The sequence below is a fragment of the Neoarius graeffei genome, chromosome 9 (assembly GCF_027579695.1).
Source record: "Neoarius graeffei isolate fNeoGra1 chromosome 9, fNeoGra1.pri, whole genome shotgun sequence".
Lineage (NCBI taxonomy): Eukaryota > Metazoa > Chordata > Actinopteri > Siluriformes > Ariidae > Neoarius > Neoarius graeffei.
The window spans coordinates 26,142,789-26,214,877 of record NC_083577.1 but is presented as its reverse complement, the minus strand read 5'-3'; positions in this window follow the sequence as shown (position 1 = coordinate 26,214,877).

Below are 72,089 nucleotides of genomic sequence, written 5' to 3'. Positions count from 1 at the left end.
AGCATGACTAATGATGCTGGCGCTTGAATGTGCTGTGTATAAGAGGATCAAACTTTTGTTAATTAATTCTCTTCAAAACAGTATTACTGATATTTATAAACCTTATTTTTTTCTCTATGAAAAAAATATATTTGGAAAGTCATTGATTTTTAGGAAGAATACAAAATTTCTCAATGAACCGATCTTTTGTGGGTGCTAGACAGCAAAGCATTCAACTGATTTTATTGGAAAATCAAGTCAACATGAGAGATTTGACTGCTAGGTGGGAATCATGAGTTTCAAGCTGATTGAACCAACAGTGAGCAAGCTGGAAGCAAAACAACAACAACAACAACAACACACGGACCGGTGATGCATATCACTAAAAAACCCAAGATGGTGGCGCTTGTGAATTTGATGTATTGAATCACACAACGTTAAAAAACGCTTAAAGTGAAAATTCATCACAACACCGCACAAAATTAACAATATATTCCATAAATGTTATTTATTCTTGAATAGACACTAGTTTTATGTACCGTATTTTCTGGACTATAAGCCGCTACTTTTTTCCTAGGTTTTGAACCATGTGGCTTATACAAAGGTGCGGCTATTCTGTGGATTTTTCTTCCACCGCTAGGGGCGCTCTTCTTCTTGGATTTTTATGGCGGTTGGCAACTTAACGTATGAGGTACATTACCGCCACCTGCTGGACTGGGGTATGGTTCAAGAGCCTATTCTACAACTAAACTGGGTGACTAAAAAAAAAAAAAGAGAGAGCGAGCTAGGGGCGCTCTAACCGGAAGTAGAATCAAAAATAAGATAGACGAAAAATCAATGCAAAGAAGAATTAGCAGATCTTTAGCAGATAGAACACGCATGACAAATTACTAACTGGTAATTATTTTCAAATCCAGCGAAGATGATTAAAGTGACTTGTGGTTTCAAACACAGGAGAAATGAAGGTAAATAAATACCGGTTATTTTCTCTTGGTTCTGTTCCGTTTTAATCAGCAAAGTTGCTGCCGTGTTAAAAGGCACTGTTCGGAAAGAATCTGTTCAGGTACATACATGTACATCTCATCTCATTATCTCTAGCCGCTTTATCCTTCTACAGGGTCACAGGCAAGCTGGAGCCTATCCCAGCTGATTACGGGCGAAAGGCGGGGTACACCCTGGACAAGTCGCCAGGTCATCACAGGGCTGACACATAGACACAGACAACCATTCACACTCACATTCACACCTACGGTCAATTTAGAGTCACCAGTTAACCTAACCTGCATGTCTTTGGACTGTGGGGGAAACTGGAGCACCCGGAGGAAACCCACGCGGACACGGGGAGAACATGCAAACTCCACACAGAAAGGCCCTCGCCAGCCCCGGGGCTCGAACCCAGGACCTTCTTGCTGTGAGGCGACAGCGCTAACCACTACACCACCGTGCCGCCCATACATGTACATTTACAGTACAAAATCGTTCTGTACATGCAGTAAATATCTAATTTTTCAACATAGATATCTGCGGCTTATAGCCCGGTGCGGCTTGTATATCTTTTTTTTTAATTTTTTTTTTAAAATAGAGCGGATGCGGCTTATATACAGGTGCGCTCTATAGTCCAGAAAAATTAAACACTTTTAAATGTCTTTAAAGGCTAAATGAAAACATCCTGTTCTCCCATACAAACAGCGCGCTATCAAGCTTATGAGAAGGTCCTCGTGTCTCCTCTGCTTCCAAGAGAAAAACGTACCAACAGACACTGAAAAAAGAGTGTATTATTAATAATAGGCTTTTTTCATGGTCTATCAAATTCGTTCAGCTACTCATCTTTGACTCGTTCAATATCATGCTAGCTGCGAGGGCGCAGGCACTTACGGATATATGTGTGGCGGAAGACAACTTTAGAAGAGCAAACCAAGCCAAATCGAGAGACAGGAAATGTAGTCAGAAGCTAGCGAGGGTTAGGCGATTGGCAAACAGAGTTATGAGGGCAAGACAGAGAGCAAGAAACTGCAGAAGTACTGGCAAGGGTCAAAAAGGCAGCCAGGAAGAACCAAGGCCTGCTATGAACTTGTGAATCAGGACAATACTTCACAGTGGGTGAGAGTGTGACTGGGGTTTATATAGGGAGACAGGTGATTGTGGAAATGTGAGTCAGCTGTGACTCAGAAGGCAGGAGATAGAGGGCGCTGTGCATGCTGGGAGTTGTAGTCCCAGCTGTCTATGTTTGTAGTTTGCTCGTTTCCAGTGGGTTTACTGACACTAGCTGAATGGAATATATCTGATATGCCACTTAACGCCAGCCAATATTATTTAAATATGTCACTCAGATCCGTGATGTATTTCGCATGAGAAATGCGAGTTTTTCGCATGAGAAGATAAACTTCATATCTTCAAGCCAAAGTGTGATTTTCTTTTTATTATATCAACACATTCAGAAACAAAAAGTACCCAAATTTATCACAATAATTCATCAATTTCCTCATGAGTGACATATTGAGATTTATGTCACTGTTTTGGTTCTCCATGTCCCGGATGGAGCTCGTATGGAAAATACGATTGGTGTATTTCCCAGTAAAACACTCATGTCCATATAATATAATGATATTGTATTACACATAGACATTATTCAAATAGAAACTGCATGTAAACATTGGTTTGGACATTTCTGTGCTGCACAAACTGAATGCATGAGTTTGTTAAAATGCACATTTTTTTAAATAAAAAGATTAAATGTGAATGTGAATTTGAGGTGTGAATGTGAGTGTGAATGGTTGTCTGTGTCTACAGTATGTGTCGGCCCTGTGATGACCTGGCGACTTGTCCAGGGTGTACCCCACCTTTCGCCCGTAGTCAGCTGGGATAGGCTCCAGCTTGCCTGCGACCCTGTAGAACAGGATAAAGCGGCTAGAGATAATGAGATGAGAATGAGATAAAAAGATTAACAAAATCTGGGTTCTGATAATCTAGAACAGTGGTTCTCAAACTGAGGGGCGCGCCCCCCCAGGGGGGTGTAGACACTCGGTGAGTGGGGCATGTGGTCACAGACCGCTCAGTGGCAAATGCAAGGGTCTGGTTTACAGTTGCACCAAAAAATAACGAACGTCTTTGTCTTCAGTCCAGGCAATGAAAATGGAGAGTTAGTATTTCAAATCTCAGCAAGGAACTTTTATAGAAACACCTCAAGTACACAAGAGATCACAGACATCGGAAACACACCACTGTGCAATCGAGTCGAGCTCATACCATTGCAGTTTTCATATCCATCGCGAGGCACTTGCAGCTAAAAAAATGCCGACACTCTTCCAGTTTGTGCTTCAACAGGCAGTTCAGATGATAAATTACATTAAGTCACATCCATTGAACTCATGGTTATTCGGGGTCCTCTGTCAGGAAATGGGGTCTGGGCATGAACAGCTGCTCTTGCACACAGACGTTTGCTGGCTTTCCAGAGAGAGAGTGCTACAGCACTTGTATGAGCTGCGAGAAGAGGTGAAGTTGTTTTTGACCGAAAGCAATTCAGAACTGGCCAAGCACCTCCATGATTCCCTGTGGCTAGCTTCCTTGTCATATTTGACAGACTGAATAGTTTGAATCTGTCTTTGCAAGGCCGAGATTCCAATGTGTTGGTCCTTGCTGACAGAGTGGATGCTTTCATCCAAAAACTTGTCCTCTGGCATGACCACATAATTGTCGGAAATTGTGACATGTTACCCAGCCTCGCAGACTTCATCCCTGAGGCACGTGGCAGTGATTTCTCCTCTATTTTTCAATCAGCTGCAGATCACCTGTCTGGGCTTAAGCAGCAGTTAGTTTCTTATTTTGAGGAGGACTACCAGTTAGTTTCATGGGTTCGGGACCCATTTGTTTGCACCGCAAACAATTTGTCACTGCAAATGCAAGAGTAGCTTATTGAGCTGAAGAGTGACAGCAGGCTGAAGCACCTTTTTAGCACCTGTTCCCTTGCATCCTTCTGGGTAACACGGATGCAGGAGGACCCCCAGCTCTGTGACGTTATCTTAAAAATTCTCCTACCTTTCACGTCAACATACTTGTGTGAGCCAAGCTTTTCAAAACTGACCATGCTCAAAACTAAGTACCGTAATCGGACACAGATTGAGGATGACCTGAGGCTGTGTTTAAAGGATATGCACAGAACCTTTATTTTTAAATAAATTTCTGAGTGGAGAGTATTGCCATCCTTGACTCTTGTATGCTGCATAAATGGGAATTAACCACAAAGTTGGCATTCGAGCTGCCCCGCTGAGCCAGCCAGCCCTGAGTGTATGATGTCACAGCGGTAATCGGTTTTAAGGCTGAGGCCTTTGACAGCTATAGACCAAAGTCATATTAATAAAAATTTATGGTGAAAGTAAGAAATACCGTTACCAACTTGCTCAACTAAGACTGATTTGACTTCATTGATTGTGGGTTGACTCTCATTAAAACAGGATAGATGTTATAACTTATGCAACATACATGTACATGCATGCATTTTCACTGATAAAACGTTAAAGGCTAATTAAATAATCAGATGAACTGAGACAATCACATTCTGAAGCAAATTAAATATTATACCGGTAACTTAAACACACAATACAAGTCGCATGTATTAATCTAAATGCAGGTAAACAACGTGTTTTTTTTTTTTTTATCCAAATGAGAGTCGGAGCTTATCCATCTGCATTCTCGCTTGAAGGCCGACCTTGTGGCTGATTGTTTTGAAACAATATGACTTTCAGTTGTTCTTTCAGTTCTCCGTTCATTCGCTTCTTCCACCTAAGGGCGAGATGGCAGCGATATCCAGTGGAGAAAATCAGACGGCTGGTCCATTCATTCTCCATACTGACTACTCCGCCGTTACTGCTCGGCCCGGGCAATTACTAAAACCCAACACAGAACGGGATGTCACCAGTTTTAGCAACAACCACGGGAAGCTCACTGCCTGAGCAATATGTCCCGTCCTGTTCCGTCCCGGGTTTTACCAACAACCCTTGGCTCACTCTGGGAGGACTGGTGCAACTGAACTCACTTTACTTTAAAAAAAAATTAAATAAATGAATTAAATACTTTCCTTTTCTTGTAGTTTTCTTTAATTGTTGGTACTGCACCCTCTTTCAATATGGGCTTATAGCCAATGCTCCTCAACAGATCAGAGGTCTCATACGAGTCTTCAGTAAAATGTGCAGAGCAGAGGAGAGACCACTTCGTAGGCGCCCAACGTGCCCATGAACTTCTCGCAAAATGCATCCAAATCTTTGCAGTTTGAACATTCTTGGGACATAAATGCAATGTAAATCCACCTTCTGTCATATTGCTGTACCATCCAGCAACACATCTATCTGGCATGACAATAAATTAGCTCAAAATGGAGGATTGGAGTTGCAGTCAGCTCTGTGTTTTAGTATAGCGGAAATGGTGATGAGACCGATAGACTTCCTGCTGTGACGTTACGGACGTCAAGGTCATTCACTCAGACCGCTACCTACATGAATCACTTTAATTGTAAAAATTACTATATTAGATTTATTGTTAATGCTTAAAAGTATTCCTGTGCCATTCTTGAGGTCTCAAGGCATTTATAAACAAAAGTGAGGCCATGGCTCTGCATATATGCTTTAACTAAAATTGAGCCGAGAATTCGAGAACTCTGCCAAACAAAGCAGGCTCATGTGTCCCACTGAGACATTCATTAACACTACCTCCAGTATGCTGGTAGAGTTTGTTTGTTCGTTCATGTGCTTGTTTGTTAGCAACTTTGCAGAAAAAAAACGTACAGACGGATTTTCATGAAAATTTTACGAGAATGCTTTAGTTCTGTCTAAGATCAAAGCTCAAAATCTTCTCCAGCACAGTGCACTGCCTGTGACCAGATCTGACCCAAAGGGGTGGGACTATAGATCGGAGCATCTTGAGATGCGGGAACAGATAGGCTCTCGTGACTGAAATGTAACAATATTGACACCTTGTCCGTATGTGTGCAATTTCAAACCCTACACAGGGTAAAAAGTATAGGAAAGCAGGTGCGGGAACAGACAGGCTCTCATGATCAAAAGGTAACAATATTGCCACCTTGTCTGTGTGGCCTCTCAGAGGCTATAAAGGTGCTGCAGATGACAGCACCCCAAATTCTGTCTGTGCTGAAGCCATGAGTGCGCGTTACACTGCTGAACAGGCTCAAGAACTGATTTTTTCAGATGTCCAGCAAGACAACTCTGATTCAGAAAAGGAAGTGGAGGTGGTATCAGAAGAAGAAGATGTGGAAGAATACAACCCAGAGCACGAGTCATCATCATCTTCAGAAGAAGAAGAAGAAGAAATCCCTCAAGCTGAAAAAGAGACTTTCCTGTCAAAAAAACAGCAAAATAGCATGGTCCTCAGCAGCATATGACAAACAGGGCAGGATGGCAGCACATAATGTCTTGTAGATGACCCCAGGACCCACAAGACATGCCGTTTCCCATGCCTATGACATTACCTCAACATTTTTCCTGTTCATAACACCAGCAATGGAAAAAAAAAATTATCCTGGAGATGACAAATCTGGAGGGTTTTCAAAAATATGCAGAAGACTGGAAAAGGATGGATGAGACTGACCTGTATGCCTACATAGGGCTGCTAATCTTAGCAAGTGTTTACAGGTCCTGAGGTGAGGCTGCAGCTAGTCTATGGGATGCTGGCTCCTGGTCATCTTCCACAACATCATTGATGTTTCCTCTTACAATGCCTTTGTGATATGGAGAGAGATCAACCCTACTTGGATGCCTCGTAAGCACAACAAGAGGAGGGTGTTCCTTGAGCAGCTGGGAAAGGCGCTTATAACTCCATTCATTGAAAGAAGGGAGCATCTTCCCCGCACTGAAGCCTCTGCAGCAGTTGTGAAAGCAGTTCAGATGACTGGATCTTGTGATCAACAGGAGGATCCAGCTGCCCCAGCCACTGCCCCAGCTGGGGCAAGTAAGAGGAAGAGGTGTCCGTTCTGCCCGCCAAAGAAGGACTATAAAACACATACTGTGTGCTGCAGGTGTAAGAAATATATCTGCAAAGGCTGTGCACTTGCATGCGGCCCTACATGTGCGACTGTAATTGACTGAGTTATGTTGTTTGGTTCACATGTTCACATTTTTGTTTTGTATATTTCATTACACTATTCACTGGCAAAAAAACAAACAAAAAAAACTGACTTATTGGGATGAATATAATGCATTCAAAACAACATTTTGCACATTTCTGCTACTTTCTTAGGCTATAGAAATACTATACAAATATTGCTTGCCACCTATACAGTAAAAAAAAAATAATTTGACAGTGTCACGAGTGGTGTCTCCTGAAGAAGTGCAATCTTTCTGCCATGTGAAAAGGGAAAACTCAGGTATTCACACCATTTGTGATGAATGACATGTTTCTTCAGGCAAAAATAGATTTGATGTTTAAAATTCAATTAAGCTGCTTTATTTTGGGAGTTTAGTGAAGGAGGGTCATTTTTGACCCAGAGGACAAGGAGTGTATACAGAATATGAGAATATGAGGACAACACAAGGGCTAGATACATGTCTTGGCCCAATGAAGAACTTAAATTTTGGAGGTTATCCGGAACCAGGTCTGGATCCAGAAATTTTTAAAAGGATATAAGGCAAAATTGAACATTTTCAGTCTCGGACTGTGTCGTCTAACATTGTAATAATACAATAATACACAACAATAAAATACAGTCGAATATATGGCGGCATGGTGGTGTAGTGGTTAGCGCTGTCACCTCACAGCAAGAAGGTCCGGGTTCGAGCCCCATGGCCGGCGAGGGCCTTTCTGTGTGGAGTTTGCATGTTCTCCCCGTGTCTGCGTGGGTTTCCTCCGGGTGCTCCGGTTTCCCCCACAGTCCAAAGACATGCAGGTTAGGTTAACTGGTGACTCTAAATTGACCGTAGGTGTGAATGTGAGTGTGAATGGTTGTCTGTGTCTATGTGTCAGCCTTGTGATGACCTGGCGACTTGTCCAGGGTGTACCCCGCCTTTCGCCCATAGTCAGCTGGGATAGGCTCCAGCTTGCCTGCGACCCTGTAGAACAGGATAAAGCGGCTACAGATAATGAGATAATGAGATGATATATATTTACTGGGGGCGGGTGGGTGTCAAAATACACTTGCTACAGTTGGGGGGGGGCAGATCGCAAATGTTTGAGAGCCCCTGATATAGAATAATTATTGCATAAGTATTCACCGCCTTGAACTTTTCTGCACTTCCCTTGACCTCTTTGTTTCTTCCCTTCTTGTTATTACTCTTTCCTTATTTATTGACATTTGGTCAAGAGTCTCCTCTAGGCTGAGTTATGATTGTGATATCTTCTTGTCCTGTTTTAATCATGGATTTAATAGTGCTGTTCATAGTTTGGGTTTTCTGCTTTATCTTTACAGTGTAGATTGTTTTGATATGCTTTCTAACGGGGCGGCACGGTGGTGTAGTGGTTAGCGCTGTCACCTCACAGCAAGAAGGTCCTGGGTTCGAGCCCCGTGGGCGGCGAGGGCCTTTCTGTGCGGAGTTTGCATGTTCTCCCCGTGTCCGCGTGGGTTTCCTCCGGGTGCTCCGGTTTCCCCCACAGTCCAAAGACATGCAGGTTAGGTTAACTGGTGACTCTAAATTGACCGTAGGTGTGAATGTGAGTGTGAATGGTTGTCTGTGTCTATGTGTCAGCCCTGTGATGACCTGGCGACTTGTCCAGGGTGTACCCCGCCTTTCGCCCGTAGTCAGCTGGGATAGGCTCCAGCTTGCCTGCAACCCTGTAGAAGGATAAAGCGGCTAGAGATAATGAGATGAGATGCTTTCTAACAAACTCTAGGACCTTCCAGGAACATAAGTCCAGCCCATGCTATCACTTTAATTGCACACAGAAAACTCCATTCAACTAATCATGTGAATTCTGGTGGTAAAAAAGCTTACATCAGAACTAATTTAGGGGTTTCACAGCAACAGGGGTGAACGCTTCTGTAGTCACAAATTTAATGTTTTTTATTTGGAAATAATTTTGCACACTTTCCTGCCCCCCTCCCATGTCAGCATTATATACTTTTTTTTGTAGATTTCTGAAATATAATTCCAATTAAGTCCATTTAAGTTCAAAGTAGATGAATACTTATCCAAGCCCCTGTAAACAACACTCATTAATTCTCCAATTTGATTGTTCAGAGGTGTTTAATTTGCTGCACAACAGCCTGGCTCTGGCAAGTAGTGCCAGCTGCAGACAAATTATGGGTATATAATATATTCAAGGCATCACAGTGGTGCAGTTGTTAGCACTATCACCTCACAGCAAGAAGGCTGTGGGCTAGAACCTCACAGCCCAGTTGGCCCTTTATGTGCCATTTGCATGTTCTCCTTGTGCCTGTTTGGGTTTCCTCCCATAATCCAAAGACTTGTGGATGAGGTCAACTGGCTACTCTAGATTGTCCATCGGTGTGAATGTGAGAGTGAATCGTTGTTCATCTCTGTGTTGAACCTGTGATAGATTGGTGACCTGCCCAAGATGAACCCCACCTCTCACCCCAATTCAGCTTGGTTTGGCTCCAGCTTCCCCCATGGCCTTGACAGATAAGCAGTATGGATGGATGGATGGATGGATGGATGGATGGATGGATAATATATTCATGCATTCATTATTACCTCGACCAACTTTGTTGGAGGAGGTTATGTTTTCACCTCTGTTTGTTTGTTTGTTGATTTTGTCTGTCTGTTCCCAATGTAACTGGATTTTGATGAAATTGTGAGCAAAGGTGAGCCATGGACCAAGGAACAATTGTTTAGATTTTGATGCAAATCTGGATATGTATGTGGATCCAGGATTTCTTTATCTTTTCCCAACATAACTCAAAAAGTCATGACTGGATTCTGATATAATTTTGAAGAAATGTGAGCCATGGGCCAAGAAATCATTGATTAAATTTTGATGCAAATCCAGATATGTATGTGGATCCAGGATCCATAGTTTGAAACAGGATCCACAATCAATTGTTCCTTGGTCCATGGCTCACCTTTCCACAAAATTTCATCAAAATCTATTCACGACTTTTGGAGTTACATTGGGAACAGCCGAAATAAATCCTGGGTACAGGTATTTATGCAGATCCCTTTTTTTTTGTGGATATTCTAATACAGTGTCTTGCAAAAGTATTCATCCCCCTTGGTGTTTGCCCTGTTTTGTCACATTACAAGCTGGAATTGAAACTGATTTTTGGGGGGATGAGCATTATTTGATTTAGACAACATACCTATCACTTTAAAGGTGCATTTTTTTTTTTTTTACTGTGACATAAACAATAAGATGAAAAAACAGAAATCTGGAGTGTGCATAGGTATTCACCCCCTTTCATATGAAACACCTAAACACGAGCAGGTCCAACCAATTCACTTCATAAGTCACATAATTAGTTGATTAAGATCCACCTGTGTGCAATCAAAGTGTCACATGATCTGTCCCATGATGTCTGTATAAATCAACCTGTTCTGGAAGGACCCTGACTCTGCTACACTACTGAAGCAACACAAGCAACATGAAAACCAAGGAGCCTCCAAACAGGTCAGAGACAAAGTTGTGGAGAAGTATAGATCAGGGTTGAGTTATAAAAAATATCCCAAACTTTGAATATCCCATGGAGTACCATTAAATCTATTATAGCAAAATGGAAATAATATGGCACCACTACAAACCTGACAAGAGAAGGCCACCCACCAAAACTCACAGACCGGGCAAGAAGGGCATTAATCAGAGATGCAACAAAGACACCAAAGATAACACTGAAGGAGCTGCAAAGATCCACAGTGGAGATGGGAGTATCTGTCCATAGGACAACTTTAAGCTGTACACTCCACAGAGTGGGGCTTTATGGAAGAGTGGCCCGAAAAAAGTAATTGCTTAAAGAAAAAAAAATAAGAAAACATGTTTCGAGTTTGCCCAACAGCATGTAGCAGACTCCCCAAACACATGGAAGAAGATTCTCTGGTCAGATGAGATTAAACTGAACATTTTGGCCATCATGAGAACTGCCTTGTGTGGCGCAAACCCAACACCCTGAGAACACCATTCCTACAGTGAAGTATGGTGGTGGCAGCATCGTGCTGTGGGGATGTTTTTCATCTGCAGGGACAGGAAAGCTGGTCAGTATTGAAGACATATACAGTAGATGGCACTAAATACAGGGCAATTCTGGAGGAAAACCTGTTTAAGTCAGCCAGAGGTTTGAGACTGGGACGAAGGTTCACATTCCAGCAGGATAATGACCCTAAACATACTGCTAAAGTTACACTTGAGTGGTTTAACGGGAAACATTTAAATGCCTTGGAATGGCCTAGCCAAAGCCCAAACCTCAATCCAGTTGAGAATCTGTGGAATAATTTGAACATTGCTGTACACCAACACAACCCATCTAACTTGAAGAAGTTGGAGCAGTTTTGCCTTGAGGAATGGGCAAAAATCCCAGTAGCTAGATGTGCTAAGCTAATAGAGACACACCCCAAGAGACTTGCAGCTGTAATTGCAGGAAAAGTTGGCTCTACAAAGTATTGACTTTGGGGGTTGAAAACAACAGTTGTCACCTTTGCAATGGTAGGCATGTTCTGTAAATCAAATGGTGCTCACCCCCCAAAAATCCATTTTAATTCCAGCTTGTAATACGACAAAACAGGACAAACACCAAGGATGAATACTTTTGCAAGACACTGTATTTGGCTTGGCATAGGTACTTGGCACTGAGTACTCTTCTAGTTTATTTACTTATTGTTTTCATACTATTTTAACAAAGGCTTGTTTGTTGGATATTCTGCATAATTTAATGTATCTGAAATACTGTCTACAATAAGTAAGTAAGAGTTTATCGAGCATGTTTAAAAAACAATTTATATTGACCCAAGTGTTGTATGACAAATTAATAATAATAATAATAATAATAATAATAATAATAATAAATAAGCAGTATGGAATCTAAAATTAGAATAACTACAGATCAGCAAGATGGTAATTATAAAAATGACAGATACAATAATGCTTAGGATGCAAATAGAAACAATGTACAACTCAGCCACAAGGTCATAAAATGGAAACAGATATCATCACCTATCAGCCTGCCTGTGAAGATAAGTTTTGAGACGAGACTTGCAAACAGAAAGGGAGGAAGCTTTTCTAATGGGAGTTGGACGGGTGGTGCCATGGTCTGGGGGAAATCGCACTCATATCCTTGGAACACCCAACAAATTATACCAGGATGAACTTAATGATCCTTCTGAGATGGTGGGTGCAAGTAGTTATCTAATATACTGCAGGTTAGAGCAGATCTATTAAGGGTTTTAAAAATGAATAAATGTACTCTCACAATACCATAACATAAACAGTCATTGATAAGTTATGTTGGTATGTAAAAAGAATATTTATTTAACATTTCCCGACTTCAGGACACCATATCAAATAAGACATTTCATATAACTGCATTCCCTGTTGTGCTTCATTTCCTCAGATATGTATGTCTAAAATAAATGTTTACTGTCCTGATTTCCATCTGTGCTTCACTGCTGTATTATACTTCATAAAAAAATCCCTTGGAAATTACATTCAAATAAATTTGTGCAAACACATAAACCAGTGATGAGTTATCCTTACCATGCCCAGACAGAACATACATCAAGTTGTACATGATTATTGCCTGTGTAGGTGGCACCCTGTAACTAAATTAAATTGAAACTGAGAACATGCTGTGCATGCTTTTCAATGGACTGGTGCCCTATCCCCACCTCGCACCCAGGGTTCCCAGGATACTGGATCCAATGTGACACTAACTAGGATAAAACGATTACTGAAACTGGCACTCATTATTATTTTATTTTATATATGAAGTGATTATTTTATACAGAATTATTACAGGGGCAGAAAAGTGGCGCAGTGGTCAGCCTCAGAGCTCCAGGATTCGCAGATCGATCCTGAGCTTTTGTGTGGCAGGATCATTTCTGAAGGCCATTATTCTGTCCTGTAGAACATCATTATTAATAGCATAGCTGTGGCATCTATTAGACTAGGTGCCGAACATACACTGGGTGTGTTTCTGTATTATTCAAAGGTGAGAATTATTCAAAGGCACACTCTATAAAGGGGCTTCGCATTCAACTATTATGTATCCAGGAGAGCAGTAGAGTGATCTGAGTGTCTGAGTGCCATAATATGACGGAGCCTTTGGGCTTCAAATGATTGCAGAGTTGCAAGGTTTTTCTAAAAGAATCTGAAATCTGCTCCGTGTGTGATGCTTCAGTTTTCTGGTAATGCTTACTGTCACCAACGCACAGCCCGAAATATGATTAGTCCTCAGGGTCGGATGTATTTTCACTTAGTTTTGTTCCCTAAGAAGTCACCAGAAGGAAAATGTAATCACTTTACACAATGATAACAGACATGGGTACACTGCTTTTTTTTTTTTTTTAAACAACTCTTCCTGGTCTCTGTTTGAGTGTTTTCAATGCTGGGAAACACAGACCTTTACCTCATGAAAGTAAGGTGATGGAGCACACCTGCAAGGCCTGGATCAGAAACATTCCTCTCTGATAATAACATGTCCTGAGCACCCTGAGAATCTGTGTGTCAGACAGAACCAATGTCAGAATACATCTGCGGGTTTCCTCATTGTGCTCACAGTGATATAACCGAACACTGGTGAAAATATACACTTTTGATTAAAAAAAATTGCAATAGGAAGTATATTTCTTTATTTATGCATTTAATTTACAGTACCAGTCAAAAGTTTGTACACCTCTACTCTACTCATTCATAGCTTTTTCTGTATTGTGACAATTTTCTACATTGTAGAACAATACTGAAGACATCAAAACTATGGAACATGGATGGAATTACATGGAAAACAAAAAAAGTGTTAAAAATAAATATATTTGATATTTTAGAGTCTTCAAAGTTTCCAGCGTTTACCTTGATGATGCTTTGCACACTACTGGCATTATAACCAGCTTCATGAGGTAGTCACCTGGAATGCTTTTCAATTAACAGGTATGCCTCGTCAAAAATTAATTAGTGGATTAATTTCTTGCCTTGTTAATATGTTTGAGATCAAACAGTAAATAGTAAATAATAATAATACAATAAATAGCCCTCTGTGATGATCTGGTGACTTGTCCAGGGTGTACCCCACCTCTCGCCCATAGTCAGCTGGGATAAGCTCCAGAGCTTGCCCGTGACCCTGCACAGGATAAGCGGCTATGGATAATGGATGCGATGGATGGGTGGATAGATGGATGGATAAATAGCCCGATTCCACAATGGTAGTAAGCTATATTACAGAGCTTATCTGTTTAACATCATTTGTCACTTTGCACCATTAGCGTTTATTTGAGGCAGCACAGTGGTGTAGTGGTTAGCACTGTTGCCTCACAGCAAGAAGGTTCTGGGTTCAAGTTCAGTGGCCTTTCTGTGTGGAGTTTGCATGTTCTCCCAGTGTCTGTGTGGGTTTCCTCCAGGTGCTCCGGTTTCCTCCACAGTCCAAAGACATGCAGGTTAGGCTAATTGGTGGCTCTAAATTGACCGTAGGTGTGAATGTGAGTGTGAATGGTTGTCTGTGTCTATGTGTCAGCCCTGTGATGACCTGGCGACTTGTCCAGGGTGGACCCCGCCTCTCGCCCATAGTCAGCTGGGATAGGCTCCAGCTTGCCTGTGACCCTGTAGAACAGGATAAGCGGCTACAGATCTTTCGTTCAACACTGTCACTTTTGCAGTTTTTTCTTTTATTATTTATTAATGCACATTCACATGTACAAAGCACATTTTTTATAGTTTGTATTGTATTGTGTATTGTATAGTCGGCTTGTTCTTGGGATCTTTTTTTTTCAAAATTCTATTTTATGTTGTACAGTGTGTCTTTTTCTTTTCACTTGTCTGATAATTTGCTGCTGTAACAAAACAATTTCCCAGTTTGGGATCAATAAAGTAAATCTATCAATCAATCTATCTATCATGTCAAGAATCTCTCAAATAAGAGAAACTACATCCATCATTACTTTAAGACATGAGGTGTCTTTTAATTAATAAAAATAAAGAAAAAAAAAACGTTGAATTAGGTGTGTCCAAACTTTTGACTGGTACTGTACAGTGGTGCTTGAAAGTTTGTGAACCTGTTAGAATTTTCTATATTTCTGCATAAATATGACCTAAAACTTCATCAGATTTTCACACAAGTCCTAAAAGTAGATAAAGAGAACCCAGTTAAACAAATGAGACAAAAATATTATACTTGGTCATTTATTTATTGAGGAAAATGATCCAATATTACATATCTGTGAGTGGCAAAAGTATGTGAACCTTTGCTTTCAGTATCTGGTGTGACCCCCTTTTTCAGCAATAACTGCAACTAAACATTTCCGGTAACTGCTTATCAGTCCTGCACACCGGCTTGGAGGAATTTTAGCCCATTCCTCCGTACAGAACAGCTTCAACTCTGGGATGTTGGTGGGTTTCCTCACATGAACTGCTCACTTCAGGTCCTTCCACAACATTTCCATTGGATTAAGGTCAGGACTTTGACTTGGCCATTCCAAAACATCCACTGTATTCCTCTTTAACCATTCTTTGGTAGAACGACTTGTGTGCTTAGTGTCATTGCCTTGCTGCATGACACACCTTCTCTTGAGATTCAGTTCATGGACAGATGTCCTGACATTTCCCTTTAGAACTCGCTGGTATAATTCAGAATTCATTGTTCCATCAATGATGGCAAGCCATCCTGGCCCAGGTGCAGCAAAACAGGCCCAAACCATGATACTACCACCATCATGTTTCACAGATGGGATAAGGTTCTTATGCTGGAATGCAGTGTTTTCCTTTCTCCAAACATAACACTTCTCATTTAAACCAAAAAGTTCTATTTTGGTCTCATCCGTCCACAAAACATTTTTCTAATAGCCTTCTGGCTTGTCCACGTGATCTTTAGCAAACTGCAGGCGAGCAGCAATGTTCTTTTTGGAGAGCAGTGGCTTTCTCCTTGCAACCCTGCCATGCACACCATTGTTGTTCAGTGTTCCCCTGATGGTGGACTCATGAACATTAGCCAATGTGAGAGAGGCCTTCAGTTGCTTAGAAGTTACCCTGGGGTCCTTTGTGACCTCGCCGTCTATTACATGCCTTGCTCTTGGAGTGATCTTTGTTGGTCGACCACTCCTGGGGAGGGTAACAATGGTCTTGAATTTCCTCCATTTGTACACAATCTGTCTGACTGTGGATTGGTGGAGTCCAAACTCTTTAGAGATGGTTTTGTAACCTTTTCCAGCCTGATGAGCATCAACAACGCTTTTTCTGAGGTCCTCAGAAATCTCCTTTGTTTGTGCCATGATACACGTCCACAAACATGTGTTGTGAAGATCAGACTTTGATAGATCCCTGTTCTTTAAATAAAACAGGGTGCCCACGCACACCTGATTGTCATCCCATTGATTGAAAACACCTGACTCTAATTTCACCTTCAAATTAACTGCCAATCCTAGAGGTTCACATACTTTTGCCACTCACAGATATGTAATATTGGATCATTTTCTTCAATAAATAAATGACCATGTATAATATTTTTGTCTCGTTTGTTTAACTGGGTTCTCTTTATCTACTTTTCGGACTTGTGTGAAAATCTGATGAATATTTTCGGTCATATTTATGCAGAAATATAGAAAATTCTAAAGGATTCACAAACTTTCAAGCACCATTGTATGTATATACTGAAATAAAGAGAAGAGCAATATTATGAGAAGAGAAAAGTTTTCCACTCACAGAAAGATTGGGAGAGGACATTTCACACACTGGGGGACCATGACACCAAATGATCTGCCACCCATTGAGGACAATCTGGTGCAGGGACCACAAATCGTCTGCTGCCAGAGGACCAGAGGGTTCAAGATGAAATGTTAGGAAAGAGAGGCTCAAAAAGTTAGGGATGAAATGATTTATCACTTTAATGTCCGAGTTCCTCGGAGCATTTAAATACGAGTCTCATCATTGTCTCTTCACTCCACTGATCTCAGTTCAGGCTAAAATCAGTAGGGCAATTTATAATTGTTGATTAATTCAGTCAATTCTGTCTGTTGACTAAAATCCTTGCTATTAAAGTCTTCTTTTTTCATGAAAACATTTTTAATGCTATAACCCCAAGTTAGAGGAAATAGTGTTTATTTTTTTTTAATGGTTTTGTTTTTATCATTTGCATTTGGTTTGTGGCATTTGAACTGCTTCACAAACCTCCGGGCCTTCACTCTTCTGTATCACATGGTAGAAACAATTTACCATTATTATTTATTTAGACCCTCAGCCTCCCTCTGAACACTTTTTCCCCTCCATTTAGTGTTCTGGCCCATAAACAGTGCAGGGCAGTACATTTGCACTGTTTTGCCAAGAAAGAGAGTAAACTACATTAAGCGGAGGCAAGAGGCAGTGATCAGGGAGTGAACATAGTGAATGCAGTCTTCCGTTACGCCCCAATTAGCCTCGCTGCGATCTCCAATAAATTTTGTGCTTGGGAGTGCAACCTTAAAAATATGAGACCAGGCATTAATTAATGGTTTTATACTTAAGCACTGAAGCATACGTAGGACTTTTTGTTCATTTGTTGGGTTCCTTAGAATCAAATCACTACTGAAAGTCAGTTTTGTTTCCTTGTATGTGAAGCGGTTCATAATGATAAAGAGTTTATGAGAAATGATTGTAAAGCATAGATTTTATTTATGGCTTGCCAATGTTGTACTTGTCCCCTACTAAGATGATGCAGTTGGAATTATTGTTGTCTCTTAAGAGAGGAATTATTTCGGGGGAAATGAGTAATTGCATGTCTTGGGTTAAAATTAATCCTCAATTAATTGATGGCAGAAGTTAAGTCTTATCATCAGACTTGGTGTTTTTGCCATGAGGTATCAAGCAAATTATGTAGGTAGCTCATTTCTTTCCAAATTCGAGGTTTTGACTTTGTGTCCAGGGCAGTGAGAGGCAGGATACTTGTGGCTCCATTTTTTATAAATGCTTTGTAGTGCTCTTTACATTATTCTATAATGGTATATTACCATATTATTGTACATACAGGACACTTTTTTGATGGAATAAAATGTGCATTATATTCCCTTCTCGCGGGTTTCTTTCATTGGTTTCATAGCATGCAATATTGTTAGCATATCGCTTATCCTATGTGTATTACATCACTCACTCACTCAATGGAGAATGAGTGCTGAATATGGTTGTCAAGAAAACATGACGTCACACATCAGAGACGTAAAACTTCTGCACTAGTGAGCGACTGTGGCAATTTGTAAACAAACATGGCCGCCAGGTTTGCTTCATTAAATACGGAAGATTTTGAGAGAATTTTGAAAGAGAAAGACACATTGAACACCTGAAACGAATGTGTTTGTATAATAATAATAAGAAGAATAAGATTATTATTATTATTATTATTATTATTATTATTATTATTATTATTATTAATAATAATAATAATAATAATAATAATAATAATACACTTTTTTCATGGTATATCAGATATATTCCATTCAGCTAGCATGATATTTAAGTCATCTTCAACTTATTCAATATCATGCTAGCTGACTGGAATATATCTGATATACCACAAAAAAAGCCAGCCAATATTATTCGGGGAACAGCTTGGCGACAGCAACAAGAACATCCCCCTTGGCTCACCAGGGTATGTTCCCTTCCCTCCAGAACCTGCCTTCAAATTCGATACCACACCTCTCAAGTGGACAGAAATCAAGCAGGTGGTGCAAAAAGTAAGATCTGCATCAGCACCTGGACCAAACGACATACCTTACAAGGTATGTAAGAACTGCCCCATGGTGTTGAAGCAACTGTGGAAGTTAATGAGAGTTGCCTGGGAAACTAAGTCTATCCCATCAGCCAGTGACGTGCAGTGAGGTTTGTGGCTAGTGAGGCACTGACTTTTTCAAAATCAGATTTTCAAATATGCACCAAAATATTTGCCAAATACCGATTAGTTTCATATTTCATAGCAGCATTCTTTACATAAGGTACATTTGAAGGTACATATTTGGCCAAGGAAGAATGAAAAATGAATGGCGGTTCAGTAGCCTACCTCCAAAAAACACCATGGCGGACCACACAGGCCACACAGCGGCCTGAAGTCCTGTTTGGCTAAGAAGCAGGTTGCATGAATGAGATATTTTAAGATCTCTCGGTTTTCCTTCACCTTAGTGTTGTGCATGCTAATGTTTAGCCGGTGCTGTTCATTCAAAGCCACATCTATTCGAGAAGTCCCAAAAGTTTTTAAAGCAATTTGGCTTTGAATGTGAGTAGCTGAGCATTCGTGTTTCAGGAGGCTTCTTGGTAGGTTTTTTAAGTCACAAAATCCCATGTTAGTCCAGACATTGTCACTGGTTGAGAACAAGAGACAGGGATAACAGAAAAGGAGGTTTCTTGTAGCACAGCCACACAGCCAATCTTTTCGGTTGTACCACTCACTTTGAAACAATCGGGTTATCTTCTGCCCAGTCCTTTGAAGTAATTCCTTTAGCTCCAGCGTCGGCCGTCCATTCTTTATCACGTCCCGTTTTCCTTGAAATTCCAACTTTGAGAAACCTTTCAGTTGAGCTATTACATCCTCCATTGTTGCAGTCAATCGGAACAAGCCAACAACAGTCCAAATTAAACTTTACATGATGACGTAGAGAAGAAGCAACCACCAAACAAGAATAACTGAGCTAACGTATGCCCTCTGCACTGCGGCAGAGCTACTGCCTGCCTCACCTCATGTCTTTTCAGTGCGGCTTTATGTCAAATTGTTAACACTAAATAAGTGATACACATATGTAGAAAACATTACATATTATAAGGAAAGTGAGGACATATTATACACATGTCTACAATGTATAAAAAACATTTTAATACAGCATTACATTGGTAGCATACACAGGGTAAGCAAAAGGCACGCGCTCAACCCAGTTAACAAGGGATTGTGCAATCTGACGTGAGGCATGGCTTGGTGCTGCCTCACGTCGCTGCATATTCACTGCAATTGAATAGGAAATAGGCAAATACGGCAATTTTGATCGCAAAAATGATTGAAATGATTTGAATCATACAGAAATGACATATATAGCACAGATGATTGGACAAATCTTTGTTATCATTATTTACATTCATTACATCTCATGATGGCTGGATGATGACCGGTGAGGCCCTGCCTCACCTGCCGCCCCTGACCGCACGTCACTGCCATCAGCATGGTGTAGAGCTGTAACTACTTTCATTCCCAAAGAGAAAAACTCCCATAACCTCACCCAGTTTTGAGGCATTGCCCTGCTTAATGTGGAAGGGAAGATTTTCTTCACAGTGGTGGCTAGACACATGACCAACTACCTTCTGGCCAACAACTACATTGATACCAGCTGCCAGAAGGCAGGGGTCCCAGGATTTCCTGGCTGTGTCGAACACTCCACCATGAACCGGGAACAAATTCAGACAGCCAAACACAAGAAGCTAGACCTCCACATAGTCTGGCTGGACCTGGCAAATGCATATGGATCTGTCCCACACCAGCTCATCACCTACGCACTCAATTTTTTCCACATGCCTACCTGCATCCAAGATATAGTTTCTGCCTACTTCAACAACTTATACGTTTTCTTCACAAGTCAGGAAATAACAGCTGATTGGCAGCAGCTCAAGAAAGGCATAGCGATGGGTTGTTCAATCTCACCCATCCTGTTTACAGCTGCCTTCGAAGCCATCCTCATTGGCGCAAGACAGATGGCCCAAGGAGTTCAAGCCGAAATGGGGCAGTATCTTCCAGCCACAAGAAGCTACATGGATGATGTTACAACACTCCTACAAACAGCTGCTTGTACAACTCGACTGTTGATGAGACTGGATGAGCTCCTTAGCTGGGTGAGGATGAAAATAAAACCAGCCAAGTCTCGAAGCCTGTCCATTCGGAAAGGGTCCAGGAATGATAACATCATCTCCTCTGTCAATGTAGAGAAGATCCCACTGTTGGCAGAGCAGCCAGTGCAAAGCCTTGGGAGGCTATACACTGCTGAGCTCTCAGACAAGCACATGGCTCACTCCATCATGTCACAACTCTCAGAAGGCCTGGTGAAGATAGACCAAAGCCACCTGCCAGGAAAATTCAAGACCTGGTTCTATCAATTCACCCTTTACCATTGCCTGATGTGGCCACTGAAGTTGAGTGAGATCTCTGCAACAACACTCAATCTGGGCTACAAGCTGGAAAAGGTGAGGCTCATGTTCGAGCTGAGAGACTCCCCTGATCCAGTTGTGCAACAAGCCAAGGCATCAGTGCGAACAGGGTGCAAATGGAGGGCTGAACAAGCAGTGGACCAGGCTATCAGCCAACTACAACACCAAAAAATAATTGTGTGTTTACAGCAGGGCATGGCAGGGCTGGGGTGGGGACCAGCCCCCAAGATGTGGTCCAAAGCCATAGAAAAGGAGAGGAAAGAGCTGGTGGTCTCAGAAGTCACCAGAATGGAGGATGAAGAGCTGAGGATCAGAGCTGTGAGCCAGTGTCAGCAAGGAAGGTGGACAAACTGGGAGGCAGTTACCAACAGAGTTGTAAAGTGGACCAACATGTGGAAGATCCCTCAAGCAAGACTGAGCTTCCTCATCAGGTCCACCTACAACACCCTCCCAAGCCCCCAGAATCTGCACCTCTGGTACAGCTCAGAAACCTGCTGCAGCCTTTGTGATGCACAAAATCCAAGCTTGCAGCACATCCTCACTGGCTGCAATACAGCTCTGACCCAGGGCCAATATAGATGGTGCCATGACCAAGTGCTCCAGAAACTGGCAGAAGTGTTTGAGGAACGCAGGCTCAAATCCAACAGAGCCAGCCCATCATCCTCCAAACCATGCATAGGTTTCGTTAAACAAGGAGCGGAACTAGGAATCATCAGCCAGAGGAAGTGGCCCATCTTGAAACCTGGATGCAAATGACAGATGAAGGTTGATCTCGACCAGCAGCTCAAGTTCTCTCTTGGCAGAACTCACAGTACCATGGGAAGAAATGATGAAGGCAGCCTTCAAAAGGAAAAAGAAGTACAGCAAGCTTGCTGCAGCTTGTACAGAAGCAGGGTGGAAGGTATGTACCTACCCTGTCAAAGTCAGATGCAGAGGCTTCATTGGAAAATCCACTCAGCAGCTACTGAAGACCCTTGGAGTCACCAGGTCCAAGCAGAAGAAGGCCCTCAGGGAACTGGCTGAGGAGGCAGAGAAAAGGAGCTTCTGGCTCTGGCTCAGAAGAAGAGACCCAAAGTGGGGGGACCAAGGATCTTAGGGCCAGCCACAGGGGGTGGTAGGCAGATGTCCCTATCACTGCCCACCACCTAGAGATGTTCTGGGTTCAAAGGGGCGAAACATCTGTGAAGGGTGGCTCCCAGCTGACAACCTTGTGGCTGGCCCACTGGCACTGGTGGAGGTGCGACAGGCAGAAATGCCCTACAGGTAACACCTGTGCTTCCAACTAATGGTTGCACCTTAATTCTGTAGAACATTAATAAATTAAATGAAGAAAGGAAAATAAAATAAATCAGGTGAGCATAAGAAGGGGAGTGTGAATGGTTGTTCGTCTCTGTGTTTGCCCTGTGATAGATTATTGACCTGTCCAGGGTGTACCCTACCGCTCACCCAAAGTCAGCAGGAATTTGCTCCAGCATCCTCCACAACCCTGACAGATAGGCAACATAGATAATGGATGGATGGATGGATGGATGTTGGCATAAGCATATACCCATTTCACATGAGTAAGGTTACCCAGTGTATGAATATTATTATGGATCCCATATGAATGTGAACAAGGAAGACAGTTTAAATTTATTATTTATTTATTGCAAATACTGCAGTACTTAGCAACACCTACGTGCACTTAACAGATGAAGATGAGATTTACTGCATATAAAATGGGAAATGGTGGCAGTTTAACTAATACTGTCTTCATTTTTCTCCTGGTTTTAGATGCATCATAATTCATTCCTACTTACAAATCCTGCAAATGGAAGATCTGATCATTTAAAATGTTAATGTGAAAACTGATAAATGTTTCCGTTTAGATTTTGAATTCTATTTACAACTTTCAACTCCTGCATGCATTTCTCATTTAGACAGATCCTCTCCTTCAAAAATGCCACATGATACTTATGGACAGAAATTCTCTGGACTGATCTCTAGTACTGATCTGTGAAGCTAGTGGTTTTCAGTTTGAGTCCTGGTCCACAGTTTCAGGACCGTGCACATTTTCAAGTTTCCCTTAACCCGACACTTGAGCATTATCTGGTGAGCTGAATCAAATGTTCGCTCCAAACTAAACTCCTTTTAAAACAGTTTAAATAGCTCAGTGTGAGTGACAAAATGGACATGTTTTCCTTCATGTATGACTTTCTTAAAATTGGACCTGCTGCTATGGATGGAGTAAATTTAGATTCAGGAAAGGACTTGCAGAACTACCAGTAGGTGAAAGAGAGAGAGAGAGAGAGAGAGAGAGAGAGAGAGAGAGAGAGTTGACTTCCTCTCAGAAAGTAAAGGGCATTTATCGAGTGTCCAGTCTATTTGGCTTTTTTGTCAGAAAGTGAAAATGCTCAATATTGCTCAGTTATTGGATTTCAGTGACTGAGAGCAGACTCAAAAGACCTTTTCTAAGCACACAAAAAGAAATACACAAACCCTTTTTTTTAAACTACATCCTCTCCCACCCTTTTAGCAAGCTTTTCCTTAATGGATATCTCCATGTTGACTGAGGCGAAAGTCCAGAATGTGCCAGAGCTCTGGATGTACCTTTGGGTCGGTATGGATGTTTGAAAAAAAAAATACATAAATATATAAAGCCCAACAGCCTTTTCCTGGTGTGTCAGTGAGAGGAATTGGCAGAATGGGTTCTGCAGAAATGGGGCACTTCAAAAGGGGAGAGGATGGTGTGTGTTTGTTCAGGCCTACAGGCCTTGTGCCAGCAGAGACACTGGAGAAAAACTTGCCCTAACCAAGCAGAGATGTCACTCTATCTGTCCGTGTCTGTCTATGACAGGAAAAAAACTCATCACAGGAATCATGTGCACAACCCACTTAGTAGTGGGCACGGACAATTACTCATGTCCTCACTACTGGAAAAAAAATACAACCTTCGACACTAGAAAACCATTTTAAGGCTGATATGTTCCTCCCAGCCATCACAAAAAAATTATTCTGTGGTATTGGGTTAGTGAAATCCAAACCAAACCAAACCAAACCATGTGACCACTGGTTCTGATTATAATTATAATGTATAATTATTAAACATGTACAAGATTTAAAGGAAATGAAATGCTAACTATCTAATGTGTAATTCAAACTTGATATCACACATCGAATATAACCAATCGATAACCAGTGACAGTCAAGCTGCACTGTCACTTCCCATGTTTGTTTTGATTTGAAGTTGTATTAAATCTCAGGATTGAGAGTCAGGATTATTGACTATGATCTGTCAGGGTATTTTTACTTCTTTTGCTGTTGCAAAACTTATAGTCTTGAGAAAAATATCAGTTCAACCCCAAGTTGAGATTCTATTGCTATGTCTTGCTTTTCATAACTATGAGTGTGTATTTGCCAAAGATAATATTATGGATTATTGTGACTGTTGGAGCAAATGAAAAGACAAATATGTTATGCCAATTCTGACTCAATGGGGATTTGTGTTGTAACTTAGTCCTGGGTTTTTGTAGCTTTTATGATTTAATCAGGACTGTTCATGCTTAAATGTTCAATATCATAAATATATATCATGTCCAGAAAAGTTGGGATATTTTCCAAAATGCAATAAAAACAAAAAGCTATGGCTTGTTAATTCACCTGAACCTTTATTTCATTGACAAATGTAAAAAGAAAATATTTGCAGTAGTTTTACTGACCAACTAAATTGTAGTTTGTAAATATAAATGAAGTTAGAATTTGATCCTTGCAACATACTCAAAAAGAAAAAAGAAAAGAAAATTGGGACAGAGGCATTATTACCTCATCCGGGACAGAGTCCACCAGGGGGCGAGGTATTATTTTCAGTGGGATTTCTTTGTAAGCTTGTTTCTTTGTTAGCAACATTGGGAAAATGGCTGAACCAATCTTCATGAAACTTTCAGAAAAGATGGGCATTGGTCTCAAATAGAACCTTCAACATTTTGAGGGTCATCTGGTCAAGGTCAAGGTCACCAAGAAAGCCAAAATCATAGTTATGACAGGAAATCTTACAGTGATGCTTGAAAGTTTGTGAACCCTTTATAATTTTCTATATTTCTGCATAAATATGACCTAAAACATCATCAGATGTTCACACAAGTCCTAAAAGTAGATAAAGAGAACCCAGTTAAACAAATGAGACAAAAATAATATACTTGGTCATTTATTTATTGAGGAAAATGATCCAATATTACATATCAGTGAGTGGCAAAAGTATGTGAACCTCTAGGATTAGCAGTTAATTTGAAGGTGAAATTAGTCAGGTGTTTTCAATCAATGGAATGACAATCAGGTGTGAGTAGGCACCCTGTTTTATTTAAATAACAGGGGTCGATCAAAGTCTGATCTTCACAGCACGTTTGTGGACGTGTATCATGGCACGAACAAAGGAGATTTCTGAGGACCTCAGAAAAAGTGTTGTTGATGCTCATCAGGCTGGAAAAGGTTACAAAACCATCTCTAAAGAGTTTGGACTCCACCAATCCACAATCAGACAGATTGTGTACAAATGGAGGAAATTCAAGACCATTGTTACCCTCCCCAGGAGTGGTTGACCAACAAGGATCACTCCAAGAGCAAGGCGTGTAACAGTTGGCAAGGTCACAAAGGACCCCAGGGTAACTTCTAAGCAACTGAAGGCCTCTCTCACATTGGCTAATGTTCATGAGTCCACCATCAGGAGAACACTGAACAACAATGGTGTGCATGGCAGGGTTGCAAGGAGAAAGCCACTACTCTCCAAAAAGAACATTGCTGCTCATCTGCAGTTTGCTAAAGATCACATGGACAAGCCAGAAGGCTATTGGAAAAATGTTTTGTGGACGGATCAGACCAAAATAGAACATTTTGGTTTAAATGAGAAGTGTTATGTTTGGAGAAAGGAAAACACTGCATTCCAGCATAAGAATCTTATCCCGTCTGTGAAACATGGTGGTGGTAGTATCATGATTTGGGCCTGTTTTGCTGCATCTGGGCCAGGACGGCTAGCCATTATTGATGGAACAATGAATTCTGAATTATACCAGCGAATTCTAAAGGAAAGTGTCAGGACATCTGTCCATGAACTGAATCTCAAAAGAAGGTGGGTCATGCAGCAAGACGATGACCCAAAGCACACAAGTCATTCTGCCAAAGAATGGTTAAAGAAGAATAAAGTTCATGTTTTGGAATGGCCACGTCAAAGTCCTTGATCCAATAGAAATGTTGTGGAAGGACCTAAAGCAAGTAGTTCATATGAGGAAACCCACCAACATCCCAGAGCTGAAGCTGTTCTGTACAGAGGAATGGGCTAAAATTCCTCCACGCCGGTGTGCAGGACTGATCAACAGTTACCGGAAATGTTTAGTTGCAGTTATTGCTGCACAAGGGGGTCACACCAGATACTGAAAGCAAAGGCTCACATACTTTTGCTACTCACAGATATGTAATATTAGATCATTTTCCTCAATAAATAAATGACCAAGTATAATATTTTTCTCTCATTTGTTTAACTGGGTTCTCTTTATCTACTTTTAGGACTTGTGTGAAAATCTGATAATGTTTTAGGTCATATTTATTTATGCATTATGCAGAAATATAGAAAATTCTAAAGGGTTTACAAATGTTCAAGTACCACTGTCGCTCCTCTGAAGAGCTCTTTAGTTTCACCTAAAAACAATCTAACAAACAAACAAACAAACAAAATAAGTACTGGGCGAGGTTTGTTTTGCCTGGCAACACTTGTTACCATTGTATTATATCACCTTTCTTTTTAATAACACTTTTTAATCACATGGGATCTGAGGATAATAATTGTTACAGTTTTACAATTGGAATTTTTGTCCATTCTTGCTTGATACAAGACTTCAGCTGCTCAACAGCCCATGGCCGATGTTGTCTGATTCTCCTCTTCATGATGCGCCATACATTCTCAATAGAAGACAGATCTGGACTGGCAGCAGGCCAGTCAAGCACATGCACTCTGTCTACGAAGCCACACTGTTGTAGCCAGTGCAGAATGAGGCCTGGCACTGTTCTGCTTCAGTAAGCATGGGTTTCCCGGGAAAAGACATCACCTTGATGACAACATGCATCTCTCTAAAATCCCAATATACGCCTTTGCGTCAATGGTACCTTCACAGACATGCAAGTCATCCATGCTGTGGGCACTAATGCCCCCATACCATCACAGATGCTGGCTTTTGCACCTTTCTCTGAGAACAAACTGGATGGTCATGTTGACCTTTGTCACTGAGAACTCAACATCTGGTTTTCCCAAGTACAAGCTGAAATGTGGACTCATCTGACCACAGCACACATTTCCACTGTCTTTCAGTTCATCTGAGATGAGTTCAGGCCGAGAGAAATTGGCAGCGTTTCTGCATAGAATTGATGAAAGGATTCCTCCTTGTGTAATATAGTTTCAGGTTGCATTTCTGAATGCAGTGGCAGACTGTGTTAAGTGACAACGGTTTTCCAAAGTACTCCTGAGCCCATGTGGCTATATTTGTCACATTTGCATGATGGTTTCTCAGGCAGTGCTGCCTGAGGGTTTGAAGGTCACGCACATTCAACAGTGTTTTCTGACCTTGCCCTTTATGCACTGAGATGTCTCCGAATTCCCTGTATCTTTTTCATAATATTATGTACTGTAGATTTTGAAAGATGTAAAATATTGCATTTAGAAATATTCTTTTTGAATTGACTAATAAGTATCTCATGAATTTTGGCATAAAGGAGTGAGCCACACCCCATCCTTGCTTGCAAAGACTGAGCCTTTGGTGCATGCTCCTTTTATACCCAATCATGTTACCAATTAGCCTGCTTATTGGGGAATCTTCCAAAATGGTGTTATTTGAATATCCTATAAACTTTTCCATCTTATTTTGCCTCTGTCCCAACTTTTTTTGAGTGTGTTGCAGGCATCAAATTCTAACTTTGTTTACATTTCCAAAATGCAATTAAAGGGGAACTGAAGGCATTTTTTTTTAAATTATCAAAATTATATTTCTCATTTTATTAAATATAAGAATGCATTTTGATAGCTATTTTTCACTGCTATAGCAAGTTATGAATGTTTGAAATATGCTATGTAATATATCAGTCCATATGTCAAAGCAATAGTCATAAATGAGATTCGTTGAGACCTGTGCGAGACATTGTAGGACGGAAGTAAAACGTACAGTGGAAATCAAACCGTGTCCAAAATCGCTTACTCGTTCACTACTCCCTACTCCCTATATAGGGAATTACTATATAGAGAACTATATAGTGAGCTCACTGGTAAAATGAAAAAAAAATGCTTTCGGACACTATTCTGTCGTGATGTTATTTACATCGTTATTGTCACACAATTAAAATGTACCACATCAGTTGGCTGGTGGGTTTTCAAAATAATAAATACATATTATACTGAGCATATTTCCCACATTAATAAATACAAAGTACCTGCATGTTTCAGTTCTTTTAAATCAAGGCTGAATACTTTCTTCTTTGCTGCTGCCTTTTATTAAATCAAATTTGAGACTTTTAATTTGATTTCTTTCAGCGCGACCGCAGTGCATGATGGGAGATATTGCTTTGGTTAGTGACCATCATTGTACACTACTTTTCGTGATGCATTGTGGGATACTTTGAGTGCACTATATAGGGTGTAAATAATTCTCACCAAGGTTTCGAACAGCACTACAAAATGGCATCCTCACTATATAGTGGCCTATCTTGTGAGTAAGGAGCAATTTCGGACACAGGGAAAGTGACCAACATCTGCCAACGTTGTCAAAAGACGCATGTGCCCTCTTTCGAATGCTGATGTAATCAAGTTGGAAGTTTTGTTTGTTTTGATAGCAGTCAGGAAAGTTTGAAAAAAGTAGGCAGTAATCATCATTTAAACTCGTTTTTGTGCAATATTTCATTTGGGAAACAGTTTTCAAAATGGTGGCACCGACACCTGGCTGACACTTCACGTTTCGAAGTCTTGCACAAGTCTCATGAAGATCACGCAGAGAAGCGATGCCTGCCGTGGACCAAATGAACTAAATTCAACACAGCTAAAAACTGAATAGGCCGATAAGTATAATATTTAATTGCAATTAGTTCAGATCAGAATCACTTTTATTGCCAGGCATGTGAACACACACGAGGAATTTGACTCCGGTTTCACTTAGCTCTCTTAGTACAAACAGATAAAAAAAAAGCATAGACAAAAAACAAAACAAAAAGCTATGTACATGTATAATCTTTTGGTGCAAAATGATGCATAGTGCAAGGATGACTTAGTAAATATAAATATAAATATACAGTGTGCACTATTGCAGGTTGCCAATACAAGTCACGATATAAGGTTACTAAAACTGAAAACGTTATTGAATAACACATTAATTAAGAAATAAAGCAAGTTTAAAAATGACTTCAGTTCCCCTTTAAGTTGCTCAGTACAACTATTGAAAATCTTTTCCTTGTATTATTGTCAGTGAAATAAAGGTTCACGTGAATTAACAAATCACAGATTTTTGTTTGTATTGCATTTTGGAAACTATCCCAACTTTTCCAGAAATGGGGTTAATAATGAAATACATTATATTGTTATCTGATTATTTTATTCTATTCATAGAAGTATTTTACAGTACTAAGACTTGTTCCATCTTTCATTGACGTGTTGATCTAATTTCACTTTCGCTAACAGTTTCCTACATAACCTACAATGCTGTTCGACTACTTGCTGATAGTGGCACCAGTAGGAATTTGCTTCTATCTTTAAATATTTCGCTCTAATCCAGCTCTCTCAGCTCCTCATCTGTACACTCTGCTCAAAGAGACCATCTCCGAAAGCTTTAACTGTTATGCTTATTATACAATCATAAAGGTTTGTCATCTTGCAAAGATCAGTAAGTAGACGAGCTGAATTCCTACTGTAACTCAGCACAGCTGTGATAACGTTGATAACGTCAGTGGAAAATGGAGTGTAATAAAAAAAAAAAATCTCGGTTTATAGGAGTTAAAAAAAAAATCAAATTTCACTTCTGTTTGAAATCGTCCAGTTAAATTTCGTTCTTACAATCAGCTGGCTTTTTTTGGGGGTGGGTGGGGGAGGGTGAATGGTGGTGTTGGGGGTGTGTGTAAAATCTCATCCGGAAGAAAAAAAAAAGGAGTTTTCTTAAATTACTTATAATGCAAGTGTGTGGGCACCTAATCTGCCTGCCTTTGAACAACAGGAGCCACTCAGTCTGGCATTAGCTTGCTCCCTCTGTCATACAGCCCAACAGACACACACATAGGTAGTGTGGGATTGTTTGACTGGAGGAAGGAACAGGTTGTGAATGTCAGGAAGGGTTTGTGTGTTCATGCAGAGGAGTGTGTCCTCCTCTACGCTACTCTCCCACCATGGGAAAGCTTCATCAACACAATAGTGTGTGTGTGTGTGTGTGTGTGAGTGAGAGAGAGTGAGACTATATCCCCTGCCTTGTCAGCTCAGCAAGACCTACCTCTGTCTCTATTTCTCACTGTTGCTTTGATTGCACGAGTCAAGAGCTCCCCCTAGGCTGCGATGAAAGTGAGCCAATAACACACACACACACACACACACACACACACACACACACATAACTCCACTGAGGGCGTGAGATGGTTCTCCTCTATTTTCCTCAAAGTCTGACAAACCGACTCCTTTTTCAGGAAGAATTCCTTAAATTCCATCCAGTTTTAAGATCCATACTGTACAATAAGGACTGTAGTTTAACATGCGAGAGCTGGGATTTGAGTCCATATGTTGACTGTTGAAACAGGAAATAAGGGAGAATGAATGTTGTTGTGGTGGCACAGTGGTGTAGTGGTTAGCACTGTCGCCTCACAGCAAGAAGGTCCTGGATTCGAGCCCAGTGGCTGACAAGGGCCTTTCTGTGCGGAGTTTGCATGTTCTCCCCGTGTCTCTGTGGGTTTCCTCCGGGTGCTCCGGTTTCCCCCACAGTCCAAAGACATGCAGGTTAGGTTAACTGGTGACTCTAAATTGACCGTAGGTGTGAATGTGAGTGTGAATGGTTGTTTGTCTCTATGTGTCAGCCCTGTGATGATCTGGTGACTTGTCCAGGGTGTACCCCGTCTCTCGCCCATAGTCAGCTGGGATAGGCTCCAGCTTGCCTGCGACCCTGCACAGGATAAGCGGTTATGGATGATGGATGGATGGATGGATGGATGAGTGTTGTTGCCTGATTTCCACACCAGCCAACAGCATTCACGATTCAAAACTCAAATGTGGTAGTGTAACGATACACTCCAGACATGATCCGATTCCATTGACAATAATGGCTTTATGATTCAATTTGATTTGATTTGTTGAACAAAATGATCATGAACAAAAATTAGGACTGAAAATTTTTTTAAATTAATTAATTCTTTTTTCTGCATCATGAACAATGCAAAAACCAATGTGCATGTTTGCTTATATAAAACATTCATAAATAAAAATAAAGTTTTAAGTTTGTAATTAAAATGTACTACAGATTCACCATGTCTTAAAAAAATAATAATAAAAAAAATAATAATAATCTGAATTCTTCCAAAAATGTGATTCAATGAGCAAAGTTCTTTTTTTTTTTTTTTTTAATATTGAAACAAACTCAATACATTTTCCCTTGGAAAAAAAATGACTGAATGAAACCAGTGAAGTTATGAATGTTAAAGAGAGTAGATTGCTGGGTTTCATATGACGTCACATCCGCCTCATTAGTTATTCAAAACTTTAGCTGGTGGTCTACCAAAGCTCAGTTGACAAAGCGTTTGTATGGAGAAGGTGCATTGCTCGCATGAAAAATACCTTATGCTTGCGTTGTTCTAGGTTGTTCGAATCAATCAAACCGTGAAACTAAAAAAAAGTTTCTTCAGGTTTCCCCGTGAACTAATAAAAAAGGGTGAACAAACACAGGATTTCACAAAAAGACGTCGAGAAATGTCGCTTTTGAACCTCTTACTGAAATCGAAGGGAGCCGAATCGAAGCATGCTCGAGTTTGCAGTGATCACTTGGCGAAAGGTTTGTATTTCCCTCTCAGCTATGGCCTTAGTGTTTTCCAAGTACTTTTCTTGCTACAGTATGTGTCATTATTTTATGGTACTTTTTTTTAGTCACAAAGTGCTAAAGTCCCCAGCTGTTTCTTTGTTTACTCCTCACAAAGTCCATATGCCTGAAGGTCGCGACAAAATTCTTTCCCAGCCGTACAGTTACAATGCACCGTGATCACTTCTCCGTCTTGTTTAACTAAGATCCAGGTCTTTAAAGGGGTTTCTGATGATCTTTGTGAATGATTTACCTGAGAGATAAGAGCCAACACAAGTGAGAATCAAGTGAACTGTTGTTTGTTTACACTTCAACTTACAGCACTTCGTTGTAAAGACGCGAACGAAAAGCTTAAAAAAAAAACTTACACGGGCAAAAACAATACAGGATTCATTCAGCAGCGACTTGATAGCGAGGTCCTTTACCCAGCCACATATAAAAAAGTTGTAAGCCTCCATACTCTTCCACGCTTTCATCTGTTTTGCAGTGTAGAAGGACGTCTGCAACACCAGATAGTTCGAGATGTCGGGGAACTCGACTGAAGGGTAGTTTTTGAGATCGTATGACAAATCCTTCTTTCCCAGACTGTAGGGGTCGATTCCATTGCACACAGCAATCTTCTGAATATATCTAAAGCCAGCAGTGGCTTCTAGATTATGAACATACTCTCATAAGTTATCGCTAGTTGTTTGCACTACGGTAGCCGTTTAGACCACCAGCTATTTCACTTCCGGTAAAACCACTAAGAAAAGTCACGTGACTGAAACCCAGCAATAGCACGTTCCTCTGTTTATGCTGTCAGGTGATGCTGCATGAGCAGTAGTTTGAAAAGATACATTTGGATGGTTTTATGCGTCTCTGAGGAAGCTGAAGAAGCTGCACAACCACAGTTAGTCAAATAACACATGTTGGATGCTACTGTAGTGCAGTACGCACTTTATTTACAGAGGTAGGACAAATGTTTTCTAGAATTTGATTGGACACAAATTGGACAATAATGGAATAAATTATCAAAGTTATATTACATTAACAGATGCTCTTATCCAGAGCAATATACAGCATACCCAGAGCACTCTGGAGCATTTAAGGGTTAGATGCCTTGCTCAAGGGCACTTCAGCCATTCCTGCTGATCCAGGGAATTGAACCAGTGACCTTTTGGTGGCAAAATTGCTTCTCTAACCAATAGACCATGGCTTCCCCGGAATAGTTCATTATTTACCTGGAAATGATAAACTGAAAAGATAAATGAAAAATATTCACAAAAAACATTTTATATACTGCATCAAGGCTTAAAGGCAAGTTTATACTTCTGCGTTGAAGCTACTCTGTAGCTGCATACCCTACACCATACCCTGTGTCACTGTGACATAGACTGCAACAACTTGGAAGCATCACATTTCTGGCTGCTCTTCCTTTTCCATGAAAATGAGAAAGCTGCTATCAGTATACTGTGTGAATATAAATATATAAATTGTGAGGCGGGGCAGCACGGTGGTGTAGTGGTTAGCACAGTCGCCTCACAGCAAGAAGGTCCGGGTTCGAGCCCCGTGGCCGGCGAGGGCCATTCTGTGCGGAGTTTGCATGTTCTCCCCGTGTCTGCGTGGGTTTCCTCCGGGTGCTCCGGTTTCCCCCACAGTCCAAAGACATGCAGGTTAGGTTAACTGGTGACTCTAAATTGACCGTAGGTGTGAATGTGAGTGTGAATGGTTGTCTGTGTCTATGTGTCAGCCCTGTGATGAACTGGCGACTTGTCCAGGGTGTACCCCGCCTTTCGCCCGTAGTCAGCTGGGATAGGCTCCAGCTTGCCTGCGACCCTGTAGAACAGGATAAAGCAGCTACAGATAATGAGATGAGATGAGAAATTGTGAGGCCCGATAGCAGCTGTAGATCATTATAATGGCCAGTTTAATCCTGCATGTAATCCTGTGGATTTAAAAGCCATGGTGTTATTTTTTTTTCCTGAGTGCGCAGTGAGACTTTAGCTTTGAGCCGCTCATCCTGCTGAACACAGACGAGTAAAAACACTTCAGAAATGCTTTCAGTTAGTTTATAATTAATCACGTGAGATTTCTTTTCCCCCAGTGAATTTGTTTCTAAACAACATGTTGCAGGCTTGTAGTACTCGAGTCCAGGACTCGGACTCAAGTCCAACTCTTGCCTTAATTTTAATGACTCGTGACTTGACTTGGAATTGACCACTGATGACTCGGACTTGGACTCGTGCATTAACTGCATTCAGACTTGTAAATTGGAGATGAGGACTCTGTTTTTTTCTTTGTTTTCTAACATGCCATAATAATTTGGCAGAAAATATTTATATCTACATTCATTTTATACTAATTTTGTTCAAGAGAATGCACATTCACCTGTTCATACGTCATGTTCAGGAACAAACTAATGTTAATGGCGCTAAAATGCCTGGAGAGAACGCCCCTAGGATTGACCGCTTTGCTTATACAGGCTTCTCATGCAGTGGGAAAAAATGCACTGTGTTCCATATGTAGAAGAAATATCAAGGAGATGACAGGGACAACCTCGAACTACAATCATCATTTGATAAGACTCCACCCAGAGAAGTAAGGCCAAGTTTACATTAGACCGTATCTGTCTCGTTTTCTTCGCGGATGCACTGTCCGTTCACATTAAAACGCCGGGAAACGGGAATCCGCCAGAGCCCACATATTCAACCCAGTTTGTATTTGATCCGGTGCTGTGTAAACATTGAGATACGCGGATACGCTGTGCTGAGCTCTAGCTGACGTCGTCACTGGACAACGTCACTGTGACATCCACCTTCCTGATTCACTGGCGTTGGTCATGTGACACGACTGCTGAAAAACGGCGCGGACTTCCGCCTTGTATCACCTTTCATTAAAGAGTATAAAAGTATGAAAATACTGCAAATACTGATGCAAATACTGCCCCTTGTGTAGTTATGATTGTCTTTAGGCTTGCCATCCTTCCACTTGCAAGTGGTAGTGACTTGTGCATGCCTGATATGCACTGGGATCACACACACAGCGGCTCAGTCCCGAATCACTGCTCGTGCGCTTCACTCGCGCGCTCTGTGAGCTGCGCAGGGCCAGAGTGCACACCCTCCAGAGGGCACTCGCTGTTCAGGGCGGAGTGATTTGGAGTGCAGCCGCTGAGGAGGAAGCGATGAGCCGCACTGACACATTTCAACTTACGTGCCGAATTAGTCATGTGATTAGCGTATCCGTGTATTGGCATTGCTGTGTGCACGCGAATCGTGTATTGGCGTTGCTGTGTGCATGCTAATCGTTTTTAAAAACGTTAATCTGATGATCCGCTGATACGGTCTAATGTAAACCCCACCTAATGGCCCTTTTCCACTACCCTTTTTCAGCTCACTTCAGCTCGCTTCAGCTCACTTCAGCCCGACACGGCTCGCGTTTCGACTACCAAAAAACAGCACGACTCGGCTCGCTTCAGCCCTGCTTAGCCCCTAAAACTTGCACTGTTTTGGAGTAGGGCTGAAGCGAGCCAAACCGTGCCGAGTGAGGCTGGGGGCGTGAGCAGACACTCCCCTGTGCACTGATTGGTGAGGAGGAGTGTCCTCACATGCCCACACACGCCCCACGAGCACGCTGGGACCTGTAAACACCGCAAACCCGGAAGAAGAAGAATTACGAATTACGAGAATTATGAAGCCTTATGCGCCTCACCTCATCTATACGCTCTTGCCAGTATCTGTTGGCGTTGTCGGTGACAACAAGCCACAGCACCAAGACCAGCAACACTAACGACTCCATGTCCTCCATGTTTATTGTTTACTATTCGGGTCGTGAGACTACCGCTTAAAAGCTCACTGATGTCACTGTTTGCGCTGCTTAACGACATCACGTGACATCCACCCACTTTCGCTAACTCCACCCAATGTGTCCACCCACTTCCAGCCAGCACGGTTCAGCGCGGTTGTAGTCAAAATGCAACTCCAACAGCCCCGCTCAGCTCGACTCAGCTCAACTCAGCACGGCACGGCTCAGCCGCGTTTGTAGTGGAAAAGCAGCATTAGTGACACACTATGTTCATAGCTCTGTTGATAGTGGGGCTTGCTTGCTGAGCGATGAACTAGCTAGTGTTAACCCTCTCTCATGTTGTTATTTGTCCTGTTGATAGTGAACGGGGCTTCCTGAGCGTGAACAAGGTTTTTTATCTGTAGCCTATTAACTAAAATGGGGCAGTTGAGCAGGAACATTAGTCCAACACAGTAGCAGAGATGGTTTCACATAAAGGCAGCAATAGCCACCATCAAATGGTGTGGTTGGAGTCTTGGGCTACGTTTACATTACGTCGAATCAGCGGATCATCAGATTAACGTTCTTAAAACGATTCGCGTTTACACTAAAACCGTTAGCCGTGCACACAGCAACGCCAATACGCGGATACGCTCGGCTCCGCAGGCATCCTGTGCTCCAAATCACTCCGCCCTGAACAGCGAGTGCCCTCTGGAGGGTGCGCACTCCGGCCCTGCGCAGCTCACACAGCACGCGAGTGAAGTGCACAAGCCATGATTCGGGACTGAGCCGCTGTGTGTGAGATCCCAGCGCATATCACTTACTACTTGCAAGTCGAAGGATGGCAAGCCTAAAGACAATCATAACTACACAATGGGCAGTATTTGCATCAGTATTTGCAGTATTTTCATACTTTTATACTCTTTAATGAATGGTGATACAAGGCGGAAGTCCGCGCCGTTTTTCAGCAGTCGCGTCACATGACCAACGCCAGCGAATCAGGAAGGTGGATGTCACAGTGACGTTGTCCAATGAGACGCCAGCTAGAGCTCAGCACAGCGTATCTGCGTATTTTGAATGTTTACACAGCACCGGAGCTGACACGATCTGGATTGAATACGTGGACGCTGGCGGATTCCCGTTTCCAGGCGTTTCCAGGCGGTTTAATGTAAACGGACAGTGCATCTGCGAAGAAAATGAGACAGATACGGTCTAGTGTAAACGTAGCCTTGGACTCAACTCAGATCAATAGTGGACTCGGACTTGATTCGAAATTTTCTTTCAAGACATGGACTTGACTTGGACTTGAACATGGGACTCAAGACTGGACTCGGACTTGAGGTTTAGTGACTCGACTACAACACTGACATGTTATCCGTGATATTTTCTGTTTATTATTCCTACAGTGAAACACAGAACTTGCATTCCACTCTTCTCTATGTAAAATCAACAAAATAAGGTGTTTGTCACCACCTAGAGGAGACAAACACCTTATGTGCAAGTATAAATGTTTCACCCTGCGCTAGCATCGATGCCGTACCTACAGCGTAGATTCACCATTCAACACAGAAGTATAAATCAGCCTTTACTGTGTCTACAGTGTTGAGAAACTTGTCCAAAAAGCTTTAAAATGCCTACTTTGATTTCATGGGGATTACAAAGTGAAATAATCATATCAAAAGTAGGATGGTAAAATGATAACAGTGCTAAACAAGATCATCTCGAAATGACAGTAATACGTCTTAATACAGCGAACAGTCAGTCCAAAGACATTTCAATGAAGACGACTTCATGTAATGCATTTTCTCTCCTGCATGTCTTATCACCCTGCTCATCATTCCCTCTGGCCTGAAGCCAGCCCTGCACATTAGCACCCTATTTCATATCCATGTCCATTTCCATAATCCATATTCAGCCGAATCTCCATTCTCGGTTAGGTTGAATATAATTCATCAGGCACGTCAGGGGAGCGGCCCATGGCAGCTCATTCATGCTCACTGGCAGATTTAAACTAGCCCTTTCTTTTCTAATCTGTGCCCCCCTGAAGGCTGTATGTTACTTTGGTAAATTACCACCCATGTTCTCATGACCTCTGATCACAATATAAACCTTTGTAGAGTCTGATCTCAACTGTACAGCTGGTAATTGCACACAACACACAAGGTTCTCCTTTTTAGAATAATAATAACTTTTTTTTTCCACAATTAGGGTGCATGCATGGAACTCAGAGCAGGTGTCCTCTAAATACTATGATGAGCTGATCTATTATCTATAACTATCTATAAGACTAAAAATTAAGGAAAAGAGTGACATTTTTGTGTTGCTCAGATACCATTATCAGGCAAGTGTTCATAAGCTACATCAATGTCAAAACATATAAAAATAGATTAGCATAATGCTAAACACAAAGACTGACCTGTAAGGAGTCCTATTGCATGTTGAGAGTTGGTCTTCTTCATAAACGAGGCTTATTTAACCCTCTGGAGTCTGAGGGTATTTTCTGGCACTCTAATGATTTTGGTATGCTCTGATTTTGTTGTCAATTTCAACACTGTAAAACATTTCAAACTGGTTTAACTTGGAAATGCAAGTTCACCTGCTGCCTTGAAAATGCAAGTTAACTCAGTTTGACGATGATCTTTGTTTCAACTCAGAAAAAGTCTCAATTGTTCAAGGCAACTAAGTAATTCAAGTCTAACCTTGCACAGATTAGTTCAAATTAAAACACTTTTCAGAGCTCATTGAGTTAAAGAGAAAAAGTAAGTGGACATAACTAAAGAAGGCTGAAATGTTTTACAATGAACAAATCTAAGCAGTATTTTCAAAGTCATGTGACTTTTTTGTATTCAGCACAAGTTCAGCTACCATAATATCCATGTAGTATGAATGTCATGATTTTACTTTAAAAAAAACCAGATAAATGAAGATGTTGTAAAAAGCAGTGTGTGTTGGAATGTGCGAAAATAAAACCATGACCTTACCCATTCTGTCGAACCTTTTTGATCATTTGAGGTGATTCTGTTCAGTCTTAGGAATGGATCAAGCACAAAAACTTAAATCTGCTCCACTGATTTGGACAATTAACTGGCCATAAAAAAGTCCTATTGTTTTGGGATAAAGGGTTGGCAGTGGGAGGGGTATTCAATGAGATGTTTAAAAAAAATTCCATTCCATTCAATGAGAAGAGTGAAAACCCCTTCCACTGCCAACTCTTAATCCCATCAGGTCAAGTCCCAATGGGTAAGATCATGTTTTTTTTTTTTTTTCCACGCATTCCAACACAGTTCTAAAACTGCTTTTTACAACAGCTTCATTTATCTGGTATTTGACTTTATTTTGGTATTTGACTCTATTCAGTGCATCTTGAAATTAACTCTTGTCCTATTTTACTCAGTTCAGAGCCACAACAAACTCTATTATGCTGTTACACAATTACTCTGTAATTTTACTCCCACTCCAACTCCAAATTTTACTCTCTAAACTCAAAATAGAGCAAAATGAACTATTTTGAGGAAAATACTTTTAACTCTGGAAAAAAAATGCTCAGTCATTTTTCCTGGGTATGCATGACAGTGCACGCATATCAACCGATCTGGTCATAATAAATAGAAGAAATATTTACACTTATTCAAGTTGATCTTTGGCTGAATCAAATTGAAGTAAAAAAAAAAAAAGGCACTGTTCATCATCAGTGTCACAGTTCTCAAGATTGAACCAAATCACTGTCCTGAATCATGAACTGAATCACTCTCCTGAATCATCTGAAGCGCATAAAATATGCATGTCATCTCACAACAAGTTTTACCTCCAAATAGCCTAAACTATGTCTGACAGATTTTATCCTGTTCACGGTGGGCGTTCCCACCACAAAAGAGAAATCAATCGAAAGCCAAAGAGTAAAAGTGATTATCATTCTGTTACCATGTGAACAGTCTTTTATGAATGCATAAGTGGGCGCTCAGCGCTCCGACTCTGGTGTGACTGAGGAAGGTGACAAGTTTTATGTTTCATCTAATTTAAGTAATTTTAAAAACTATAATATTATTTGGCAGTGGGCACAGAGGAAAGTTTAAAATGTAAAGTATCTGTCAACATGTTTATCATGCTTGTATGATAAAAAAAGACTCACGAAGATATTTATCTAAATACATGACCCACTCATTCTAAACCTGTTGAGCTTCACTGGTGAAGCTCTCGACCCCAAAGCGTTAAAACAATGCTGAACTGAGCCTATCGACTATCATCCTCATGGTCCTATTTTAACAATGAATGTGACTGTTTAAGGAAAGTGTTCCTATGCCTGAAGTACCTACAAACCTCAACTGACAACACCGTCAAAGGATTTGTCAATTCGAAACATTAACATCCTGGTACACCGGAAGTTAAAGCACTAGACAATAACATCAGAATTACCATACCATTCAAGGACCAATGTTCAGCTAATGTCATCAGAAGGAGGTTACAGGACCTGGGTAACAAGATAAATATTGAACCAGTTCCATCTCAGATGTCTCTGCAACCTCTCAAAATCTGCTGGCAAGACAAAGTACCAGACACCAAGGTCCTGAGTAGAGCAGGCATGACCAGCATCACCACCATCATGCACAAGGCACAGCTCAGATGGGCAGGCCATGTCACTCACATGTCAGACAACCACATCCCCAAACAGATCCTCTACAGGGAGCTCAGCCATGGCAAGTGCTCTGTCGGTGGCTTGAGAAAGCATTTCAAGCACAATCTAAAAGTCTCCCTGAATGACTTCTCAATTGACATTGAGTCCTGGGAGTCTGGCAGCAGACCGACCAGCCTGGTATGGTCTCATCTGACAAGGAGCCAAAGAAGAAGAGTGACACACCTCCATGACCATTGAGAAGCAGCACCCCCCACGTCCCACCCACCCACTGGTGCCCTACCTGTGAGAGTGTTCCTCACCTGGATTGATCTTATCAGCCATTTTCAGGCCCACACCAGATCGACTTCAACCTAACCGGTGGACATGGTCATCTTCGAAAACCGAAGGACAAACAATAATAAGATAAATATTAGAATTCAACCCGTATTTGTGAGCTGCAACCTTAACGACAAGCTAAAGCTGCAAGAGTAAAAACCACCAATTATAAATTAGCAACAGGTGGTATATAGTTTCAAATGTGACTCTTGTGATGAGAGCTATATAGGTTACACCTGTAGATACTTGCATGAGTGTGTTGAAGAGCATAAAGCTGTGTCTTCAAGCATCGGTAAACACTATAGGATGGCACACGATATTGCACCAAAAGACATTGATAAAGAACTTTTTTGTCTTAAGAAAGTACAGTACAGAAGATAAAAAGATTAGTGATTAATGCCAACACTTATGGAAAAAAGAGTCATGGCAAACACCTTGAAAAACAGGAAGTACATCACACAGAATGCGCTTGCGCTCTCCAAACCAATGTATAATGCCTTACTGTCTGGATGTTCCAATAAGTGCATAAACAAGCTCCAAAGTCCTTCTCGCACCATTCATGGAACATTTGGCAGTGCCATTCTCCATTTCATAACCCTCAGCCTCTCACCTATATTACATAGCTAGGGTTACAGTGGGGGGCTAGTCCTTTGGTAACCACAAGAGTTTGACTCCCCACTCACATCTGTATTGCAGCATGCCTTGCCAGAAGGCACCATTTTTATGATGGTCTTTGGTATAACCCGACTGTGAGTAGAACTCACAATCTCCAATTGAGAGGCAGACACACTAACCACTAGGCCACTCACCAGTATAAACAAGCTCCAGTTAGTTCAAAATGCAGCAGCAAGAGCCCTTACTAGAACGAGAAGATATGACCACATCACACCTGTCTTATCCACACTGCATTGGCTCCCAAACAAATTTCGTATTGATTATGAAATAGTACTATTGACCTTTAAAGCACTGAATGGTCTTGCTCCACAGTACCTCAGTGAACTTCTGGTCCTTTATGACCCGCCTTGCCTACTTAGATCAAAAGATGCAGGCTATCTGCTGGTACCGCATATAGTGAAGGCTGCATCAGGAGGCAGAGCCTTTTCTTACAAAGCACCACAGTTATGAAACAGCCTTCTAAGTAGTGTTTGGGACTCGGACACAGTCTCAATGTTTAAGTCTAGGCTGAAAGCATATCTGTTTAGTCAAGCCTTTTGTTAATAGTTTTATTAGGTAAAGGTGTAGATCTGGAGGCTCCTCAGGCATAAAGTGTTTTGGTAAGCTGGGATGTATGGATGTTGTCCCCCCACATGTTCATTCAGGTTTGTTGACGGTGTAGTGGCTGGCTGCTTTATGTTCCAGGGCACCATCATGTCTGTGTTACCTTCTGGCTCTCCCCTTTTAGTTATGCTGTCATAGTTAGTCTTGCCAGAGTCCCTGCTTGTATCCTGTTCTTACTCTTTAGGTGGTATTGGGCATACCTAACAACCTGTGCCCCTCCCCCATCTCTTCCCTTTGTCTGTCCCTCTCTGAGTTACATGTCGATCCTGATAAACTAGTAAGATGCTGACCTCGTCTGCTCCTCGGGCCTGCCAGATTCATCCTAATGCCTTACGTCTGGCTGGAGTCTCATCTCATCAGTCCTGTGGAGGACGGCCCCATATGGACAGTCGAAAGATGCACTTGGAAGACGCTCTGGACACTTAAGGCCAATTTATGCTGACAACCCAGTCCTCGCAGACGGTGTCGCAGACAGTGTCTGCGTAGCCCCCCCACCTTCGCAGACGCTCTGCGCGCACCTCCCAAAAATTGTGACCACCGCAGAAGCCTCGCAGACAGCGCCGCAGACAAGAGGGCTCTGATTGGTCCACTCTACCCGCTGTACACGCACTTCCGCTTCCCTACTTTCCCGGTTTGTTTTGTTTTCACGACCGGCATTTTTAAAAACATGAGCGAAGATGGAGCAGCATGAAGAGCGGTTGATCAAGGAAGTGAGGAAGTACGTACATCTATATGACTCCAGTTCTAGTCATTATAAGTAACCGGAGGATAAACACTCCACTAACCACACCCACCAACTACTCCTAGCGACTTCGCGCCCCCTTGCGTTGTGCCGGTGAATAACATCGCGCACGCCTATTAATCCCCGCTCAACAATAAATTACAACTGTCTGCGAAAAGCTATCTGCGAAAGCCTTGTCGCACGAGCATGCAGAGGCCTTTACAGTAATATATTTACGGTTGAGGACTACAGTTAACTTGCTAACTTTAGGACTGCAGTTGTCAGGAACATTTTTACACTCAAGTTTCCATCAATGAACAATTTATAACTTCAACAAAGCAGACTTCATGTTAAAACTATAATGATTTTCATAGTTTCACAGCTATACTTTGTGACTCTATAGGACACTGTTATAGAAGTGAGTTATTTATAATCATGCTATCTTTTATCACCCAAATGAGGATGGGTTCCTTTTGAGTCTGGTTCCTCTTGAGGTTTCTTCCTCATGTCATCTGAGGGAGTTTTTCCTCACCACCATCGCCACAGGCTTGCTCATTGGGGATAAATTAGGGATAAAATTAGCTCACGTTTAAAGTCTTTAATTTTCTGTCAAGCTGCTTTGCAGCAATGTCTGTTGTTAAAAGATCTATAAAAAAAAAAAAACCTTGACGTAAGAAAGTGTTAGAGTAAATTCAACTGCTTGTTGAACGAAATTCTCTACATTAGAGAAAGAAGACCGACTCTCAATTTGCAATCGGATTCCTTACAGGCCAAACCTTTGTTTAGCATTATGCTAATTTATTTTTATATGTTTTGACATTGACTTAGCTTACGAACACTCACTTGATAATGGTGTCTGAGTGACACTGAAACATCACAATTTTTTCCTCAATTTTTAGTACACTTTTTTTTTATTTTCCCTTATATATCTACAAGACACCAGATTAATCAATCACCTACATTTGGTCAAATATCTCATAATTGGTCTTTTTCCCAATAGCTTAAAAAAAAAAAACCCTCTCCACCCTCACTCACTTATTTATTTTCACCACCAATATTTATTTGGGGCGGCACGGTGGTGTAGTGGTTAGCGCTGTCGCCTCACAGCAAGAAGGTCCAGGTTCGAGCCCCGTGGCCGGCGAGGGCCTTTCTGTGCGGAGTTTGCATGTTCTCCCCGTGTCCACATGGGTTTCCTCCGGGTGCTCCGGTTTCCCCCACAGTCCAAAGACATGCAGGTTAGGTTAACTGGTGACTCTAAATTGACCGTGAGTGTGAATGGTTGTCTGTGTCTATGTGTCAGCCCTGTGATGACCTGGCGACTTGTCCAGGGTGTACCCCGCCTTTCGCCCGTAGTCAGCTGGGATAGGCTCCAGCTTGCCTGCGACCCTGTAGAACAGGATAAAGCGGCTAGAGATAATGAGATGAGATGAATATTTATTTGAACCCTTAACCCATGCTATTTGTTCAGATCATCAACTCATCTGCCTATCCACACCTATTTCTAGACCTCTTCCTTTTCCAAAAGCTTTAGTCATTGCATAAGAACATCTAATCACAGATAATCTCACAACATGCTCAACCATTCAAAAACCAAAATTCCTTTTTAGGACGTTTTAAGCTCCACAAACTCTTCTCTCTGTAATCAGTGCTTCAGCATCAAGAGCATCACAAATGTTTTGAAACATTTCAAAATATTCTGACAGGACCATTGGATGAAGTTTAACTCGACTGCTCAACGACTTTGAGGTTTCTGTTTCTTTTTTTTTTTTTAGAAAACGGAATCGAGTTCAAAGCAACGCGTTCAGGCAGTTGATCAAGGCTGTAATCTTAGACGCGTCTATGTTCCTGTGATGACGGACTTCCACTGAGCACCATTGTTCAGCCACATCAGTTCCTCTGCCAGATAGTGCTGATAGTCAGCTGCTTATCCCGCCCTCCTTTGTTGAGACAAAACATAGGAGTTTTATGTCTTTCTCTTTTCCTCACTCTATCACTCTCTCTCTGTCTCCTTTCTTGAGGCTGCTTGTCGATCATTCCTAAAGGAGTGTAAATCAGGGCTGGACCACTTGAACAAGCATCACCTCTAAGACATTTTTACGATTTGGTGAATTGGTACTTTTCACTTCCATGCCTTTACATAAACCTTAAACAGGGACAGAGCTAGTGCAGAGAGAGAAAGGGAGTGGAGAGTAAAAAATAAAAATAAAAAATACCATGTCATGTAAAGCACAACTTTTAGATAAAGAGCTAATGGATGTGAAATGCAGCATACAAACAGGAATTCCCATAAAGGCCAATTTTACATCATTTTGCTCCAGATAATGTAACATAAGTGAGACAAGTACATCCAAATGACATGGATCATGTTTTCTTACAAATAGTTTTATATTTGCGTCTCGATAAAGCATTACCAAAGCAGCATTAACTCTGACCTGGGATCATTTCTATCATCTAAATGTTTTTTAGCTCGTACTTTGGACATCTCCGGGAGGTACTGTTTCAGAGCCAGAGTCCTGAACTGTACAAATAGCAACATATGATTCATACTGTGGATTAAACCAAACTGGATGAGCTTGCAATCTGCTGGAAATAAATCATGAAAAGATTATTCTGCCAATGTTCACCAAGGAACTAGCCCACATATATGATCTAACCCTGCAGGATGAATGTGATAATTTATTTTTAGCTAATAATAGTTATTTATACTAAATACTTGAAGGCTTAGGTTATATGACTGGCGCAGACAGATTTCTAATCTAATATGTAATGTGTGCACAAATAGATGCTTATGTACTTTATTGGAAGTCAGGATGGATTATTGTAAGGATAGAACAAAAGTATGTATGGAGTAGGGGGGTAATGCAGTGCCATTATCTGTGTCTGATTAATGCTCCAAATATTCATATATGTTTTAGGATTTAAACTTGAAGTAGGCAGGGTCTAAACAATAAGGCTTTTTTGTTTGTTTTTTAACAACAACTCTACCCCTGGTGGTGACTGTGAGTTGGCCTAATGGTTTGCATGTCTGCCTCTTGACCAGGAGATTGCAGGTTCTAATTACAATCAGGTCATACCAAAGACCATCATAAAAATGGTACTTACTACCATCTGGCAAGGCACACTGCAATACAGATGTGAGTGGAGAGGTCAAACTCTCATGGTTACCAGAGCACTAGCACCAAACTGTAACCCTAGCTGTATAAGTGAGAAGTCAAGGGATATCAAAACAGAGATCGGTGCTGCACCCATACGCCTTAAAGAGTTGGTAAAGTTCTGGGACAGGAGACTGCCTGGGAAGACCAGATTCTGGTGTGAGAGGGACTTTGACTTTTTTTGACCCCTGGCAGCATGGTGGTGTAGTGGTTAGCACTGTCACCTCACAGCAAGAAGGTTCTGGGTTTGAGCCCAGTGGCTGACGGGGGCCTTTCTGTGTGGAGTTTGCATGTTCTCCCCATGTCTGTGTGGGTTTCCTCCGGGTGCTCCAGTTTCCCCCACAGTCCAAAGACACGCAGGTTAGGCTAATTGGTGGCTCTAAATTGACTGTAGGTGTGAATGTGAGTGTGAATGGTTGTTTGTCTCTATGGGTCAGCCCTGTGATGATCTGGTGACTTGTCCAGGGTGTACCCCACCTCTTGCCCATAGTCAGCTGGGATAGGCTCCAGCTTGCCCACAACCCTGCATAGGATAAGTGGTTACAGATAGTGGATGGATGGAACTCTACCACTATGAACCCAGAAATGCAGGAAAATAGTGAAAAGAAACACTTGATGAATAAATAACCATGGTCTTTGTTTGTCCCACAACTTTCACATCTAACAGCTTGCTGGCTTCCTCATGGAAGTAAAAGTATATGCATCCCATAGGATCTTGCTTTCAATGGATGGTATATGTCATGTGAAACGTTTTGGCACAAAACAAACAAATAAGTTAGAACAGTACTCCTCCTATTTCTATTTGTATCGATTTCTGAATGAGACATTATCTATTCATTTGAAATAATGTGTTCATATTTGGTTACATCCATAGTATTGAGATATACTATCGATGTGATTAAAAATCCAACCATCCATTATCCATAACCACTTATCCTGCGCAGGGTTGCGGGTAAGCTGGAGCCTATCCCTGCTGACTATGGGCGAGAGGCAGGGTACACCCTGGACAAGTCACCAGGTCATCGCAGGGCTGATACAGAGACAAACAACCATTCACACTCACATTCACACCTATGTTCAATTTAGAGCCACCAATTAACCTAACCTGCATGTCTTTGGACTGTGGGGGAAACCGGAGCACCCGGAGGAAACCCACACAGACATGGGGAGAACATGCAAACTCCACACAGAAAGGCCCCTATCAGCCAATGGGCTCAAACTCAGAACCTTCTTGCTCTGAGGCGACAGTGCTAACCAGTACACCACAGTGCTGCCAGCAGATCATCATGATCCATGCATTTGATTTGGCATATGTTTTTACATTGGATATCCTTCCTTCCTGACACAACCCTCCCCAATCTATCCAGGCTTGGGTTGTGGCACGAATGATACACTGGCTTGTACAACCCCAGTGGCTGGGTATTTTTACCTAATCTGCATGTCTTTGGACTGTGGGGGAAACCAGAGCACCTGGAGGAAACCCATGCAGACACAGGGAGAGCATGCAAACCCCACACAGAAAGGCCCCCATCGGCTATGAGGTTCGAACCTGGAACCTTGTTGCTCTGCATAAAATATGATTTCCTATATTATCTTGGATTTAGCTGCTCAGGTCACCCCTATCACGTCAGCCAGCTACCAACTAGGGAGGGCGATGGTTATTACATGCTTTCTCTGAGGCATGTGACACCAGCCAAAAGCATCTTGTGGAACTGCTGATCATGTGATATCAGAGGGTGGTGTGATATACTCTGAGGAAAGTACTATCCGCCCACCTATGCAGACATGAAGTCAGATGCCCATGGTTGGCTAATGTCACTGTAATTGACAAGTGAGAGAGAGAGAGAGAGAGAGAGAGAGAGGTTATACCACTCCTCCCTCCCTGAAAGCATAGGCCAGTTTAGCTCTCTTGAGTTCCTGGCCACAGGCTTGTCTGATTTTTACCCAATTTATTGTGGTTAATGTGCTCTCATACAACTGGCAATTTTGGTAAAACAAGACATTTTCCCATGACTGTTGATGAGCTGGAAGATTTGCACAAAACAATAGCAGAACAGAGATTAGCCACATCTCTCATGTATATTTGTGTTTCTTATTTCAGACACACATCTTTTGAGCATGACTGAAACCTGCCATTTCACATCCAAACACAGTTACATGAACACTTCTAATTGCCATGCATGCCTGTACACTCAAGTGAATGTCAGTGTGAGAACATCACAATAATTCTGCTTTTTATTGAAGCCGCATGCATGTGCACTCCTTCTCTGTGGGAGGGAGGCCACTGCAAATTCCTTTCAACTGAGGCAATCACACTATAATAGGGATTTGGGGCAATGTTAAAGAGCACATAATAAAACAATAAGGGAGTTTTGAGGAAAACGGGGGAAAATAATTAACCTAATCTCCTCTATTTGACTGCATCTCACTCGAGGATTGAGGTTTGGAAAACAAGTCGAGACACCCACACTAAATCTCTCTCCCTTTTTCTCTCTCTCTCTCTCTCTCTCTCTCTCTCTCTCATACCTTGTATACCTCTTTGTTTGTGAATTTACATTTTCTGCCCAAGCCTATTAAAGGATTTTAATCCAAAGTTCCTTTTCTACCTTGGTATCGAAGGAATTTAGTCGACCCACTCTAAGCAAGCTAAAAGATGTTATATGACATGAGTAGAATGAAATCACCATGGCTTGCATCTATCTCTCCACTATAAGCCTATACCTTATAAAAAAATAATCATATGTCCTTTCTAGCCATCCTGCATCATCCCCTATCTGCTGCTAATGTTTCTGTTCAAGCCAGGAGCTCACAGAAGCTTGATATCAGGCCCAACTAGAAGAAGAAGCCGCCTTTATCTGTCCCATGCACACAAGCACAGTAAATTTCCTCCTCCACATTTAACCCATCTGAAGCAATGAACACACACACATACCCAGTATGTGTGGGCAGCTATGCTACAGCACCCAGGGAGCAGTTGGGGGTTCGGTACCTTGCTCAAAGGCACTTCAGCCATGATACAAAGGGAGGGGTAAGTGCTAGTCATTCACTCAACTCCCATCACATTTTTGTCCTGCTGGTCCCAGGAATCAAGCCAATGACCCTTTGGGCCCAAGACTGCTTCTCTAACCTTCAGGCCATGGCTGCCCCCAGTATCTTTTTATGATAGAAGCATTCTACTGCATTTAACACAAAACCTATAAAATGGGGGAAGAGTTGTGAACATTTTGAGCTGACGCACTGGTCATGCACACTCCAAATAACATCTTCCTGTTTTCTCTCACCTGTGCTCTGGCCTTGCGTTGTTCTCAACCCAGATCTTGTAATATGTCTCATTCTGCCGTGTTAGCTTGTGTATAAATAATATTTGATTTGCTTTCTTATGGGTCATTCCTGCATTTCTAAACTGTCTCTTGGTTTTGCTTATTTATTTATTTATTTATTTAGCCTTATTCCTTGCTCCTTTGTTGCAGCTCCTGCTTGTTTGGATGATGATAATGAAATGCACTATGCCAAATATTTTTGGCTAACCTTTGCCTTGGCTGTCTGCCCTCCAAGATTACATTGAGTAAGGAGACAGTCTAATAAACAGCAGTATATGACATCATCTGCTTTAAGTTGTTGAAAACCTTGCCATCTAACTAATTTCCCTAACCCTGTCTCACAGAAAAAAATAATAATAATAAAATAAAAAATGTTCATGTTCATGGACATGCAACTTATTTGCAGCATACTTTATGTCCTGAATATCAATCTACTGGGACTGGTACAAGTATATGTTGCATAGCAACATGTACATGTTCACGTGAATGCCCTCTATGAGATGTACAAGACGCACCAACATATTTCAACCAAGCCCACCTCTGTACAATTCAAGTGAAGGTTTGAAATGTTACACTTTTTGCCTGAATGTTGATATTCAACATATACAACCCCAATTCCAAAAATGTTGGGATGCTGTGTAAACTGTAAATAAAAACAGAATGCAATAATTTGCAAATCATGAAAACCCTATAGTTCATTGAAAATAGTACAAAGACAACATATCAAGTGTTGAAACTGAGAAATTTTATTGTTTTTTGAAAAATATATGCTCATTTTGAATTTGATGTCAGCAACACATTTCAGAAAAGTTGGGACAGGGGCATGTTTACCACTGTGTTGCATCACCTCTATTTTTAACAACACTCTGTAAATGTTTGGGAACTGAGGAGACCAATTGCTGTAGAGCTGAAAGAGAATGTTGTCCCATTCTTTGCTGATATACAATTTCAGCTGCTCAACAGTTTGGGGTCTCCTTTGTTGTATTTTGCACTTCATAATGCACCAAATGTTTTAACTGGGAGACAGGTCTGGACTGCAGCAGGCCAGTTTAGCACCCGGACTCTTTTACTACGGAGCCATGCAGTTGTAATATGTGCAGAAAGCAGTTTGTTGTTATCTTGCTGAAAGAAGGAAGGCCTTCCCTGAAAAAGATTTAGTCTGGATGGCAGCATATTGCTCTGAAACGTGTTTATATCATTCAGCATTAATGATGCCTTCCCAGATGTACAAGCTACCCATGTCATGTGTGCTAATGCCCCCTCAAACCATCACAGATGCTGCTTTTGAACTGTGCACTGATTACAAGCCGGATGGTCCCTCTCCTCTTTAGCCTGGAGGACATGGTGTCCGTGATTTCTAAAAAGAATTTCTACTTTTGATTCGTCAGACCTTGGGACAATTTTCCACTTTGCCTCAGTCCATCATAAAAGAACTGGGGCCCAGAGAAAGGGGCAGTGTTTCTGGATATTGTTTATATCTGGTTTTAACTTGCATTTGTGGATGCAGTAATGAAGTGTTTTCACAGACGATGGTTTTCTGAAGTGTTCCTGAGCCCATACAGTGATTTCCACTACAGACACTCGTCTGCTTTTAATATAGAGTCTCCTGAGGGCCTGAAGATCACAGTACCAGTTTTCAGCCTTGTCTCTTGCATACAGAGATTTCCCCAGATTCTCTGAATATTTTAATGATATTATGGACCATAGATGATGTGATCCACAAATTCTTTGTGGTTTAACATTGAGGAGCGTTATTCTTAAATTGTTGTGCTGTTTGCCCATGCAGTCTTTCACAGAGCGGTGAACCCTGCCCCATCTTTACTTCTGAGAGACTCCGCCTCTCTGGGATGCTCTTTTTATACCCAATCATCTTACTGACCTGTTGTTAATTAACCAAATTATTATTATTATTACCATTATGCAACTTTTTCAGTCTTTTGTTGCCCCGTCCCAACTTTTTTGAAACTTGTTGCTGATATCAAATTCAAAATGAACATATATTTTTTCAAAAAACAATAAAATTCCTCAGTTTCAATATTTGATATGTTGTCTATGTACTATTTTCAAAGAAATATAGAGTTTCCGTGATTTGTAGATGATCTCATTATGTTTTTATTCATGCTTTACACAGCATCCCAACTTTTTTGGAATTGGGGTTGTAGCTGGGGGGGTTGGAGTGGCATAGTGGTTAGCACTGTCACCTCATGGCAAGAAGGTTCTGGGTTCAAGTCCAGTGCCTGATGGAGGCATTTCTGTATGGAGTTTGCATGTTCTCACTGTGTCTGTGTGGGTTTCCTCTGGGTGCTCCAGTTTCCCCCACAGTCCAAAGACATGCAGGTTAGGCTAATTGGTGGCTCTAAATTGACTGTAGGTGCGAATGTTTGTTTGTCTCTATGTGTCAGCCCTGTGATGATCTGGCGACTTGTCCAAGGTGGACCCCACCTCTCACCCATAGTCAGCTGGGATAGAATCCAGCTTGCCCACGACGCTGCACAGGATAAGCGTTTATGGATAATGGATGGATGGATGTTCTCATAGATTGAATTTGATCAAGTTTTTAGATCATTGCAGGTGAAACAAACATAAGCCTGTTCAATTTAGTGTATAATTAGATATTGCTGCCAAACTGTCCACAATGCTCTGCCACATCACACTATTATAGAAACAGAAAATACGGCTTACACACAGATACTCCCATCTCCACTGTGGATCTTTGCAGCTCCTTCAGTGTTATCTTTGGTGTCTTTGTTGCATCTCTGATTAATGCCCTCCTTGCCCTGTCTGAGTTTTTGGTGGGTGGTCTTCTCTTGTCAGGTTTGTAATGGTGCCATATTCTTTCCATTTTGCTATAATGGATTTAATGATGCTCCCTGGGATATTCAAAGTTTGGGATATTTTTTTATAACTCAACCCTGATCTATACTTCTCCACAACTTTGTTTCTGACCTGTTTGGAGGCTCCTTGGTTTTCATCTTGCTTGCTTAGTAGTGTTGCAGAGTCAGGGTCCTTCCAGAACAGGTTGATTTATACAGACATCATGTGACAGATCATGTGACACTTTGATTGCACACAGATGGATCTTAATCAACTAATTATGTGACTTATGAAGTGAAATGGTTGGACCAGCTCTTATTTAGGTGTTTTATACGAAAGGGGGTGAATCCTTATGCACACTCCAGATTTCTGGGTTTTTTTTTTCAATTAATTATCGTTTGTCACAAAAAAAAACCAATTTGCACATTTAAAGTGGTAGGCATGCTGTGTAAATCAAATGGTGCTAACTCTCAAAAAATCCATTATAATTCCAGCTTGTAATGCAACAAAACATTACAAACACCAGGGGGGATGAATAGTTTTGCAAGACACTGTAGCTAATGATCCCTTCAAGGTGAATTTGCTACTTGTAAGTCTCACCTACAGCCAGCAAAAACAAATGCACCCTCAGCGTACAAATTCAGCTCGTCAACTTGGGGTAGTCTTTTCAACTACCAGTTCCTTCCCTGCTGATGGAGTGATGTCAAATCAACATGTATGCTCACACTGTGGACAGTGTAAAGTCTGCCTTCTCTAGTTTTAAATTTGTTTCTCACAGTACACAGTACTGCTTTTAGATCTGGTTATATATCAACATATATATATATATATATATATATATATATATATATATATATATATATATATATATATGAGTGATTCCACGCTTATGGGTACTGAAATGGGGACATGAACTTATTTTTAAAAATTCACCTAAAACCATTTCTTTTTTATGATGAATGATATGAATGATATGTTAAAAGATAACTTTAATTTTCTGAGATGTAATAAAAACATATTTATATGCCAAAGTCAGAACGTAACAGAAGTGTTGTGGACATATATATTCTCAATTTTAACAATGTAGAATTACTTTTTGAAACATAGGAAGGTGATGTTTTAGCAAATATAATTAATAAACATGTGTAGTAGAATAAACATACACATTCTTTCAATAAGATTAACATGGTATATAGCTAGATTGTAATTAATTTGTAACAGACGCGAGATGGACAATCGTAACAGAAGTAATGTAACAGACATCATTTTGGAATTCATAGGCTTGACTTTGGCATATAAATATGTTTTTATTACATCTCAGAAAATTAAAGTTATCTTTTAACATATCATTCATTAAAGATTACATGTTTTGTGACCTGATGGTAAAAAAAGAAATGGTTTTAGGTGAATTTTTAAAAATAAGTTCATGTCCCCATTTCAGTACCCATAAGCGTGGAATCACTCATATATATATATATATATATATATATATATATATATATATATATATATATATATATATATACGTATATAAACATATGAAAATGTTGAGCATAAATTTACCATTACAAGGCACAATGAATTCAGCATTAGTTCCTGTTATCAAATTTACAATCACTGCATTGCCAGTCTTTTGTTTGTTTTTTTTTTTTCTCTTTTGTAGTTCGGACAAAAATTGCAGCTTTCCAATGTTACCGAGAACTGAAAAAGTGCAAAATGCTCTGTCCTGAAGACTTTCCTGTGGTGGAAAACTTACTGACACCAGAGAGCCCTTCCATAAGTGTTACATAAACACCTCTTTACAGAAAGCTTCACTATATGAATAATGATACAGTACCAGTCGTAACTTTGGACACAGCTTCTAATTCAATGTTTTGTTTTGTTTTTTAATGAAATAAAATACACTTCATGTCTTAAAGTAATGATGGATGTCATTTCTCTTTACTTAGTTGAGTGGATCTTGACATAATATGGATTACTACAGTTACGGAATGGAACTATTTACTGTATTTTTATTATTTACTATTTACTGTTTGATCTCAAACACATTAAGAAGGCAATAAATTAATCCACTAATTAACTTTTAATGAGTCACCTGTTAATTGCAAAGCATTCCAGGTGACTACCTCATGAAGCTGGTTAAGATTATGCCAGTAGTGTACAAAGCATCATCCAGGTAAGCGCTGTCTACTTTGAAGAATCTAAAATATCAAACATTTATTTTTCAACACTTTTTTGTTTACCATGTAATTCCATCTATGTTCCATAGTTTTGATGTCTTCAGTATTGTTCTACAATGTAGAAAATTGTCACAATACAGAAAAAGCTATGAATGAGTATAGTAGAGGTGTACAAACTTTTGACTGGTACTGTAAATTAAATGCATAAATAAAGAAATGTACTTCCTATTGCAAACTTTTTTTTTTAATCAAATGTGTATATTTTCACCAGTGTTCGGTTATATCACTGTGAGCACAATGAGGAAACCCGCAGATGTATTCTGACATTGGTTCTGTCTGACACACAGATTCTCAGGGTGCTCAGGACATGTTATTATCAGAGAGGCATGTTTCTGATCCAGGCCTTGCAGGTGTGCTCCATCACCTTACTTTCATGAGGTCAAGGTCTGTGTTTCCCACCATTGAAAACACTCAAACAGAGACCAGGAAGAGTTGTTTAAAAAAAAAAAAAAAGCAGTGTACCCATGTCTGTTATCATTGTGTAAAGTGATTACATTTTCCTTCTGGTGACTTCTTAGGGAACGAAACTAAGTGAAAATACATCTGACCCTGAGGACTAATCATATTTCGGGCTGTGCTTTGGTGACAGTAAGCATTACCAGAAAAATGAAGCATCACACAAGGAGCAGATTTCAGATTCATTTAGAAAAACCTTGCAACTCTGCAATCATTTGAAGCCCAAAGGCTCCGTCATATTATGGCACTCAGACACTCAGATCACTCTACTGCTCTCCTGGATGCATAAGAGTTGTATGTGAAGCCTCTTTATAGAGTGTGCAGTTTATATATATCGCATATTTTTCCTTTTTGTTTAACACATAATTCCATACATGTTCCATATCAGTGGCGAACAATTACTATTGCAGCTAGGACTTCAGCTTAGCCAAAACTTAGCTAGACACCAAAAAAGCAACAGGGAAAAGGAGTTGGTAAGGGATTAGCATCAGGCTGCCAGGTCACTACGTTGTGTGTAGATGTCGATGTTGATTTTAAAAGTAACTAAGTAAATTACACAGGGAAATGAATACTTAAGTCTGAGTGAAAAATACTGTAGCGAGCATACATGCAAGAAGGGTCTGGAGACAGAAATCTTAGATTCTTGGTCGTTAGCCTGTGCTGCTTGCTCTTGATAGCAATGGCTTGACCACTTTATTAGCATTCACTAATGGCCCTTTTCCACTACCCTTTTTCAGCTCACTTCAGCTCGCTTCAGCTCACTTCAGCCCGACACGGCTCGCGTTTCGACTACCAAAAACCAGCACGACTCAGCTCGTTTCAGCCCTGCTTAGCCCCTAAAACTCGCACCGTTTTGGAGTGGGGCTGAAGCGAGCCAAGCCGTGCCGAGTGAGGTTGGGGGCGTGAGCAGACACTCCCCTGTGCACTGATTGGTGAGGAGGAGTGTCCTCACATGCCCACACACGCCCCGCGAGCGCGCTGGGATCTGTAAACACCGCAAACCCGGAAGGAGAAGAATTACGAATTACGAGAATTTCTGAAGCCTTATGCGCCTCGCCTCATCTATACGCTCTTGCCAGTATCTGTTGGCGTTGTCGGTGACAACAAGCCACAGCACCAAGACCAGCAACACTAACGACACCATGTCCTCCATGTTTATTGTTTACTATTCGGGTTGTGAGACTACCGCTTAAAAGATCACTGAATCAGTGACATACAGAGCATCGTGGACGAGTTCGCGGAGCGCAAGGCTCGCCGTATGCCCTTCAAATAATGCGCGCAGTAGACTATTGATGTTTTATTATGAGCCATGTACAGTATGTCGCCTAATGTTTTTTTGTTTCTGAGTTACATGTTCGTTTGAAGGACTTAATGTACAAAATAACATAGTTGCACCCCGTAGTGTTGAAATTGGTAAACACAGTGCATTCAGTGAGGTTTACACCGCCCTCCTTTTATTTCTGACTCTTCCTGTCACCGTTGCAACCTCTGAGCGCTCATTCGTATGCCCTTCAAATAATGTGCGCAGTATAGGCTATTGATGTTTTATTATGAGCCATGTACAGTATCCTAATGTTTTTTGTTTCTGAGTTACATGTTCGTTTGAAGGACTTGATGTACTAAATAACATATAGTTGCACCCGGTAGTGTTGAAATTGGTAAACACCGCAGTTGCGGACATTTTGTAGCCTAAAATGATGTTATGATAAGCTTTAATAAAGGGCCCGGTCATTTGCCCCGCCCCCGGCCTGGCTCTGACTTGTTCCGCCACTGTCACTGATGTCACTGTTTGCGCTGCTTAACGACATCACGTGACGTCCACCCACTTTCACTAACTCCACCCAATGTGTCCACCCACTTCCAGCCAGCACGGTTCAGCGCGGTTGTAGTCGAAATGCAACTCCAACAGCCCCGCTCAGCTCGACTCAGCTCGACTCGGCACGGCACGGCTCAGCCGCGTTTGTAGTGGAAAAGCGGCATAACACTACTGATGAACGCTACACCAGCTGGAAGGTGACTTCACTGCTGCACTGATGGCGACAACTTGCGGTAAAGCTCATGTTGGCCTTCAAGAAGGCTGAGGATGATACATTTTTGGTCCCACTGTAAATCAAAATCTGATTGATTAATTCATCTGTCACTTCCTACATAAACTGCCATGGCCTTCTGTCCCAGCAGTGAAGTCCTAACCAATGAGTGAGCCAGCTCTAAACTCTTCTCAGCCTAGAGACCCATCCATTCCATCCATCCATTATCCGTAACCGCTTATCCTGTGCAAGCTGGAACCTATCCCAGCTGACTATGGGCGAGAGGCGGGGTACACCCTGGACAAGTCGCCAGGTCATCACAGGGCTGACACATAGAGACAAACAACAATTCACACTCACATTCACACCTACGGTCAATTTCAAGCCACCAATTAGCCTAACCTGCCTGTCTCTGGGGGAAACCAGAGCACGTGGAGGAAACCCACACAGACATGGGGAGAACATGCAAACTCCACACAGAAAGGCCCCCATCAGCTGCCGGGATTGAACCCAGAACTTTCTTGCTGTGAAGCGACAGTGCTAACCACTACACCACCGTGCCGCCTCAGCCTAGAGACAACAACAAAAAAATCTCATTGGATAACTCGATTTTAATATTTTCAGGACAGTAACCCTTTCATTCCTGAAGCAAATTTGATAGAAAAAGAGGCTGAATTAAAATTAGAAGAGAATAATTATAATGAAATTATGAAAGAAATTCAAGATTGAAAGAAATTCAATCTAACAATTGAAATGCTGATATGTTTGGGCCTTCTCTGAAGGTCTAGAAGGCCCTGCCAGTTCCCCTTTGTTCCATGTGTTATTTCAAAGTATTGATGTCTTTAGTATCATTCTACAATGTAGAAAATACAGAATCAAAATACAGAAAAACCTATGAATGAGTAGGGCTGTCCAAACTTTTTGACTGGTACTGCATGTTTGGCTGAAGTTCAAAATTGTTATTCTGTTTCTTCTTAGGCTTAGATTATGTACAGCATCCGCCAAGTCTCTGTGAATAAGCTGTCGATTAAATACAAAGATCATATTTTCGAACAAGCACGTTAATATAAACCCATGATCTGAAACTGTTTTCAGTACTCGAAAATGAGAAAATGTTCAATTTTTACCCTGTGAAATGTTTCCCAGGTTGATACACATTTATATCCAACTCCCCTATAATAGACAATGTGGTTCTCCTTAGACTATTTCTGAATTTGCTCCTCGGGTTGCACGGTTGTAGCTCAAAGACATCTGTTGCTGCAGGACCAAAGCTGGCATGCTGTCTGATGCAGTCTTTGAGGCGATAAGGAGTTGACCATGGAAGTACTGAGTCTCCCTTTCTCTGTGTGCAAGCTGTTTGTCTAAGGTACTTGCACAACAGTCCAACTCGTCCTCAGGTAAAGGACATTTCATGACCACTTGATAAACTCCATGTCCTTCAACAACCGCTGAATCTACATAATTTAATTGATGGGGATCAAACAGAAACCAACACAAAGTGGCAGAGCCGCCTCAGCATTTGCCAGCTTTAAAGTTTTGAACAGATCAAAGCTATACATCCATCCTGAGTAACAAAACAATGCATGGATTTCATTGCATTATATTGCCACGATGCCTTTAGCATTACAAATTAGGCTTAAAAAAATCATAGCTTCTGGTATTGTAATTATTCAGAACGATTAAACAGCGACTTACCTGTAGGCCATATCCTACAGGACACTTTCTCGGTGGAATAAAAACGTATTCTATTCCCTTCTACACTGTAAAAAAAGAATAGTTGAGAATACTTGAAATTTCAAGGCAACCGTCTGCATTAAGAATTTTATGTTTTGCCAACGATGTGCCCATGATAATCCAAACTATGATAACACTGTTATCTTTATTAAGAATTCTTAATTGTCAATTTTCAATTCCTCATTCTGCCAACATAGATTTCTCTTTTTGCTGAACAGTGGCATTCACAGTAGTACAAAAAGGTAATTGAGGTTATCACAATTTTTTTTAGATACTTTTTGGGGGCTTTTTTTTACCTTTATTTGGATAGGACAGTGTAGAGACAGGAAATGAGTGGGAGAGAGAGACGGGGAGGGATCGGGAAATGACCTTAGGTCAGCCTCAAACCTGGGTCCCCGGATTTATGGTATGGCGCCTTATCCACCTGAGCCACGACAACATGAACTTCAACTGGAGAGAGAACCACATTGCCCAGCCCTTGCATTTGGGAGAGGAAACCCCGTGTCTTGGTCATTAAGAGCATACGCTAAATAAACACCTGTGGCAATTATGTATTTTCAATTCAGATTATTCACTATTGTATATTTACACATCATTGAGGTGCACCCTATCAGTTTGATGTGGATTTTTCTGTTCGTTAATAATTATTCATATTTTCTTGTCCATTCAATTGTGAATATGGAATTACTTGAACAAAGCATAATTCTATTTTTTACAGTGTAGTGGGTTTCTTTCATTTGGTTTCATAGCATGCAATATTCTTAGCATATCGCTTATCCTACATGGATTATGCCACTCTACACAATGGAGAATGAGTGTTGAATATGGTTTACGATATTGCATGGTTGTCAAGACAACATGACGTCACACATCAGAGCTGATGTGAATATTCAATGAGAAAGTTTTCTGCTGCACATGCGCAGAAGCATGTCTTTGTTCGCCAGGAAAGAGACAGACGTGTTGAACACCTGAAAGGCTACGAAAACGTCTATATCTTCTTCATGCCTATTTGCAAGAGAAAAATATACCAACGGACATTGAAAAACTGGAAAAGAGACACATCGGAGATGTAAAACTTCTGCGCTACCGAGCGACTGTGACAATTTGTAAATAAACATGGCCGCCAGGTTTGCTTCGTTAAATACAGAAGAGTTTGAGAGAATTTTAAAAGACAACAATCCATTGAACACCCGAAAGGAATGTGTATGCATAATAATAATAATAATAATAATAATAATAATAATGGCTTCTTTTCATGGTATATCAAATATTCCCTTCAGCTAGCATGAGTCTTCGACTCATTCAATATCATGCTAGCTGAATGAAATATATCCGATATACCATGAAAAAAAGCCAGCCAATATTATTTAAATAACTGCTGTTTAAAGGAACATAAACTCCATTTTGATCATTAATTGAGGTTTATTTGTAAGTCTGAGCTTAATTGCAATGAATAATGACTTGGGCAATCATACTGTAGTACATACTTTTATAGCAGGTGGCTTCACAATAGGGGTTTTCTGTTAAATGTTTGCCTAAAGATGATAATTATGCCTCATCATCTGGCTGTATCCTACAGACACAGGAAGGAAAGGGGAGAAAAAAAACATTTTAGGAAGAGCCGTGTAATTTGAAGTGACAGTAAGATTTATAGCTAAACATTGTTTCTCATGAGATTCAACTGCCTGCTGGGTATGACAGTGTTTTTACACAATAATAATGTTTATGACAAAAGTAAAGTCAAATTTGTAAGACGGCAAAATTTAACAGTTAGAATCATCAAGCAGATTATTAAATTCCCAAATTTCATCTCCATCCTGGGCCCACGTCTTAGATAATAAGATCCCCAATGACTGATTTAAATGCATCTCAGCCAGCTTGTTTACTTCCTAGCAGTAAAGATCACATGATATCCGGGGCCTGTTTCCTTCCATACAGGCCATGTCTTCATAAGCAGCTCAATTACATGGTGGTAAGTGCTTTAGGAGCTTCAGGAGGGCACTTGCCCTGTTAGTGCGTTAATAGGATGAACAGATGTTTGCTTTTGCCTTTCAAGATACAGAGCTTGGCTTTGTGTGTCAATCATTAGCATGAAAATTGGTTTGTGAGAGGAGGGGACACTTGCATGCGTATGACTCATAATAAAAAGCACAGAGTTTTTCGAATGTTTGGAGTGATGAACAATAGAGTGCAGAGAGGAGGAAGGAATGAGAGAAAGGAGGTGTACGTCTCCAGTAATGAGTGATTTACTCTAGGGATCGACAGAGGAGGAGAGGAAGAGAGCTAAATTATCCTTCTATCATCTTGAAGTGATAATGCTCTTTAACACACACAGCTGTTTAACTTTTTTTCTTGTCAGCCTTAGTTTAAATTAGATGAGATATTTAGTCATGCATGAAGTCGCTTGGCGAGCACATCACCCGAAAAACCATCACCAAGTCACATTCTGTAGCATTTGGCTAATAATGAGAAAAATGTAGTCCTGTATATGTCGTTCACTCACTACAGGGCTGTTATGCTGTTATAGGAAAATAATTAACAACAGATTGGTGTGATGTTACCCCATGCTATGACCACAATGTTTATTAGTGAAGTGTTTTATTCCCCTTATACTACCACTGTGTTGAATTACTGGCTATTTGTATTTATGTGTCTTTCTTGTGCTCTTACAGGGATGCCTGCAACCAGACAGAGAGAGACAGAGAGAGAGAGCGCCAGCTAGCTCTCAATCCAATGCTGTGTGTGGGCATGCATGCATAGAGGAGAGTGAATTTACTGAAAAGTAAAGTTAAAGAAAGAATAAAATGTATTTTGAGTTGTCAAGCCAAGCTTCAATTTCTTCATTTCCCAAGAACCTCAGACTGCTACAGTGGACCTTGTAAAAAATTTAGATTCTTGTTACAGTCCTATTTTTTTCTTGGGTTACAACCCCAAATCAGAAAACGTTAGGATGGTATGATGAAATTGAAATTACAACTGAAAACAATGATTTGTAAATGATTTTTGACCTGTATTGCACTCAAAACAATACAATAGCACATTATTTGATGTTTTATAGTGGTGCTTGAAAGTTTGTGAACCCTTTAGAATTTTCTATATTTCTGCATAAATATGACCTAAAACATCATCAGATTTTCACACAAGTCCTAAAAGTAGATAAAGAGAACCCAGTTAAACAAATGAGACAAATATATGATACTTGGTCATTTATTTATTGAGGAAAATGATCCAATATTACATATCTGTGAGTGGTAAAAGTATGTGAACCTTTGCTTTCAGTATCTGGTGTGACCCCCTTGTGCAGCAATAACTGCAACTAAACATTTACGGTAACTGTTGATCAGTCCTGCACACCGGCTTGGAGGAATTTTAGCCCATTCCTCTGTACAGAACAGCTTCAACTCTGGGATGTTGGTGGGTTTCCTCACATGAACTGCTCACTTCAGGTCCTTCCACAACATTTTGATTGGATTAAGGTCAGGACTTTGACTTGGCCATTTCAAAACATTAACTTATATTCTTCTTGAACTATTCTTTGGTAGAACAACTTGTGTGCTTAGGGTCGTTGTCTTGCTGCATGACCCGCCTTCTCTTGAGATTCAGTTCATGGACAGATGTCCTGACATTTTCCTTTAGAATTTGCTGGTATAATTCAGAGTTCATTGTTCCATCAATGATGATGAGCCATCCTGGCCCAGATGCAGCAAAACAGGCCCAAACCATGATACTACCACCCCAATGTTTCACAGATGGGATAAGGTTCTTATGCTGGAATGCAGTGTTTTCCTTTCTCTAAACATAACGCTTCTTATTTAAACCAAAAAGTTCTATTTTGGTCTCATCCGTCCACAAAACATTTTTCCAATAGCCTTCTGGCTTGTCCATATGACCTTTAGCAAACTGCAGACGAGCAGCAATGTTCTTCTTGTAGAGCAGTGGCTTTTTTCCTTGCAATCCTGCCATGCACACCATTGTTGTTCAGTGTTTTCCTGATGGTGGACTCATAAACATTAACATTAGCCAATTTGAGAGAGGCCTTCAGTTGTTTAGAAGTTACCCTGGGGTCCTTTGTGACCTTGCTGACTACTACACGCCTTGCTCTTGGAGTGATCTTTGTTGGTCGACCACTCCTGGGGAGGGTAACAATGGTCTTGAATTTCTTCAATTTGTATACAATTTGTCTGACTGTGGATTGGTGGAGTCCAAACTCTTTAGTGATGGTTTTCTAACCTTTTCCAGCCTGATGAGCATCAACAATGCTTTTTCTGAGGTCCTCAGAAATCTCCTTTGTTTGTGCCATAATACACTTCCACAGACATGTGTTGTGAAGATCAGACTTTGATAGATCCCTGTTCTTTAAATAAAACAGGGTGTCATCCCATTGATTGAAAACACCTGACTCTAATTTCACCTTTAAATTAACTACTAATCCTAGAGGTTCACATACTTTTGCCACTCACAGATATGTAATGTTGGATCATTTTCCTCAATAAATAAATGACCAAGTATAATATTTTTGTCTCATTTGTTTAACTGGGTTCTCTTTATCTACTTTTAGGACTTGTGTGAAAACCTGATGATGTTTTAGGTCACATTTATGCAGAAATATTGAAAATTCTCAAGGGTTCACAAACTTTCAAGCACCACTCTATCTATCTATATATCTATCTGTCTGTCTGTCTGTCTGTTTGTTTGCTTTTAAACATATTTAATAATCTTAGACTATGGCCTTGTTAAATTCTCAAATCTGATTGGTCAGGAGGTGTTGATTAATTTTCCATACCACCATGGCCCTAAAAATAGTGTCGGCTGGAGTTCAAATCACAGGATCATATTAATGTGCTCATTCTTAGATATTTATTCACAGGGCTTTGTATGTTGCACATACAGCCCTAAATCAGACAAAATTTGGGATGGGATGGAAAATGCAAATTTAAAAAATAAAAATAAATAAATAAATAAATAAATAGATTAATTAATTAATTAATTAATTAATTAATTAACAGTAATTTCTAAATTTACTTTGACTTGTATTTCATTACAGATAGGATGAACCCAATATATTTCATGTTTTGTCTGGTCACCTTCATTTCATTTGTTAATATACATCCATTCCTGTGTTTCATTCCTGCAACACATTTCAAAAATGTTGGGATGAGGGCAATTTAGAGGGAGTCATGAGGTAAAACAATTAAATAATGATGTGATTTGAAGAAGGTGATGTCAACAGGTGACTATAATCATGATTTGGTACAAAATCAGTTTCCAGGAAAGGCCTCGTCTTTGAGGAGCAAAGATAGGCTGAGGATCTCCAGTTTGTCAACAAATGTGTGAGAAAATTATTGAAATGTTTGAAAGCAATGTTCCTCAAAGAATGATAGGAAGAGATTCAGATAGTTCATCCTCTATGGTGCATACTATAATTAAAAGATTCAAGGAATCTGAAAGAATTTCAGTGCATAAAGGGCAAGGGCTCAAGCCTAAGCTGAACACCTGTAATCTCTGCTTCCTCAGATGGCACTGCATCAAGAACCGTCATTCATCCATAGCTGATATAACCACATGGGCTCAGGATTACTTTGTCAAAACTTTGTCAAGCTCCACAATACAGTTCTAGCCACAAATGCCAGTTCAAACTTTACTGTGCAAAAAGGACGCCTTATGTTAACTGTGTTCAGAAGCATCATCGACTTCTCTGGGCTTGGAGGCATCTGGGATGGAACATCACACAGTGGAAACATGTTTTGTGGTCAGATTAATCTGTATTCCAGGTCTTTTTTTGTAAGAAATGGATGCCATGTGCTCTGGACCAAAGAGAAAAAAGACCATCCAGACTGTTACCAGGAACAAGTGCAAAAGCCAAGGTCTGTCATGATATGGGGTTGTGTTAGTGCCCTTGTCAAAGGTAACTTACACTTCTGTGATGGGGCATTAATTCAGAAAAGTACATTGAGATTTTGGAGAAACATATATGCTGCCTTCAAGACGACATCTTTTCCAGGGAGATTTCAACAAGATAACGTAAAACCACATTCTGCATGCATTACAAAGGCATAGCTATGGAAGAAGAGGGTGCTTGTCCATTCTGTCCATCATAAAGAATGTGTGGAGAATTTTTAAACAAAAAATATGATAATGACCCCATACTCTTGCACACCTTAAGGCCTGTTTACAGGGAGAATAAAAAAAGAAAAGTTAAATAATAAAATAAATAAATAAAATTCATGCGGTACAGTGGTGCTTGAAAATTTGTGAACCCTTTAGAATTGTCTATATTTCTGCATAAATATGACCTAAAACATCATCAGGTTTTCACACAAGTCCTAAAAGTAGACAAAGAGAACCCAGTTAAACAAATGAGACAAAAATATTATACTTGGTCAATTATTTATTGAGGAAAATGATCCAACGTTACATATCTGTGAGTGGCAAAAGTATGTGAACCTCTAGGATGAGCAGTTAATTTAAAGGTGAAATTAGAGTCAGGTGTTTTCAATCAATGGGATGACAGTCAGCTGTGAGTGGGCACCCTGTTTTATTTAAAGAACAGGGATCTATCAAAGTCTGACCTTCACAACACATGTTTGTGGAAGTGTATCATGGCACAAATAAAGGAGATTTCTGAGGACCTCAGAAAAAGCGTTGTTGATGCTCATCAGGCTGGAAAAGGTTACAAAACCATCTCTAAAGAGTTTGGACTCCACCAATTCACAGTCAGACAGATTGTGTACAAATGGAGGAAATTCAAGACCATTGTTACCCTCCCTAGGAGTGGTCGACCAACAAAGATCACTCCAAGAACCAGGTGTGTAATAGTCGGCAAGGTCACAAAGGACCCCATGGAAACTTCTAACCAACTGAAGGCCTCTCTCACATTGGCTAATGTTAATGTTCATGAGTCCACCATCAAGAGAACACTGAACAACAATGGTGTGCATGGCAGGGTTGCAAGGAGAAAGCCACTGCTCTCCAAAAAGAACATTGCTGCTCATCCGCAGTTTACTTAAGATCACATGGACAAGCCAGAAGGCTATTGGAAAAATGTTTTGTGGATGGATGAGACCAAAATAGAACTTTTTGGTTTAAATAAGAAGCGTTATGTTTGGAGAAAGGAAAACACTGCATTCCAGCATAAGAACCTTAATCCATCTGTGAAACATGGTGGTGGTAGTATCATGGTTTGGGCCTGTTTTGCTGCATCTGGGCCAGGACGGCTTGCCATCATTGATGGAACAATGAATTCTGAATTATACCAGGGAATTCTAAAGGAAAATGTCAGGGCATCTGTCCATGAACTTAATCTCAAGAGAAGTTGGGTCATGCAGCAAGACAACGACCCTCAGCACACAAGTCGTTCTACCAAAGAATGATTAAAGAAGAATAAAGTTCATGTTTTGGAATGGCCAAGTCAAAGTCCTGACCTTAATCCAATGGAAATGTTGTGGAAGGACCTGAAGCAAGCAGTTCGTGTGAGGAAACCCACCAACATCCCAGAGTTGAAGCTGTTCTGTATGGAGGAATGGGCTAAAGTTCCTCCAAGCCGGTGTGCAGGACTGATCAACAGTTACCGTAAATGTTTAGTTGCAGTTATTGCTGCACAAGGAGGTCACACCAGATACTGAAAGCAAAGGTTCACATACTTTTGCCACTCACAGATATGTAATATTGGATCATTTTCCTCAATAAATAAATGACCAAGAATAATATATTTGCCTCATTTGTTTAACTGGGTTCTCTTTATCTACTTTTAGGACTTGTGTGAAAATCTGATGATGTTTTGGGTCATATTTATGCAGGAATATAGAAAATTCTAAAGGGTTCACAAACTTTCAAGCACCACTGTAGATAGATAGATTTTTTTTTTTTAAATCTCACAATAAATAAATGAAGAATTTAGTTCCAAAACATGATAAACGCTAAATTTGAAAAATTGAAACTCCTGCCACCAAACTGTCAGCAATTATCATAGCTTACTTGTACCAGGTTCAGTTTTCACCAAAACACGATACCTGCCATTGATTTACACAATGCATTTTGGCCTTTCATTCCAAAACGCAGCAAGCGCCATCACTGATTTTTCTCAGAACCAGACATATCCATTTGGCCAATTAGAGGCCGGCATTGGCATGAAGTCTTCTAAGATGGCTGCGCCCATGAAGTAGGAAATTGCTTCATCACTTCTTGCATTTATTGGACAATTGTACGCTGAATTATGAATAATTTTGATAAAATAATCTAAAAAAAACAATCTATAAAATAAAATAATCTGTCATGAAAGAATATGGTTAAATGCGGTTGTTGCTAAAACCCGTGTCATGGAAGGGGACGTGACATATTATCGCTTGGGCAGTGACCTCCCCACGATACAAGACAGGATGGGACGGACCCATGACATACAGGATGGGACATATGGGACGGGATGGAACTGTGAGACATGGGACAGGACGGGACACGGCACCTACCTTACTGTCCCTGATGGGATATAATTTATTAATTAATAAATAATTTGATGAAAAATTCTTCTGTTGACTTGTCATTTCTTCTTCTCATGTCATAAGAAATAATTATTAACACATACACACTAATTTGTTTATTATTTCTTTCTTTTCTTTCTTTTGATTATTCTTAACTAACTAGAGTATGTTATCCAAACTATACCATGACATGTGACAGGACAGATAAGGTAAGATCCCCCAGGATGGGACGTGACAAAAGTTCAATGTAAATGAGCGATAATATGTCCGTGACAATTATTCCAGTCCGTGACAGGACAGAGAGGTGACCGTGAGTGATAATATGTCATGTCCCATCCCATCCCGTCCCGTCCTGTCCTGTGTCACGAGTTTTAGTAATCATCACTTTGAAACAGAAAGGGATATGTAGCATTTTTTTGGGTGGGGGAAATGCCGTGGTGTGGATATGTAGCGACTTGACAAAAAATAATTCCTTGGTTCAGTTAAAAGCTGTTAATTAGTTCTGGATTTCATTTTTAAAGTTTATTATCATTAAGGAGTTAGTCAATAAATTTTAAAACAGGATACAGTGGGGCGGCACGGTGGTGTAGTGGTTAGCGCTGTCGCCTCACAGCAAGAAGGTCCGGGTTCGAGCCCCGTGGCCGGCGAGGGCCTTTCTGTGCGAAGTTTGCATGTTCTCCCCGTGTCCGCGTGGGTTTCCTCCAGGTGCTCCGGTTTCCCCCACAGTCCAAAGACATGCAGGTTAGGTTAACTGGTGACTCTAATGGCCCTTTTCCACTACCCTGCTTCAGCTCACTTCAGCCCGACACAGCTCGCGTTTCGACTACCAAAAAACAGCACGACTCAGCTCGCTTCAGCCCTGCTTAGCCCCTAAAACTCGCACCGTTTTGGAGTAGGGCTGAAGCGAGCCAAACCGTGCCGAGTGAGGCTGGGGGCGTGAGCAGACACTCCCCTATGCACTGATTGGTGAGGAGGAGTGTCCTCACACGCCCACACACGCCCCGCGAGCACACTGGGATCTGTAAACACCGCAAACCCGGAAGAAGGAGAATTACGAGAATTATGAAGCCTTATGTGCCTCGCCTCATCTATACGCTCTTGCCAGTATCTGCTGGCGTTGTCGGTGACAACAAGCCACAGAACCAAGACCAGCAACACTAACGACTCCATGTCCTCCATGTTTATTGTTTACTATCCGGGTTGTGAGACTACCGCTTAAAAGCTCACTGATGTCACTGTTTGCGCTGCTTAGCGACATCACGTGACGTCCACCCACTTTCGCTAACTCCACCCAATGTGTCCACCCACTTCCAGCCAGCACGGTTCAGCACGGTTGTAGTCGAAATGCAACTCCAACAGCCCCGCTCAGCTCGACTCAGCCTGACTCAGCCCGGCACGGCTCAGCCCGACTCAGCCGCGTTTGTAGTGGAAAAGCGGCATAAATTGACTGTAAGTGTGAATGGTTGTCTGTGTCTATGTGTCAGCCCTGTGATGACCTGGCGACTTGTCCAGGGTGTACCCTGCCTTTCGCCCGTAGTCAGCTGGGATAGGCTCCAGCTTGCCTGCGACCCTGTAGAAGGATAAAGCGGCTAGAGATAATGAGAATGAGATGAGGATACAGTGGTTTTCCTTTATCACTTCCCGGAATCAGAAAAAGTGATTTTTTTTCGAAACAAGGGAATTGGATATATAGTGTTTTGGAACCAAACTCTTCAAATATGCACCTTTTTTATCTCACACTCTTCGCTTTGGCTTTAAACCAGATGCATTTGAGTGCGGCTTACAGCGATCTTACTGTTCTTATGTTCTTGTGGTTCTCAGACTGAGATTGCACAAAACTATGATTGCAGTTGATCTTCTCTGACACAGGAGCTTCTAACGCTAATGAGACAACCTTGGTTTTAACCTTCAACATTCTGCCTATTCGCCTGTCAGTCACAGGTATTTCTCCAGCTTTTCACATTCCTTTGATGGAATGCCACTGTAACATATGGTATTAATATCTGGTTGGTTATCCATATGCCATATCAGTATGTTATGTGCTATTTCCTAATACGGTGTGTTTCTTCCAATATCTATTTTGTGTACTTGGATATTTGCCAATACTTATTTGTGTGATGTACATGAGAGCTTCCTTTTAAAGCTCATTGTGTTCTATACACCACTTCTCCAAGCTTCCAGCATGATGCATACATATTCATTAGGCTGTAATAGGCTGTATTCAGCATTAGGAATTCAAGTTCAAAAGCTTTCCATATTCAGACTTGTAAGTTGGAGCTTAACTCTATTTCCTGCCTGGTCCATTCAGATTATTGAAATTACCTGAGTGCAGTTCTTGTCTCCATGTTTGCCAGATTTTTCTTAAGTTCAGTTCAACTCTTTATTGTCCACATCGGAAATTAGATTTGGAGCATGGTTTGACAACAACAGACATATCACACAGCTTACAAAGGATAAGCAACTCACACTCTCTCTCTCTCTCTCTATATATATATATATATATATATATATATATTTTTTTTTTTTTTTTTTTTTTTTTTTGCATCAATACAAATACGATAGAAGCTTTACAGATAGAAACAACAACAACAACAACAACAAAAATTGTATTTATTGCTCCTGGCCTTGGGAGGTCTATACTGAAGGAAGTAGTCTGAAATCTTCATTTAGGGGATAAGTGATGATGCTTTCTGATTGATTCTGGCTTCAGACGTTTTAGACAGTGTGGCCTGCTGCACTCTGATAATCCTGCTAGCTGTCTTAATCACTTCATTCAAATGATTTCTGTTCTTGACTTTCAAATTACCATACCAGGATATGTTAAAACAGACTCAATAAAATTTGTATTAAATTTATTTATGCATATACAATACCAGTCAAAAGTTTGTCCACCCCACTCGACTTATTCATAGTTTTTTCTGTATTTTTGACCTTTTTTTGACCATTTTAGTACAACACTGAAGACATCGAAACTATGAAATAACACATGGAATATAGATGGAATGAAGTGCTAAACAAAAAGGTGCTAAAAAACCCCCAAATGTTTCATATTTTAGATTCTTCAAAGTAACCAGCGTTTACCTTGACGACATTTTGCACACTACTGGCATTATCTTATCCAGCTTCATGAGGTAGTCACCTGGAAGGTTTTTTTTTTGTTTCCAATTCACAGGTATGCCTTGTCAAAAGTTAATTAGTGGATTACTTTCTTGCCTTCTTAATGTGTTTGAGATCAAACAGTAAATAGTAAATAATAAAAGTACAGTAAATAGCCCTATTCCACAACTACAGTGATCCATATTATGTCAAGAACCACTCAGCTAAGTAAAGAGAAATGACATACATCAGTACAGATGGTGTGTCTAAACTTTTGACTGGTATGATATTAAAAAAAGAAAGAAAAAAAGTCTGATCAGGTCTATGCTAACATTAAACATATTTAATCTCCTGGTTGTTTTATATTTATATTTATATATATATATATATATATATATATATATATATATATATATATATATATATATATTGCATCACATGTAGACTTTATTAAAGGTTTGTTTTGTTTTTCTTTTCCCCAAGATAGCTATACCTCTCCAGAAAATTCACTTTTTCTCCTTTTATTATGTTCTTTGTGGAAGAAGTTAATCACTATATCTTTAGTTTTTGACATATTTAACTTCAAATAGTGGTTACTACACCGATTTACAAACTAACCCACCACGGGACCATGTTCTGTCTCCCTGTCTGCAAAATGAATGATGATGATAGAAGAAGAAACCTTTATTTGTCACATGCACACTTCAAGCACAGTGAGATTCATCCTCTGCATTTAACCCATCTGAAGCAGTGAACACACACACACACACACACACACAAAGCAGTCAGCAGCCACACTACAGCGCCCGGGGAGTAGTCAGGGGTTAAGTACCTTGCTCAAGGGCACTTCAGGCCAAGGCCACCCCACGTTAACCTAACGATGATGATGATAATGAGGTTAACCTAACGATGATGATGAGGTAGGTAAAGGGAGCCTGTCCCTTTACCTACCTCTGCAGTCCTTTAATTCATATACAGAATGTACAGCAAGGAAGACAGGACACAGCCTAGTGGCAAAACAGCAAGTAGTTCACACAGGGTAAGATTTATTATTATTATTATTATTATTATTATTATTATTAGTAGTAGTAGTAGTAGTAGTATTAACACTCCTTCACCTGCACCAATTGGACTATTGCACTATTTCAAGAGCTTCTTATTATCATCAAAAGTTCTAACTTCATATTGCACATTTGAAAATGCCACTTATTTTTATATGTTGTGTTCTTTATTTTATATTGGTTTTATTTATTCTATTATTTGTTTCTATACACTGTTTCGGGTAGAGCTCCCATAATTTCATTGTACCCCATTGTTCAATGACAATAAAAGTCTATTCTATCTAGAAGGACTGTGAACATGCCTAAACATACAGTAAAAAAAAAATAAATAAATAAAAAAAGATAATAATAATAATAAGAAGAAGAAGCAGAAGAAGAAATAATCACAGCTCCAGAATCCCTGGTTTGATCATGAGCTTGGGTTACTGTCTGTTTGGAGTTTCTCTGTTCCTGTGGATTTCCTCCCTACATGCCAGCTGGTGGATTGCTAATTTGCACATAGGTATGAATGAGTGTGTGTGTGTGTGTGTGTGTGTGTGTGTGCACTGTGAAATACTGGCACCCCATCCAGGATCTATTCACACACATGGTTCCCAGGATAGGATCCAGCATGACCAGGATAAAGCTGAAGACGTTCCTGAAGATGAACGTGATGGTTATTAATCATTCATTCAAATATAATTATACAAGCTATTGCAGTGTTTAGTTTCAAGCTAATTCTCACTGTAGGGTCCATTTATTCCAAACT